The sequence below is a fragment of the Caretta caretta genome, chromosome 9, assembly GCF_965140235.1.
Source record: "Caretta caretta isolate rCarCar2 chromosome 9, rCarCar1.hap1, whole genome shotgun sequence".
NCBI classification, from domain to species: domain Eukaryota; kingdom Metazoa; phylum Chordata; order Testudines; family Cheloniidae; genus Caretta; species Caretta caretta.
The window spans coordinates 6,770,180-6,840,984 of record NC_134214.1 but is presented as its reverse complement, the minus strand read 5'-3'; the positions used below and the strand labels follow the sequence as shown (position 1 = coordinate 6,840,984).

The 70,805-nt window shown below is 53.4% G+C and overlaps 1 protein-coding gene and 1 long non-coding RNA gene across 5 annotated transcripts in view; both read right to left on the bottom strand.

Moving 5' to 3' along the window:
- Nucleotides 1–8,910, bottom strand: part of PTMA (prothymosin alpha) — an 11,978-nt gene extending 3,068 nt beyond the window's left edge. Inside the window, exons 1-3 of one of the 4 annotated variants that reach the window (XM_048864691.2) lie at nt 8,713–8,910; nt 3,261–3,332; nt 2,365–2,455 (exon numbers count right to left, since the gene is read on the bottom strand). In XM_048864691.2, coding sequence (XP_048720648.1) covers nt 2,365–2,455; nt 3,261–3,332; nt 8,713–8,757 — 208 coding nt within the window. In that variant the 5' untranslated portion in view covers nt 8,758–8,910. Of the gene's footprint in view, nt 1–2,358; nt 2,456–3,260; nt 3,333–8,712 lie in introns of all 4 variants that reach the window. The other 3 variants (XM_048864692.2, XM_048864689.2, XM_048864690.2) reach the window with 3 other exon arrangements.
- Nucleotides 8,911–30,869: 21,959 nt separating this feature from the next.
- On the bottom strand, nt 30,870–57,263 carry LOC142073264 (uncharacterized). The gene is made up of 2 exons (XR_012670064.1): nt 56,690–57,263; nt 30,870–31,846 (listed from the first exon to the last, which is right to left on the bottom strand). It is a non-coding gene; the product is annotated as an uncharacterized LOC142073264 (long non-coding RNA).
- Nucleotides 57,264–70,805: the final 13,542 nt, after the last annotated feature.

Below are 70,805 nucleotides of genomic sequence, written 5' to 3'. Positions count from 1 at the left end.
AAAAAAAAAAAAAAGAAAAGCCTTTCCTAGCGGCTGCTCTAACTACTCCAGATTACTTCTGCTTCTCTTTGCAGCTATTAGTCCATCTTTAATGAGTTAAGAGCGCCAGAACGCATTAGTTCTGAGTCAGAACACATTCTAATTATCAGAGCGGCCAACAAATTCTGCTGACAGGCCACAGCCTTCTAGGGAGAGAGTCAGACGTGACCCACTTTGAGCTCAAATAGGCCAGTGGATCAGAACAATGTTGTCTACGGCGCCCGAGTCCAACCGGGAGGGGCGTGAGACTTGGGAGAGGAAAGCCTGGTTGCAGACCAACCTAAGTCCTTTGCATAACGGGAGGCCCAGCTAAACTGACAGCGTTCAGGCCAGTAAGCTGGCTTTAAATGTCCCCACGAGCTGCACGTATAGACAGCTGGGGATTAGGGTCATCCACCTGGCACACCCACCCGCCTGCCCCCTGCCAGCAGACGCTCAGACCCAGCATTGCCCGAGCTTCTGGAGCTGCCAGATTAGCTGCAAGTGATGGCTCAACACTTCGCCCGCGAGCTCACGCACCGGGTTACTTGGATGGATCACGTGACTGCAGTCAAGCTGATTGGGGGCACACTTAGCTGCCTGAGCTTCTTTCAGCAAAGCAAATGATGGGATGGGGGGGAGGGGGCTAAGGAGGATGGAGGGGGTCTTTAAAAACAGATTTGATGACTTTGGGCTGAAGTTTAGTTCCCAATGTTTCAAACCAGCAGGAGGCAAGAGGGTCACTGGCAGCCCTTACTGGCTTTTCTCTCTCCTATGCAATGCCTAGACTGCTCAGACCAGCCCCTTAGGAACTTCCTCCACGCAGAGATTACCCGGGGTTAGGCTGGAAAGACATGACTTAACCCCTCCTCGAAGAGCGCCTCCCTCTTCCCCCTCCCCTCCCCATGCCAGGCGTTAACCATGGAGCAGGGCGCAGATGGCTCAGTGCTCTGCATCGTATCCATGCTCTTCTTTGAGGGGTGGGGGTGACGGCAGAGGGGGCTGCATCATGCTCACCACCAAGGTATCTAATCAACGCCCCACACCCGCAGCGAAGCCCAGTTCTGCAAACCACCCAGAAGTAGCAGGCAGCCCTTCACGGGTTTCATGGAAAAGGCAGATGGCCCAGGCTCCCACGAGGCTGGGGTGAAATTCAACTTCAAGGGTTAAACCTCCATCCTGCAAGGCCGAGGCTGCCCGTGTATCTCCAGTGAGCTATCCAAGAACCAGTTCCTATACTGAGAGCGCCGTGTCCCCCTTATCCTCCCGGGGCTGCTGCCAGGAGCCCAGACTTTCCTCTATTCAAACAGGGGCTTGCTTAAAGGCCTTCAATTCCTGGCCTCAAAACCCCACGCCCAGCACAACCCAAGTGTTGCCGCCCAAGATTGCAGGGGATTAACCAGGAATAGCTAATCAAAGGACTTTTTTCAGGTTGAGCTCAAGGGGCATGGCTTGCTAATAATGGTTCGCAACCTCCTCCCAGCCTTAATGGGGTATAAAAATAGATGGTGTTTTTCAGCCAAGTGGGTCTTGGACAAGGAGGCTGAAAAGGGAAGCAGGTAGGGAAGTGACTGGTGGTCCACTGACGCCTGCCTGCAGGCTGGCTTACGCTAGGAAACCAGAGGGAGGCAGGAGCTGCAAGGGGAAACATTCTGAAAAAGTTTAAATGAGCCATTTGCTCCTGTTCTAGCTGCAGATAAGACGCACTGCAGGAAAGAGCTAAAGGCTCATGCATCTGCTTAACTGGAACCAATTGCTTAGCATGAATCATTAGCCTGGGAAGGGAGTATGATTGTGCGGACTGCACGAGAGTGGCATCGACCTCCTATGCACTCTGCTCTTCGCCTGCCTTGCAAAGGGAGACCCCCTGGAGACCTGGCTCATTCCCCGGCCAGGTCAGGCCAGTCAGACTGCGCCTTCGCCCGTCGGTGTGCCGTTTCGCTGCTACCTGCACAGCTCCTGGGATTGAGGGCAGGTTTTTCAACTACACGCTATGAGCCAGAGCATCTCCTCAGGGCCTCTGCGCTACGCAGCACGGCCAGAATGGGGAGCGATCGGTCCTCAGCCTGTTAGAACCAACTCCGGGGCTGGTTTCACTGGAAACCAATCCAAACCCGGGCTGGCGGATCGGGGCCGCTAGGAGGAAGGGGCGGGACAATACAAGGCTGGCTAGACCCTCAGTGGCAGCAGGCAGAGAACTGCCCCAGAGCAGCCACAAGGGGGAGATGCTGCTCCTGGCACTCGCCGGCCACGTGCGGTAACTCAAGCCTCTTGCTAAAGGGCTCCGTTTAAGGGCCGGATTTGGCTGCTCTAAGGTGAGAAAGCAGGGTGAAAAATTACCATCACCCTCTTCCTCCTCGTCCTCTTCTTCGCCACCTTCTTCTTCCTCTTCGTCTACTTCGTTGTCAGCCTCCTGCTCTCCATTTTCCTCGTTCTCCTTGTCAAGACAAGACACTCACTTAAAAAAAAAAAATGCATGGAGGGAAATGGCTCGCCTCCCCATCCCATTCCCATTCCCACCCCCCACACACACACACACACATACAGAGCCGCAGCCTGAGATCAAGCTATCTAGGAACCCATCCAGCAAGTGCAAGTTGAGGAGACAGGCTCCTGCCTGGCTCCCTCCCTCAGCTCTTGTAGCAGGTGCCCACTGGCTGACATGCAAGCTACATGTGTTTTCACTTCAAGGCTGTTCCCCATTCCGTCTACACTTCACGCAGAAGCAAAGATGAAGGACTTAAATTTTATGGTAATGTGGCGGCTGCATCTTGAGCCTCAGACAGGAATCTAAAGTCTATTGTGACATCGTGTCAGATTAAAAGGCAGCATTGTCAGTTTCCCTCTGGCAGTTTTTAGAAAAACAAAAAAAAACCAAACAAGCAAACCCCACATTTCCTTGTGTACAAGGCTTTTCCCACCCATCTGTTTGCCACATTTTCAACCCAAACGACGGCTTCTAGAAGGAGGCGGCACTGAAGACAAGCATTCTCTGAGGGATGTAAGAGTCAGCCCAAGAGCTCCCACCACACCTCTCCTCCCCCTCCCGTACACCTGGAAATCGCCTGCGGGCTGGAGGCTGACTCTGAAACTGCACCAGCACGTTGCTTTCACAATGGGGTTACACAGCCAAGCGCTGCTGTATGGAACGTTTCCTCCTCCCAGAGAACGTCAAAGAAGGAGTCCGCAGGAACATCAGCAAGCAAAGGGCCATCTCCCAAGGCTGGTTTAGCGATACTTACAGCATTGCCGTTGGCTGGTGCATCTCTGCCATTTTCTGTCTCTTCCACAACTTCCTTCTTCTCTTTTAGATCCTTAAAGGAACAAAAATAACCAATGAGTCACCAGGATTCCAGCCTACAGTCCTCACGGTAGGAAAGTTAAAAGGGGCGGGGGGGGGGGGGGGGAGAAAGGTCTGGGAGACAATTCCCCTTCACATCCCTTGCACAAGCAACTTGTTCTGGGCAGTTGTTGCAGGGGTTGGAACCGGCGGGAAGAGAGAGAGAGAGAGAGATTTTAAGTGTGTATTACTACACTTTATTAACGCAAAAGGTGGCTACATTTAACTTAGGAACTCCCAGGATCTTCCAAACATAAAGAGCTGGTCCCCTGCATCTGCTTTTCAGCCAAAGCATTGGCTCATTTCCCACCTTATCGTGTTCAGGGGAAACGGCTGCATTCCCACTGATAGCCCTTTGGCTATCAGTGTGCTGAATTACAGAATCAGTCACCCCAGGGTCTGCAGACTCACACAGCCACTTGCTGCCTTCACAACAGGGAAGGGTAGAGAACTGAGCCCAAATTGTTATTAGCAGAGCCTGTGGTGTCTCTCCCAACCAGCTTGCTCTTACTTGTAGTCACAGAGTGGAAATCCAGGATAAATCTCAAGACTCTTAGTCAAACAGCAGGCAGACAGCGATTTTTTCCACATTACTCCAAGGAACATGGCGCCGTTAGGTTCAACACTGCTAGATCAGTTCAAATCTGAACCGCAAGCACAGGCAGGAGAGAGCAAGCGCCCATATGTTTTTGCTGTTGATCACTGTCAAGATGTCATGCCAAGTCACTCGGCAAACAGGCTGAAAGGATCCAACTTTTTGTTCCTGCACATGGCTAAAAAGAACGCTCTGGCACCCGAGTCTGCATCATCCTCCCTTTATGTGACTGCATCAGCTGCAGCTAGATCCTGCTCGCCACAAGAGAAGTTATTACCGCTGCCAAGGAAAGTTAAGAGGCCTTTCACCAGGGATGCAGGGCAGCCACGCAGTCTGCCTTGAACAAAGACCATGAGGTGTTGGAAACTTTTTGGCAGCTTCCTCCCTCTGCTGCAGCAGCAAACCTGGGTTTTTTTGTCGGCATCTCCGCAAGCCCCCCAGCCTGGAGGGAAGCGTGTCACTTTCACTCTCAGAGTTGGTGTCACTTCCTCGTGTCACCCAAGTCAGTGTCACAGCATGGCCAGCCCTGATTACTATGGCCACCTCTCTCTTTTTATTTGGATTAAAATAACCTTTGGATTATTCGGTCAACAGCACTGGCGTATTAGAACAGTAAACTACTTAAGCCTTTCAGATACCCAGACATCTGGATAAACCAAGCAAGGATTAATAAAGTCTGACTGCATTATCCCAAGGCACCAAGCCTACGACCTAGCCCTGAACAGCTTGAAAGCACTGGGGTTTACTACACCTGTTACTGAGACATCACCTAGTCAAGTAAATATTCTGTTCATGGCTCACAGAAGTGCAGATCTACTTCCTCCTTCCACTAACATTTGAATCCCATGCAAATTGCAGTTTCTGTGAACTGACCCACTCCATCAGTTTTTACACTATCTCCGACTCATTACTGGATGAGGGAGATGCTCGCATTTAACCTCACTCTTATTCGCTGCCATGCCATAACTAGTTAGAGCCAGCACACAGTTTTAAACTGACCTACAAGAAAATTCTAAGATACCCCAAGTTTAACACAGAAGAAATGAAAAATAGTCAAAATTTCCAAGTCACCAGTTACTATGTTCATAATCCTTTTTGAGAAGTTATGCGTAAAACACAAGTGGTTCTTATGGCTAAGGAGGAGCAGTAATGTTATGACTAATTTTAGTTTAATAAATCCAAGGCACCAGCCATCAGTGTTCCATTTAAGATACTTTCAGTTCGATTATAATTGACTTACCAGGCCATGCTTATTTGCATAGAGACAGCGCTCTGCTAGAAATACTACTATTTTTTCCATTCCTAAGAACGAATCCAATGCAAATAGACAAATTTGTACCAGCCTTCAGATGAGGAGTCAAGGTAGCAGTATTACTTTAGTTTTAATGCTTTGATGGAGCCTTCAGTTATAGGTGTGGCAGGGCTGTTTGTCCATAAAACAGCGGTGATGTTTAGTCATAGGGAAGCCTTAGCCTCCACCTTCTCCTACTCCCAAAAAGTGAACTCGAATATTCCATTTGACATAGTAGTAACAGATACTAGAAACCATCAAAACCAACTGCATTCATAGGCCATGTCATAGCTAGACCCCAGTACAGACAGATCAAATAAAACAATCAGGACTGATCATTTAAAAGTGGGGTAAAAAATATGCTCCACAAACTGTGAGGATTAGTCCAGTCCCAGGTACTTCTGGACTATTTATGTGATTTATTGCCCTGCTGCAGGGGACTCCCCTGCCCCCTTAGTTCTAGCCACACCATTCAGTCACTCAGTTTGCATGGACTCCAAGGTGCGATGCATTTTAAGGGGCCGCAATTTTCGGTAAAATCAGCAGTTTGCAAAAGAAAGTTGAACGCTCCCAGGATTCTCAGGGAACTGGCAGCTGCATTTATTTTATTTATTGCCAGTCTGCTGCGACCCCAAATCCCAACTGCAACCCCCCAGTGCTCCGAGTCAGTCAATGGGGCTCACTCTGGCTTCAAAGGGCCAGGTTGTGGGCTGCAGCAACCCTCCCGCCAGCAGGGGGCGCCGGCTCCTCAGCGCCACGCGCCCTGCCCTATTTCAAACCGCGCGCCACTCTCCGCGCCTTGTGATTGGCCCAGCGCCGGCGCGCCGGCCCCGCCCTTCGCGTCTTGCCGGGAACTGTAGTCTCCGCGGGGCCCTCCGGCGCAAGGCCGCCCGCGGGGAGAGAACTCCAACTCCCATGGGGCCCCGCGCGGGCGGAGCGCGCAGAGGCGGCAGCACGCGGTGATGAGCGAGCTGTTGCGAAGCTGGGCGGTGCCGAGCCGCGCAGGAGGAGCCACCGCCCGGGAGCCGAGGCGGCAGCTCTGGGACCCCTCCCCCCACCCGGCGGAATAAATCTTCAGTGTCTTGTTTATTTCAGTGTCCCGACGTGAAGCGGGCGGGACCCGCGCCCTTGGTGTGCTCCCCCGCCGGACCCCCACGGGGATGGGGGCGGGGTCCTGCTGGCCAGGGCCGCAGCAGTCACCACGGGGGCGGGAGGGAGGTGGACTCAACGCCCCACCCGGACTGGGAAAGGTGCAAAGCGCCGCCGCCCGCTCCAGAGCCGGCTCCCTGCAAGGTTTGGGGGTGCATCGCCCGAGCCTTCCTCCCCCGGGCACTAGGGGCAGCTCGCACAGCGGGGGCGACACTGGTCTACCCCCCCCCCCCGCGCCCAAGTGCACTCCTGCGGGGGAAGCGTAGGGGGCTGCTACACAAATCCGGGGGGGGGGGGGCGCAGCGGGGAAAGATCCCCCGCCCCCAAAGGGCAGGGGAAGGTTAATTAGATTCTCACCCCCCCCGATCCCTCCGAAACAGGCTGCTGGAGGGGGAGGGCGAGCGAGGGAGCAAAGCCACCCCCCCTGCATCCGCTGGGCGGGACCCCCTGGCCCGCGGCTGGGACCCGAGCGAGCCAAAGTTCAGCAAGGGGGGAGGGGAGAGGGCAGAAGAGAAGCGGGGGGCGGGAAGAGCCCCCGCAGACCGGGGGCTGGGGTCCGGGGACTCTCGAATCGCAGAAGCGGGAAAACAGAAGTGAAAACGAAATTTGCAAGCCGGATTCTGGGCTGCTGAGCCCGGTGGCGGCTCGGCGCTGAGCCCCGCAGCCCGAAACCGGCTGTAGCGCCTGTCGGGGGCGGGGGGCGCTGACCTACTCCCCAGCCCCGGTGGGGGTAGGGCGGCGGGCGGAACACCTTGAAACCCAGACCAATGCCCAGAGCAGAGCGGCGTCCTCCCCACACTTCCCTGCCGGGGGGCAGAGGAAACCCCCCCGCCCGATGGGGCTGGAGGATCATGGACGCAACTCCCCCCCCCCCCGCCCCCCGCAGTGATCGGCCCGGAGCGCGGGGAGAAGCCGCGACCCCGCAAGGAAAGCGGGGCTGGTACCGCGTGGGGTGACCCTCGCTACATTGTATCCACCGCTCGCTACGCTGTATCCAAGCCCGGCCACTTCGGACGCTGCCAGGCGGGGCCGGAGGTTCTCTCCCCCCCCCCTCAGCTGTGGCTGGAAGTTTCACCCCCACCCCCCCACGGGACTCCCACCCACTCGCACGCGTGGGCTCCCTGACAATCTCCCCTCGCTCGAGCCGTGTTCTGTCCTGAGGCTTCACCTCCCGGGATGGGATACCCGCTGCTCGCCAGCTCCCCCCGCCACGGGGGAGCCCAGCTCAGAGGGCAAACGCCAGCGGGGAAAGGGGGACAAAGCGCAAGCGATATTAAGCTTCCGATTAAAACAGTGCGGGGTCCCTCCCTTCGCCTCCCTCCTTTTGCCCCACAAGGTTAATCGGTCTTTAACTGGAGTTAAAAACCCTGCAGCCTGATGGGGATCTTAACCCGCTTAAAAAGAAAAAGAAAAAAAAGGGGGGGGGGAGAAACCGGGCTCCGTCCTCAGCTGGGGAGCCAGGCTGACACTGAAAGTGGCGGGGCTTGGGGAAGGGGGGAGATCCGGGCAGGTATCTGGGGCTGCGATCCCCGAGAGGGAAAGCCACGCTATTTCGCCGGCCCGGCGTGCTCGCTTCCTGGCATCATTAAACAAAGAACCCGCGCAGATCACCACAAACATTCGCAGTCAAATCCAAGCGTTTCCCATCAAAGTCAAGGCTCGCCCCCCCGCCGGCCATCCAACGAAATCGCTTCCGATTATTCGCCTCCGCCAAGTTGTAAAGTTATTTCCGTGCAATTAAAGTGATCGGGCTGTTTGTTTGTTTGGGTGATGGTTTGTTTTTTTTAAATGCCCAACCCAGCCGAACCCACCAACAAACGCTTCATTTCAAAAGCAAGGGGGCTGCGATCAATCCCCCTTAAAAAGTGGGTGTTTCGTGCCGGATCCGTTCCCACCACTTTCCAGGCAGGTTATTTCCCCTCTTTAGGGCAGGGGGACTAAAGTGGGATCCAAGTTTGATGGGGGGGGGGGGCTGTCAAGCTGCGAGGCGATTTGAATGGAGAGAGAGATTCCTAGACAGGCAACATCAGCCCAATGCCTCCTTGAAACACACACAGCAAAACCCCTCCAGCGTAAGACTTTACAAAACTCCCCCCCCCCCAAAAAAAAGCACTCTAGGTTTGCAACATTGACGAGACAAATCACTCTCCCTTCCCCCACCCCTCGTAGAGAAAAAAACAAACAAACCACAGCAGGTTCCCCCTCCCCGCAAGACAAAACGGTACTTGGGGGGCACACAAAGTAAAAAAAAAAAAAATACATACAGCGGAAAAAACGCGGGGGGGGGGGCGCGGAGGAGAGCTGGGTCTGGAGCCTCACCTTGGTGGAGATCTCAGAACTGGTGTCCACGGCTGTGTCTGACATGGTGCGCGGGGAGCGGGGTATAGAAAATATCTCTGCTATAAAAATAAGCAAAGTGCAGGTCCGGAGGCGCGGAGCGGAGCAGGGCAGGAACAATGCAAAGATGGCTTTGGACAGAGCCAGTGGAGAACTCACGCGGCGCCACTAGCTTTAATATAGATTAGTGGGCGGCGCGCTCACTCCCCTGCGCGATCCCCATTGGCCAGGCGGGGGGGAGATGGGCCCGGTCATTGGTCGGGGGGCGAACAATGGGCAAGGCTGCTTAAAGCGGCAGAGCCCCCCCATGGGTGCAATGAGTTTGCGCCCGGCCTCAGCATGCGGAGCGCTGCGAGAGGCAGCAAAGCGCGGCAACGGCATGGCTGCTCCTTTCCCTCCCTCCCTCCGCAGGGAAGTCGCCCCGCATGCCGCGTGCAAAACGCAGAGCCCTGGGTCGCATTGTTAGCGCTGAGCCGAGGCTGGAAGGGAACAGAGGCACTAAGCCGGAGGAGAAACCGACCCCCCCCCCCCACCTCCCACCCTCGCCCCAGTCTCTGCCTGCGTCTCTCTCCTGCAGCCGCGGTGCCGCCGCCGACTTCAGCAAGTCTCCGCTGCCATTAGAGAAGGGACCCACACTCTGTAAGGGGAGGGGGGATTTTAAAAGTTGATGCAAAAGAAATCCGCTTCTACATTAATCGCCCCCCCCCCCTTTGCAAAGAGCCGCTGCGCGTTTTACACGCGTGCAAGCGGCGGGGGAGGGGGGGGGAGTTATTCCGTCTTTCGCTGATTAAAACCCAAGAGCCGCGTTCGTCCCTATGAAAAACCTCGCACGGGGCTGGGACTTTCCAACTCACGGGAGAGGAGGTCGGGGTTTCAATCCACGATCGAATAAGCGATCCCTCCCCACTCCACACGCTCCCTTTCTCTCAGTGCTGATTGAACCTTTTACGATCCAGCCCCACCATTCACAAAACCTCCCCCCCTCCTTAAAAAAACCAGGAAATTACAGTTTAAAAAACCAGATCCGATTTCCCCCCAATTTCACACTTTTTTTGGGGGGGGGGGGAAGGGGAGGATCCAGCATCTTTCCCACCTGGGTATCAACGCTCTCATCCCGCCTTAGCCTTGTAAATCTCATTTTAAACCCAAAACTCAGTTTCCCCAAAAGCAAGAAATTTGCACAAATTAATCGGTGAAGAATAATTAAAAAAACAAACAAAAAAAACCCTAACCCACCTGCATCGAGGATTTTTCTCCCTTTTGCTAGAGCCCTACCATTCCCCCCCCCCCCGTAACTTTGCAAATGGGGTGCAAAGGGGAAAGAGAGAGAGACCCCCCCGCCTTAATATCATACAATGGAATAAATCAAAATAGGATTTTTTGCATTTTTTTTAAAAGCCACATTGCAATTTTTGTTTGAAAACCACCCCCCCCTTTTTTTTTTCTCTTTCTTTTTTTTGCGCAATTCCCCACGTTTTGCACGAAGCTGCGTCTGTGTCACACGCCCCGGCCCCGACCCGGCCCCGGCCCAGCTGGGTCGGAGTCGGACCGGCAGAAAGTCCCGTTTCAAGCTGCAATTGAGTTCAATGGAGGCAGCTGGGCATGGAAACGGGGGGGGGGGGAAGGAAAGTGCCACACTCAAGATGGCGCCCGGAGCCCTTCATGGGGCAACCATTCGGCTTTCCCTCCCAGCCAGGGGCTCTAGAAGGCCGGATCTGGCCGAGCCGCCACCGCAGCACCTTCATAAGGCAATTCCCGGTGCCCGTCGCAGGAATGGGGCAATGGGAGCGGGCGGACGAGCAGCCCCGGGCGGAGCAGCGCTTCTGCCACACTCAACATGGCCGTTGGGCCGGAGCAGTGTCTGTCCTCGGAAGGCGGGATATAGGACCCAGGCAACGCGGATTGGCTAGCAGCCCCGAGCGAACGCTGTGTTGACGCTTTGCGGCCCCTTATTGGGCGACGCTCCTGTCCGTCTTCGATAGAGTGGTTGAGAAAACCCGGATACAAGATCGCAGTAGCAGTGTGGAATGGACTCAGCGGCTACTGGGCTGTACAGAGAAGAGGGGAAAGGAACCAGGCAGCCCTGTTAATGGAGTTTTTTGCTGCTAGCCCGTTACAAAGTATGAATCGTTCAGCGCAGGGGGCCGGGCTTGCTGACTTTTCGAGGTCCCATCCGGCCCTGCATTTCTATGATTCCTGCTGTGTTTATTTTTGGATGGTTATTCATTCTGATTTGCTGCGATTAGACCCTGACATTCATCTCTGCCCAAACTTCAGCAAAGCTGTTTAAGAAGGGAAAAAATGGTATGGAATTTTTTAGCACTTTTTACGTCCGGCATTTTTTTGCTCCCCCAGTTTCTTTGTCTCTGTTAAATTTGCCAAAGAAGCTATTTTAACATGGATTTTAGGCTTTCTGATATACCCATCCCACACAACAGCCAACTTCAAAACTATGTTTTAAGTTTAAATATTTCAACAACTCACTTTGAATTTTGGGCTGGAAAAGAGCTTCTGTTTCAGGGGAACATTCCCCAAATGCAGTAGCTCTGTTGATGACCTGAGTCCTGACTGCAGGTTCACAACAAGATGCAAACATGCCCCAGATTCCCAGCATCTTCGCCTCTAGCTGGAAATGTTGTGCTCATCTCCACTTTGCCTTATTGTGCCCGTGGGACTTGAATGTTCAACATCGGGGTCAGGTGTGACAGACTGTTAAAATAGGGTGGGCAAATGATCCCCCGTGGTGTTCAGCCCACAACAACATGGTTGTCTCACCTTGAATAAGGAGGTGGCCTTAGAGAAGGCAGCACGGTCTAGTGGGCAGGGCACTGGACTAGGGGTCAGGAGACCTGGATTCTCTTTTAAGCTCCATTACTGCTGTGTGACCTAGTGCAGTGGTTCTCAATCAGGGGTCTGAGGCCCTGGGGGGGTGCAATCAGGTTTCAGGGGGGCTGCCAAACAGGGCTGGCATTAGATTTAATGGGGCCCAGGACAGAAGGCCGAAGCCCCACCGCATGGGGCTGAAGACTGGGGCCCTGAGCCCTGCCAGCCGGGCCTGAAGATGAAGCCTGAGCAACTCAGCTTTGCGGGGCCCCCTGTGGCGTGGGGCCATAGGCAATTGCCCTGCTTGTTACCCCCTAATGCCAGTTTTGACTTTTATATGCAGAAAACCAGTTGTGATGGCACAGGGGGGCCGTGGAGTTTTTATAGCCTGTTGGGGGGGTCTCAGAAAGGAAAAGATTGAGGACCCCCTGCCCTAGTGTATACGTCACCTCTCTGTGCCTCTGCTCGGTTTCCCCACTCGCACCTTGTCTGTGCGCTCCGAGGCAGGGACTCTGTCGCTGTGTGTACATACGGTGTCTCACCCAATGGCACCGTGCTCTCAGCCTCGAGGGGTGACTGTCATACAAACAGTTAATTATGAGTAGCCTGCTCAGACAACAGATCCCGGAACGTGATGCTCCCTATTGATCTGAGCAGAGGATGGTGCAAAGTGTGACCACTCGGACCGGGGGCACTGCAGAGCAGGTGTAGTTATCTCTACACGTTGGATTTAGATGGCACAGCGCATACAAGGATCTGTGGTCTCCGCAGGCTGCCCCTCTTACGTTCCAAGAGGAGTGGTCGGTTCCGATCATGGCAGTGACTGTGGTTTTGGGGTTGTAGCGGGTGGTCAGTGCAGCTGGAATTTTGAGCGCAGTAGCAAAGCCTGGAGATTGCTTCTGGGGATTCTCCAAATACTCTGAGGAAAATAACGCTCCTTTGCTGAACTTCACGTTAACATTTCATGCGTGTCTCCTTCTCCGGCAGGGGAGGCTCTTTCAGGGTGAGACGTCTATGTCTGTAGAACACTTTGATACACATATATATATATAGAGAGAGAGAGAGAGAGAGGAGAGATTAAAATCGAAACTTTGAATATTTGGGAAAGAAAAATATGAAATTGCAAATGACATTCCCACCAGGACACTTTTAAAATAACCCCGCGTGGGACTGATGACTAAAACGAAGGCCACCTTAGAACAAGCCAAGCGAGAAACCCACCTGTGTTTCACGTCGGTTAGTTACAGTCGTCCAACTCAGTGGGATGACCTGACCCATGTGTGTCAGAGAGAAACAGACGGAGCTTGACATTTTATGCCTCAGCAGTCCAAAGAGGAACAACAACAACAAAACTGTTGCCTGTAAAAGGCAGCTGCTCTTTTACTGCTTCCCCACCCCTCTATCTAGCCTGCGCCAGGAGAGACGAGTGACAGAGAGGAATGAGGATGCTAGTGAGAGGGGGTAGGAGTGTGTGCAAAGGAGGGGGAGCTTCAAAACCGAAGTTTATAGGGCTGAACTTTGCTTGGAACTGCTGAGCGACGGCTGGGCTGCTCTTCCGTGGTAGGCGATAAATTTGGCAAATTAATTAAGGAGGCAAAAGAGGCAGTAGGAGTTTCACCTCCTCTTCAGCAAAGGGTGGTGTGTGTGTGGGGGGGGGGGGAGCATTTCACTAGCTCAGCAAGTTGGCCTCTCTCTAATCCTCTGCAAAGATCCTGCTGCTAGAGCGATTTATTCCATGGCAATGAGCTGCTTCTAGTAGGAAATTCTCATTGCGCTCTTTGGAGCAGCCGGGGCGGGGCGACTGTCACTCAGCGGCTCTGGAAAACAGAGGGATGAGCCTTGAGCATCCCCGGGCTCCCGTTACCGTTTCTAGGTCAGCCCCGTGGGGTAGGACTCGAAGCCAGCAGAGGTGACATTCTGGCCATGCGGGAGGGGCGTCCTATGGGTGTCCGGGCTCTGCTCTGCTTCTCTTCGGAGTGTTGGCCCGGGTTGTAAAAGGGAGCTGGCGGGGGGTGGGTTATGGGTGGGAGGTTCAATGCAAAAATCAATCTGGAACACGCATTGAACTGATTCCATTGCCCTGAATGTGCTGAACGGAACATGTAAAACAATGGAATTATTTCCATGGTGATGGGGAGGGGGGGAAGCAAACCCAGGTGTTTAAAAATAGCCTAGCAAAGGTAACGGAGCTATGGAGTAATCCACCCACATTCTTTGTTTCAATTCTTGAATGGCTAACGGCTCTAGAACGACTAGTCTGATAATGGTGGAGAATGACTGGCTGGCAATGGGGGATGGAGCCTTTCACCTCTAGATCACCAGTTCGCATCCAGGCCAGGTTAGGAGGGGCCATCTCTCACACCCAGTAAGGATGACCTCTGAAATGAATGGATGGCTTCCAGCCTGGTGTCCACTTCCCACGGCTACATGGCGCAGCCTCAGCAGAGGGGTGAAGGAACGGTGGGCCCCTGTCAGAGTGGATTTGATTTAAATCACAAGTCAGGAAGACTCGATTTAATCATGGATTTCTACATAAAAGTGCATTCTTGTTGGTTGTTATAACCTTAATAAATATTCTTCACAACTCAAAGATAGATGAGACCCAAACTGGGTCTCTTTTACGGCCTGCTGCCATTATAGGTTTTCCCTTCTAGTGAGAGGATGGTATGGTAGATCTCAGATCAATGAAGGCTACACTCAGAAAGACCTCAAGACTTCTGGAATATGCTGCTGAAACAGTTTCACTTTTGTTTCTACTGCCTGTCCCTTCCTTCTCACTTCTATCTCCAGACTTCTTCTCCTTGTCCAGATCTATTCCGCCCCCAACAATCTTCTATCCATTGAACTTTTTGAAACTTTGCACTTTTAGAGAGACGTAAGGGATTGACTCTGTGTACACAACTTTGCAGAGGGACAATAGGGTTGAGGTCTGTTATTTCTCGCCTCTATTTATTTATTTTATTCTGTTAACAAGCATGTTATCTCTGGAGACACAAATCCACATTTTGAGAACTGCAAAACTAAGCATCTCTGATGGTATCTTCTAGATTTAGCACTGAGTAGATAGAAAGATTAACCTAAATAATCTGTACAGAAGCCCCTGCCTGGAACCTCATTAGATTAGGTCCTAATCCATGAACTATTGGAACTCATTTACAAACTTTTCTTAAACATTACATGAATATATTGTCTCATACTATAGAATTAGAATTTAAAATCCCTATTCCATGATGAGATATCTTTGAGCTATAATGTATCTTAATTAAAACGATGTTTAGATTGCTTTTTGAGGAAAAAAACCTTTTTATCAAAAAATCTGATTTAAATAAAAAAAATCTGATTTTTTTTTAAACAATTTTTAAAAAAATCATTGAATTTTATCCACCCTGGCCCATGTTTCTGGCCCTAGGCGGCATCCCCTCCAGGGCAACTCTGAGATGTGCTGGTGGCCTGCTCCCCATCCTGCAGGCAGAGAGACGCTCTCATTCCTTGAGGATCTCAGTCTGGCTCCTTCCACCAGCGCTCACAGTGTAAACAGAAACCAAGGGTGATGGGCAGGCAACTGTCAATTCCCTATAAGTACTGCAAGCCCCAAGAAGGGGCTCTGCATTCTCCAGTCACCAGCCGTGTTCCTACACGCACTCTAGGTCAGTGGTTTTCAAACATTGTTTTCTGGGGACCCAGTTGAAGAAAATTATTGATGCTTGCGACCTGACAGAGCTGGGGATGAGGGGTTTGGAGTGTGAGAGGGGCTCAGGGCTGGGGCAGAGGGGTGAGGGCTGTGGGGTGGGGCCGGGAATGAGGGGTTCAGGGTGTGGGAGGGGGCTCTGGGCTAGGGCAGGGAGTTGGGGTGCGGGAGGGGGTCAGGTCCTGGGCTGGGGGTGCAGGCTCTTGGGTGGGGCTGGGAATGAGGGGTTTGAGGTGCAGGAAGGGGCTCCAGGTTTCGGGGGGACTCAGGGCTGGGGCAGGGGATTGGGGCACAGGGTTGGGGCGCGGGCTTACCTCGGGCAGCTCCCAGGCAGCGGTGCAGCAGGGGTGCTAAGGCAGACTGCGCTGCACCCCAGAAGCGGCCAGCAGCAGGTCTGGCTTCTAGGTGAAGGCGTGCAAGCGGCTCCATGTGGCTCTTGCCCACAGGCACCGCCCCCCCCCCAGCTCCCATTGGTTGGGAACCAGCCAACGGGAGTGTGGAGCTGGTGCTCGGGGCAGGGGCAGCACGCAGAGCCCCATGGCCCCACCGCCTAGGAGATGGACCTGCTGCTGGCCACTTCTGGGGCACAGTGCGCTGTCAGATCAGCTAGTGACTAGCCTGCCTTAGCCAGGCACACCACCGACGGGACTTTTAACGGCCCGGTTGCCGGTGCTGACCAGAGCTGCCGTGACACAGTGCCTTACCTTCCGCGACCCGGTACTGGGTTGTGACCTGCAGTTTGAAAACCACTGCTCTAGGTAGAACTACTATCCGCCGGGTTACAAAGGCGTCATTATGAGTCCCTGAAACGTCTCAGCCCAGTGGAAATCCAGCTTGTCGGTATTAAAATTAATACTTGCATCAGTGTGCAGATACCAGAGATGCTCTCCTCTTCCCAGCGACGTCACAGACACGCTGCTAGCCTCCTGCTTTGCAGAAAGCCCTGTGATGCCCAAATCAGCACACGGCCCTCTTCTACTAACATTCCCCAATCTCAGCTGCCTGAGAGCTCTCAAAACAGAAGCACTGTGAGAAGAACTTTATCCAGAGAAAACTATCTGCTTGGCTCAGTCACTGGGTCAGGGGCTCCAAAGCATTTACCTCCAGTGGACAGAAGTCAGCATCTGGAAAGCCACCGCTCAGAACTGGCCTCCTGGGATGGCAGTCTTAGCAGAGATGCCATCGAGACTGAGCTGCCCTCTAGGAGGAGCTGGAAGGGGGACGTTTGAACGCTGGCCACCATCTTGACTGACACACCAGGCACTGAACCGAGGACCTCCAGAGCCACAGGCATGAATCTCTACAGCGCAAGAGCTGTAACAGAGTCACATCCCCTGTGGATCTGCATGGGGTGGGAGGGCGCAATACACAGCGGCCAGTGGATTACACTTGAAGAGCCATTATTCCCTCTGCTATGCCTGTTCTGCGGCTGGAGAGGTGGTTTTATTTCCCAGGGCTGTCATTCCAGTACCTTTCACCAGGACTAAAATGACACACACGCGCAACAAAAATATTAAAGGATGGGAGGTTACAGTCTCTCTCCTCCCAGGCTCTCACACATCAGCCGTCACAGCACCCTCGCAGATTTTACAAGTCACCCATCTTGCGGCAGTCTGGTGACATGTCCAAAAAGCATAAGATGCCCTCTGCGGACAGTGGCCCCAGGAGCCAGTAGGTCAGAGCGACCATAAACGTCTGCATTACGATTGAAGTTGTTCCATTTTATGCCCCATTATTCGAGGTTGGCATTTTGTGTGGAAAGCCTCCAGCTTTGCCCCGTTTGAGTGTCCATGTTCACAACTGTACAGATCCTGAACTGGGTTGTCGTGCCGAGGCAAGGTGGATTCCATATTCGTTGTAAATGACCCATGGCTGTGATGCCAATCTGGTGACGAATCCCCGTGTGAGAGCTGGAGGGACTGGCGAGTATCGAACCCAAATAGCACAAGCTGGAGACTGGAGATTGGAGTTGCGGGTGGCATAGGCACCAACTCCATGGGTGCGCTGGGGCTGGAGCACCCACGAGGAAAAATTAGTGGGTGCTCTGCACCCACTGGCATCCAAGCTCCCCTCCCCGCCCCCCTGCCTCACCTCACCTCCGCCTCCTCCCCTGCGCGCACCGCGTCCCCTCTCCTCTGCCAACCTCCCAGCACCTGCCGCCACAAAACAGCTGTTTTGTGACATAACAAGCTCCAGGAGGGAGGTGGGAGAAGCGGGAACGTGGCGCACTCAGGGGAGGAGGTGGGGAAGAGGCGGGGCTGGGACCGGGATTTGGGGAAGGAATCCACTAGGGCAGTGGCGGATTAAAGATTTTGCCGCCCCTAGGCCCTAAAATAATTGTTGCCCACCCCCTTCCGCCCCAGCTCACCTCTGCTCTGCCTCCGCCGGGTCCTGCTTCTCCCTGCTCCCTGCCAGTCCTTGTGCGTGAAACAGCTTCGCGAAGGAGGCGGGAAGAGGGGGGAACGCGGCATGCTCAGGAGAGGAGGCGGGGCCGGGGTGGGGATTTGGGGAAGGGGACCAATAGGGGCAGGGAGGGGGCAGAGAATGGGGGCAGAGAAGGGGTGGAGTTGGGGCGGGGCCAGGGGCGGAGGGTGCGAACCGACACCGAGGGAAGCAGCCTCTGGCTGCTATTATAAATTTGCTGCCCCTGCAAATTTGCTGGCCCAGGCCTTGTCGGCCTAGGCATTAATACGCCGCTGCAATAGGGGCAGGGAGGGGGGTGGAGTTGGGGAAGGGGTTGGACTGGGGGCGAGGCAGGGGCAGGACGGGGCGGGGCAGGGGTGGAGTCGGGGCGGGGGGGGAGGTCGAGCACCCACCGGCGCTAGCAGAAGTTGGCGCCTATGGCGGGGGGCCTGGTTCTAGGTTTTGCAGCTTTGTCTTTGACCACCAAATATGGAGGCTGACCTTGGCCGACTCCTCTTCCATTTGCTAGAATGCCTTGGGAAACCTGTCAGGGCTCTGTACTAGGACAATGTCATCAGCATAGTCACGGTCTGAGAGCGAGAGATCACTGGTCTTAATGCCCATGGACCTGACGGAATGCTGCACTGTGAAATCCACTGCCCGACCCAAGAGCGCAGGGGCCCAGCCCCAGCCCTTCCTGACACCAGATACTGATTTAAAAGGTGCCAACATCTGATTCCCAAGAGGTACACGGGCAGTGGTTCCATTACGCAGCTTGCTAATCAAGTCCAGCAGAATGGCTGGGACACCTACATCCTTTTAAGGCCTTTCATAGCGCGACTCGGTCAACGGAATCAAACGCAGCCTTGCGATTGACATGCGCCCCGTGCAGGGGCTTCTTGAACGCGCGGTGTATCTCCGAAAACGAGCGGAGGGCCAAAATGGCATCTAACGTGGACCTGTTTCAGAGTAACAGCCGTGTTAGTCTGTATTCGCAAAAAGAAAAGGAGGACTTCTGGCACCTTAGAGACTAACCCATTTATGCTCAAATAAATTGGTTAGTCTCTAAGGTGCCACAAGTACTCCTTTTCTTTTAACGTGGATCTGTTCCTCATAAAGCCCGACCGTTGTGGGCAACTCTTCCAATGCAGCAGGGGCTCCAAATGTGCCAGCAGAACATGCCCAAACACCTACCCTGGCATGGACAACTAGGTGATCAGCTCGTAGCTTCTACATTCCAATGTAAGCGATGGGGAAACTGAGGCACACAACAGGGCAGTGATGTACGGAAGGTGACACAGCAAGTAAATGGCAGTGCTGGGAATCAGGCCCAGGTCTCCTGAGCCTTAGGTCTCAAGCTGTTTCCATTTGACCTAGCTGATTGACTGATGAACGTGATGAGCAGTGTTCTTACTGGGTGATAGGGCCAGGGCTTGGAACTCTTTAATCACATCTCCGCACACCAGCACCGGCTTTCCCATTTCCCCGGAAGTTCTCGACCCCTGATCTACCCAAGGCCCCACTCCTGCCCCGCCCTTTCCTGCCCCTGCCCGCCCCTTCCCCCGAGTGTGCCCACCCTCGCTCCGCCTCCTTCCCCCAGCGCCTCCTGCATGCCACTGAACAGCTGATCCATGGTGGGCGAGAGACGCTGGCGGGGGGCGGGAGGGGGGAGCTGATTGGTGGGGCCTGCTGGTGGGTGCTGAGCACTCACTATTTTCCCCATAGGAGCTCCAGTCCTGGAGCACCCACGGAGTCGGCACCTATGTCTCCGCATGCCGTATCAATATGCCCACGAGCGGGAAAACGAGTCTGACTAATTATCTAAGACATTTAATTATTTAATTAATATTCACACTTGACAGTCTTTTAGAACTTGTGGGAACTCCAGGCCTGGGGCAGCAGTTCAAACACCGTCATTGGAAAGATATGGATCCGTTCTTCCCTGAACTGTTTTCCTGCGAAACGGTGCCTCATTTGAAAGAAGTTTTCCTTTCCTTTTCCCTTTGCACACAACCAGGGCCCCATATAATTACAATGGGATGCTCTAGGGCATGTGTTGTTTATTGTGTAACAATGACACACCCGCAATGCTCCAGCCTCCTGCTTCACAACTTGCTTCAGCGTGTCATTATTACAACATAGTGCGTGTCCCATCGTGCCTCATGGCTTTAGCTTGGAAGTGCAGAGGGTGGCAAGATTGGGCACAAGGAGTAAGAAAAGGGCCCAAATAGCCTTCGTTAATTTTAACAATGATCATTTGATATACATTCAATGTGCACAGAAACACCTAGTGTAGCTAGGAGCTCCCTCTCTACAAGGTACCTGTTTAATGCCATATCTGGTTTTTCTGTGGCTCCCATCACCATGGTGTTTGGGCACCTCACAGACTGATGAAATCATCCTCCTCACGCCCCACTGAAGCAGTTGGCTCCATTTCGCAGATGGGGAAACTGAGGCACAAAGGGGGTTAAACGACTTGTCCATGGTCACACAGGAAGTGTATTGCAGAGATAGAAATAGAAGCCACCTCTCTCGGTTCAATGCTGTCATCCCAAAGCCACCAGCATTACACCACCTTACGCCGGGTATCTCTCGGTGATGGAAGTTGCAATGAATGTAGGGAGCGTGTGAGCAGGAGCACTGCCCACTGCTGGAGTGCCACGTGTTCAAATGTGTATTTTATGTCACCCTCTACTGGCTGCAACCAATAGAAGATACATGTCCTAAAATTTATCTACACATGCCTGTTAGCTCCAGCAATAAGGGACCACACGTTTGGAGCAGAAGGTCATATGCAAGGATAGCACTCAGGACTGAATGCCATGTGGCTGTAGGCAGTTCAGTAATTGAGGGCCCCAAAGTCCTACAGAATTGCCACGAGGACCACTCGAGAACCCCAAATGCACAAATAAACACATTTTTCTGATGTGCTACCAGCATGTCTCACCTCTCCCCTGAATAACCGAACACACTTGGCATCACCCTAGCACAGGGGTTCTACCGGGTGTAGTCTGGCTTCTGTGACATACTGGAGGACTCCTGTACGATTCAGCCATCCACCAGAAGGCATATCCTATACAGTGATAAGTTAACCCAAGTGTGACGCACTGGCGCCCATGCAAATTTTGAAATGCCAGCAGTAGACCTTGAAAGCAAACTGGACCTCACCAAGTGATCCACATCCAAGTTAAAGGAGCAGTGCAGATATGAGTCCCACCCACTCTTTCATGGCTGGGGCTGTGACATGGGACTTCCTAGGGGCCTGCACAGAGCATTAAGGGGGAAGAGAATGGTCTTCAGAGCTCCATGTGGGACATTAAGAACATGGTGCGTGAAGGACATCCACCAGGAGGCAGGGCCACTAGGAGACATGATTGGTGGAGGGAGGAGGCCAACGAGAGAAAGACAGTGTTGAGGAAGAGATATTCCAGTCCAATCACTTTTTAAGGCTGCACTATAGCGCGTCTTCCCACATTAGACATGTTTTTCTTTTCAGTATTTAATCTGCCTTTTATATTGTTGCCTAAAATAGAGTAAATATTTTATTCCACTTCACCTGGATTAAACTACAGCTGGTTGACTTTTTTTTTTCTTTTTAAGAAAAAGTTTTCAGCGATGAAAAATACACTTTAAAAAAGAATGAAAAATTGTTGATTTTGTCAACAATTCTTGCTGTCTGCAAATAAAGGCGGATGTTTATTACTGTTTATTTGTATTATTGACATTTTTAATCTCCCAAAACCTGCAATTCCAGCAAATGAGTAATTTCGATAAGCATCAATAGTTCCCACAATATTTATTTTAAAAAACTGCAAAAAAACTGGCTCAGTTTGGAGCCTCTGAAATGACAAAAAAAAATTTAACATTTTTCAGAAAACTATTTTTTTCATTTTCCTCCAACCTGCTCTAGATCAAACATTTGAAAGTGTTTGAGGCTGGGGAGAAAAGCCTTTCCAGCGACGGAGGTCATGAAAATATAATTTGGAAAATTTCTCACCCTGGGTCCATGTTTAGTGATCAACACAACACAGAGCTTGTTAATAGACAGATGGAGAACATCCAGTAACAATAATAATAATGAATAATAAATAATACACACCAGACACTCACGTGGTGTTGATATCCAGCTGATAAACTGCACAAGCTGTTCAGGCCAGGGATTGTAACATCGTGTTTGGGGCCAGTGTCGAGAAAGCAATACAAAGAATGATGATTAATAGTTTAGCATGCACCTTTGACTGCCTCACCTGCACTCTGCCCATCAATTCGTCTCTGCTGGCCCTATTTCTAGCATTCCAAACCTCCCCGTAGCTTCAAGCAAACAGAGAACTCATGCCTGCTTTCCTCACCAAACATGGGATTTTGCACAGCTATAATATGCAGGTTGGACCGCTTCCCTTCACTGGAAGAGCTGGCAAATGCTCGGGGCCTCCCATGTAAGATTCATTTTGTGCAAACACAACACTTCCATTGGTGATCTTGCAACATACTCCTTGCAGATGCTGCTGCCAGTGAAACTCAACCTCACAAACGCCCGTGCAAAGCAGAGGCGAAAGGAGCCCAGCAGTGACCACAGCAAATACCAAATGCAAACTCAGATTTGTGGCACTTTGTTGGTTCTGTTTGGCCAGCTCCAGTAATTACCACAGATGTGAGAGATGAACAGAAACAAGCAGGCTGGATTCTCCTTCTACTCATACCTATTTTATGCTGGCAAGACTTCAGTGGAGATATTCTGGATTTGCAGAGACATAAGAGGGGAATCCAGCTTCTAGTCCAGTCTCTGGGGGCAGGATTGTTCTTGAGTCCGGCACAATTTTCCCCCACTGTTTGGCCCAGTGCGTTTTCAACTAATATGGCTTATATCATTTCACCGCTTCAAATCTTCTAAGAAGCTGTCCCTTCTCTCCCCACAGCCAGGGATAATGCCTGACTGTTGACAGTGGGGAGGCACAATTTAAAGGTTCTGGTGGTATGCAGCAGCGTTCAGGGCAGGGTATATAAACCCTGGCAGAAATCTGGGGGGGGGGGCACGTGACCCCACATAACACCCGCCCCCTCGCGTCACCTCTGCCCGCAGCCAATAATCAGCCTAAACTTTTCCCTTTCTTGATTTCTTCCCACCACTTGTAGTTACACTTTACACCCGAAACAATTCATCCCCTTCCTTGCTGTTAACATGCTTTGAGTACTTGCAGAGTACTATCATGTCCTCACCTTGTCATCAGCTGGTCACTTGGCCAAGCTCTGGTAGGCCCTGGTCCTGCAAATATTTACCTGCATGCTTAAAATTAAGAATGTGCATAAGCCTTTGCAGGATTGGGGCTTCAACGGAGGGCGTTTGAAATTCAGCAGAAGCTGGGCACCTAGCTCCTTTAGACTTATTTGAAAATCCTTAGTCTCATCTCATAATTCAGTCTCTCCAGCTCCTTGTTCGTTACTGTCATTCTTCTCTTAATCAGCCCCTCTGATCTGTCAATATCCCTCTGCTAAGGAGGCCCTGGTCCAGGAGTTCTCCCTCTCTTTCTGGAGATAGGTTTCAGAGGAACAGCCGTGTTAGTCTGTATTCGCAAAAAGAAAAGGAGTACTTGTGGCACCTTAGAGACTAACCAATTTATGCTCTGGAACTGCTCCCCATGAAGCCAGTCAGGACTCTGGGGCAGTCGCCTTTCTGTGAGCAGCCTGTCTTCAGGACACGCAACTCACACAGCTTCCACCTTCCTGGGTCTGACCTCGGAGCATTCAGCATCCTCTGCCCCTCCGTGCGCTTCCCCCAGCGAGTCCGCTCAGGCGGGGCTCCTGGGGAAGCCAGAGGGTCCTGCACCCCAACATCGCAGTCAGACGTGACTCTCAGCCAGCCAGTAAAACAGAAGGTTTATTAGACGACAGGAACATGGTCTAAAACAGAGCTTGCAGGTGCAGAGAACGGGACCCCTCAGCTGGGTCCATTTTGGGGGGCAGTGAGCCAGACAACCACGTCTGCACTTCACTCCATGTCCCAGCCAGCCCCAAACTGAAAAACCCCCTCCAGCCCCTCCTCCTCTGGGCTTTGTTCCTTTCCCGGGCCAGGTGGTCACCTGATTCCTTTGTTCTCCAACCCTTCAGCTCTCACCTTGCAGGGGGGAAGGGCCCAGGCCATCAGTTGCCAGGAAACAGGGTGTCGGCCATTCTCTGTGTCCAGACTCCTGCACACACATGCCCTCTAGGGCTCTGCAATGATCATACACCCTTACCCCACCCCCTAGATACTTAAGAACTGCCTAGGGGAAACTGAGGCACCCCCACACTATTCAGAGGAAACATTAAGAACAGTCCCACTTCGTCACATCTCTCCCCCCTTCGAGATCGAACTGAGCGGGGTCACTTTAGCCGGTGACCTGGGGAAGTTCGAAGCCACCAACGTTCCCATGGATGCATCTCTCCCATCATGCATCTCTCCCAGCATCTCTCCCATTCCTTGGTAGGAGTTACACCAGGCCCTTCCAGTTTCACGCCCTCCCTTAGGTCAGGGGTGGTCGATAGCACTCGCAGGCCGCATGTGGGAAGGTTTATGCAGCCCATGCCCTTTGGCCACCCCAAGAATGTCTCCCCATTGACCATCACCTTCTGCTCCCACTGGAGGTCCGGGGGGCCTGGCCCCAGGAAACTCCACACAGACATATAGGTTGGGGTCAGGAGTGGGAGCCTGTCCACATCCCCAACCATCTGGCTGACGGAGTCTATGGCCTTGGGACCCAGCAAGGGAGCTAGACACCGGGGCTTTTCCGCAGGGTCCCCTTGGTTCAAATCGCCAGCCTGCTCAAAGGCAGTGAGGTGGGCATCCACACACCCCCCTCCTTAACCAGGGGCAGCAATTTAGTCTCGAGGTTCCCTGTGGAACTGGCCCCCCGGGATCTATCCCCACTCACCCCGGGGAGGTCCCCTAGGCCTCTCCGCTCCCCCACCGCCAGTTCATGCTGCTGCTGCTTCTGCAGCTCTTTCTCGGGCTCTCGCTGTCTCCCAGGGTCCTCTTGCTCTCTCAGACTCAGCTCCAATCCCGTCCGTCTCGATCCCCCGATGGGGAACCCGATCGTGAAGACCCTCGTCTGGTCGGGGACAGGAGTCTTGGCGATGCCTGGCTCCCGCTTCAGCTGCTCCCAGATCCTGCTATAGCCCCAGTTGGGGTCAGGAATCTGTTCCTTAGAGCGGTCATCCTCCTCCAGCTGCACGATTAACTCTGCTTTGGTGAACTTTCCAACGCTCAACCCTCTCTTTTTGCACAGGGTTACAATGTCCTTCTTAAGGAGATGGTGACAGGCCATCACTCCGCTCCTCCCAAGTTGTCGTGGACTCACAGGCCCATGTGTTCTCAGCTCCCCACGGTTTCCAAGGAGAACCCCTAGTGTGCCAGCCCTTCTCGAGGTCACCACCTCTTTGCCAGGGTCGAGCTGCAGACTCCTCCGCCCCTGAGACTGCTCACTGCAGTCCCCAGGGGGACCCCATTACTGCACAGTCCTTCTCGCTGGTCACACACTCCCAGGGGTTAACCGCCCCCCGAAACCGCTCCTCTCTGAGCCTTCAGCAGGCCTGGTCCTCAGCAATCCCCCTTCGTGTTACTGCTCCCCAGTCACTTACTGCAGGAAGCACCATCCACGGGGTGCAGTACATCCCACCGCTGCCACCAGTTGTCACGGAGTCCCTGGGCGATGCTCTGGAACTGCTCCCCATGAAGCCAGTCAGGACTCTGGGGCAGTCGCCTTTCTGTGAGCAGCCTGTCTTCAGGACACGCAACTCACACAGCTTCCACCTTCCTGGGTCTGACCTCGGAGCATTCAGCATCCTCTGCCCCTCCGTGCGCTTCCCCCAGCGAGTCCGCTCAGGCGGGGCTCCTGGGGAAGCCAGAGGGTCCTGCACCCCAACATCGCAGTCAGACGTGACTCTCAGCCAGCCAGTAAAACAGAAGGTTTATTAGACGACAGGAACATGGTCTAAAACAGAGCTTGCAGGTGCAGAGAACGGGACCCCTCAGCTGGGTCCATTTTGGGGGGCAGTGAGCCAGACAACCACGTCTGCACTTTTTGTACTCCTTTTCTTTCTGGAGATAGGTAGTTAGTAGATAAAGTGCCAGTAGATGGCGCTGAAGAATATGCAGCATAGATCCTGGGGTCGTAACACCATAAAACTTGTGCAAATGGCTTCTCTGGCTGCAGTTTGCCCCAGCTTTTCTCCAGGCTGCATACAGAGTGCTAGATGCAATCCGACTGACCTCCATCACTTGCCTGTTCCATGACACGGTGCTTCAGTGCAGCTGCCTCCTCCCACTGCAGGCGCACGTTGCATTTGCTGTCCGTGGCCACCCATGGGTCCCTTGCAGCCATTGCTGCTTTCCAGGACCCTTCAGCCCACCACATTTCAGCTGATTACTGGTGAAGATGCAGACCTACCATTTACCACTTCGACTGTTATTTCTGACACTTACCATAATTCCTGACCACATAAGAATGGCCAGACAGGGTCAGACCAATGGTCCATCTAGCTCAGTATCCTGTCTTCCGACAACGGCCTGTGATAGATGCTTCAGAGGGAATGAATAGAACAGGGCAATTTATTGAGTGATCCATCCCTTACCGTCCAGTTCCAGCTTCTGGCAGTCAGAGGCTTAAGGACACCCAGACTATGGGGCTGTGTTCCTGACCATCTTGGCTAATACATGTCGATGGACCTATCCTCCAGGAACTTATCTAGTTCTTTTTTGGATCTAGTTATGCTTTTGGCCTTCACAACATCCCCAGGCAACAAGTTCCACAGGCTGACTGGGCATTGTGTGACGAAGTAGTCCCTTATGTTTGTGTTAAGCTTGCTACCTATTAATTTCATTGGATGACTCCTAGTTCTTGTGTTATATGAAGGGGGTAAATAACTCTTCTCTATTCACTTCCTCCACATCGTTCATGATTTCACAGACCTCTATCATATCCGCCATTAGTCGTCTCTTTCCTAAGGTAAAGAGTTCCAGTCTTTTTAATTTCTCCTTGTATGGAGGCTGTTCCATAGCCATAATCATCTTTCTTGCCCTTCTCTGTACTGTTTCCAATTCTAATTTATCTTGTTTGAGATGGGGTGACCAGAACTGCACGCAATATTCAAGGTGTGGATGTACCATTAGTTTATACAGTGGCACCATGATGTTTTCTAGCTTATCATTCCTTTCCGAATGGTTCCTAACATTCTGTTAGCATTTTTGCCTGCTGCTGTGCATTGAGCAGATATTTTCAGAGAACTATCCACAGTGACTCCCAGATCTCTTTCTTGAGTGGTAACAGCTAATTTAGACCCCTTCATTTTGTATGTACAGTTGGGATTATGTTTTCCCATGTGCATTACTTTGCATTTATCAACACTGAATTTCATCTGCCATGTTGTTGCCCAGTCACCCAGTTTTGTAAGATCCCTTTGTAATTCTCTGCAGTCAGTTTAGGACTTAACTATTTTGAGTAATTTTGTATTGTCTGGAAATTTTGCCACCTCACTGTTTACCCCTTTCTTATGAATATGTTGAACAGCACTGGTCCCAGTACAGATCCCTGGGGAACCCTACTATTTACCTATCTCCATTGTGAAAACTATGTAGTCTTACCCTTTGTTTCCTATCTTTTAACTTTAATCCATGAGAGGACCTTCCCTTTTATCCCATGACTGCCTACTTTTCTTAAGAGCCTTTGATGAGGGACCTTGTCAAAGGCTTTCTGAAAATCTAAATACACTATATCCACTGGATCCCCCTTGTCCACATTTGTTGACCCCCTCAAAGAATTCTAATAGAGTAGTGAGGCCTGATTTACCTTTACAAAAGCCATGTTGACTCTTCCCCAATATATCATGTTCATCTCTGTGTCTGATAATTCTGTTCTTTACTGTAGTTCTAATCAGTTTGCCTGGTACTGAAGTTTTGCTTATTGGCCTGTAATTGCCAGGATCACCTCTGGAGCCGTTTTTAAAAAAATCAGCGTTACATTATCTACCCTCCAGTCACCTGGTACTGAAGTTCATTTAAGCAGTAGGTTGCATACTGCAGTTAGTAGTTTTGCAATTTCATAGTTGAGTTCCTTCAGAACTCTTGGGTGAATCCCATCTGGGCTTGGGGACTTATTACTGTTTATCAGTTTGTTCCAAAATCTCCTCTACTGACATCTCAGTCTGGGGCAGTTTCTCAGATGTATCACCTAAAAAGAATGGCTCGGGTGTGGGAATCTCCCTCACATCCTCTGCAGTGATAACTGATGCAAAGAATTCATTTAGTTTCTCCGTAAAGGCCTTGTCTTCCTTGACTTGATTTAGTACCTCAATTGTCCAGTAACCCCACTGTTTGTTTGGCCGGCTTCCTCCTTCTGATGTACATAAAAAACTTTTTGCTGTTAGTTTTTGTATCTTTTGCTAGTTCCTCTTCAGATTCTTTTTTGGGCAGCCTAATTATACTTTTACGCTTGATTTGCCAGAGTTTATGCTCCTTTCTATTTTCCTCAGTAGGATTTGACTTTCAATTTGTAAAGGATGTCTCTTTGACTCTAACTGCCTCTCTTATTTCGTTGTTTAGCCATGGTGGCATATTTTTGGTCCTCTTGCTGCTTATTTTTATTTGGGGTATACATTTAAATTGAGCCTCTCTTATGATGTTTTAAAAAGAATTTTCATGCAGCTTGCAGGCATTTCACTCTTGTGATTGTTTCTTTTAATTTCCGTTTAACTTGCCTCCTCATTTTTGTGTAGTTTCCTTTTTTGAAGTTAAATGCTACAGTGGTGGGTTTCTTTGGTATTTTCCCCCTACAACGATGTTAAATTTAGTTACATTATGGTTGCTATTACCAAGCAGTTCATTCTTGGACCAGATCCTGTGCGTCACCTAGGACTAAATCAAGAATTGCCTCTCCCCTTGTGGGTTCCAGGACTAGCTGCTCCAAGAAGCAGTCATTAATGGTGTCTAGAAATTTTATCTCTGCGTCCCATCCTGAGGTGACATGTACCCAGTCAATAAAGATGTAGTGTTTCGGTTTCATAGCCTCTCTAATCAGCCTGAGTATTTCACAGTCACTGTCACCGTCTTGGCCAGGTGGTCAGTAGCATATTCCTACCACTATACTCCTATTATTCAAGCCTGGAATTTCTATCCATAGAGACCCTATGGTGCAGTTTGGTACACAGAATAGAGAACCATCACAAACAACATTTAAGCGGTTATATCGGTAAATAGCAAGGTTGTAAGAGTGCTGAATGTACTAGCTGTGCTTTTCCAAGCTAGTTCACTTTGTCATTTTTTCATTTAAGAAGGTAATAAACAAGCTGTCCTGACTTAACACCAGTCCCTGTGACACCAAGCCCTTCCCTCCACAACTCAGTGCTTTGCTGTTTCTTACTACCTTGAATTTACATCCTTTGAGCCAGTGTTCCGTCCATGCCCCAATATTTACACCTAAGCTGGTCTGAATTAATTGTCAGAGTAAGGTTGTATGAAACACTGTATCAGATTCTTTACGAGGCTCCAAATATACTACCCTCTCATATTTTAAAAATTGTATACAAAAAAAGGAAACCAAAAAATAACCATCTCGCCAGATTTATAAAACCCTGGCCATTCATTGCATGTTTCTATTATTCTCTAGATGTCTGGCAATTTTTCTCTCGTGGTATTTCCTCCATTATTTATCAGGGTCAGAATTCAGATTTATAAGACAGTAATTACCAGGATCACTTTGCTTGGCTTGCTTGAAAGCTGGTACCACATTTGCTTCCCTTTGATCTCTTCCCGCCATGCAATCAAGCATGATTTTTCAGAAATGACTGTCACTTTCATGCGTTAACTCCCCTAGTCCCTGCCCCGACAAAGCACTTCAGCATGTCATGTGCTCGACTTTAATGTGAGTAGCCATACCACGGAAGTCAATGGGACTGTTCTCATGGCTGACGTTAAGCACGTGTTGACATGCCTTACTGGATCGGGGCCCCAGCCCTGCAGGGTGCAAAGTGCCCAGGCTAGTGGATTTGTAGCTCTTCGGTTTTCCAATAAGTTCTTTCTCAAAAGCTCTATTAATTAGGGTTGTAAGAGATGCTGTTGAATGGATCATCATAGCCTAGATCAGCTTCAGGAGATTAATCCCGGTATGTTAAAGAGTTCAATAAACATCTACTCCCTAATAATACGTGCCTGAAACAAGCATTCCCAGAAGAAATATTCCCTGTCTCCATTTCACACTCTACTGTGATGCTGGTACATCTTAGCTGGGGCTGCCAGTTTCCCCAGGCATCTGGATGGCACAGTCCAGGGCTCAGGGAAAGCAGCGCAATGTCTGAATGCATGACAGAGATGGGACTTGCACAGCTGCTGGGAGGCAAGTTTATTGGCTGCTGGGCTGCTCCCTGTTGTTGGAGGCCGAGGGGGGGGGCTGGTTCCAGCTCTTTCCCCCCCATCCCATACAGGAGCTAGTGCAGCAATTGCTAGTCTGAGTGCATGACTGGTCCTTCATTCCTCAGCCCTGCTTCTGGGGCACCTGCAGGAGGCCAAAGCCGAGAGGTACCTCCCACTCTGGTAGTATCTAGGGGGGCTCCCTCATAAGGTCACAATCTCTGCACTGTGTGCTGCTATAGTGCATTCCACTCTCATTATCTAAGTAACCCCTGTGACATCCCCAGGAAGCAGGTTAGGGGTGCATAGGGAATCACTGAAATTGCAGCTACCTCTGGGGTGGAGCACAGTGGCTGTTTACCAGAACCCAGCACCCACACACAGCAGGGAAGAATTCCAGAAGCAGCCAAAAGGGCAGGGGGCATGTAGGCATGTGCATGCAATGAGCAGAGATGGAACGGTAACATCAGAGAGCACGAGGGAGTGACGGGGACCCTGAATACAGAGCTTAACACCTCGTCACTGACACAATTTGCAGTGAAATTGAGCTCAGTCAAACCACCCTGAACTCTCAGGGTCATGAATCCTCCAGGATGAAACTGACTCTCGTGCAAAGGTCTGACTCAAGGCTTATGCTCCATTACACCCCAGTGTAGACTTACAGGCATGGCCCTGGTGTGACATAACCGGTGCACGGGCCTTTGCACAGGGGACAGTTTCACCACCCTGCAGCAAGTCTCACTGAGGCTGCAGACGGTGCCCTAAAGCACCGCTGCCACCTCTGCTCGCTTCTCGGCCAGCCGCCATCTCGACAGGGCCCTCTTGGGTTAATGCACCGGGGGGTGGGAATGGAGAGCAAGTTCAGGCTTTATTGGAAATAAAAATGGTTTGATTCTCACCCACCCAAGAACAGGAAAAGAAACATGGTGGGAACCCTCCGGCTAACGCACAATAATAATGAAATACAAAGAACTGTACAACCAAGCCTGATCCAAAGCCCAAGAGTCACTGGAAAGACTTGTATTGACTGTGGTAGGCTTTGGATCTGGGTCTAAAATTCCAGGGACTGGTGTAATACAGATACAAAAATAACAACAAGTAATTCATTAATAATCCTTAATCCCACCTTGCAAAGGGAAGGATCCAACTGAAAGCTGAGTGGGTAGGGAGTTTATCCGGAATCCAGCTCTGGTGAACAGTGGTGCAGTCACTTCGAATCCCTCCGTGAAACGAGACACTCAAGTAATCATTCGCTTCTTATGGCTATGATCTGCGGTGGAGCCAGGTTCATTTTTGCAGCCCTCCAGTGCTGAGGAGCCCTAGGCAGGTAACCCCATCAGTTAACTGCCAGCCCAGTTTTTAGTATCTCTGTAAGAAACCGTGGTACTGATCATTTCCCCAGACAATCAGCTGTGCACACTGGCATCCCCGCTCTGCTCTCTAACCTAGCAGACAAAAGCCGACTAAGATCCAGTGGCTGGCAGCAAGTAAGATGCACATTTTTAACAGCAAGGGGAACTAACCATTGGGACAAGTTACCATGGGGCGTGGGAGCTTCTCCGGTGCTTGGAGGGAAACTAAGCATTGGGAAAACCTAGTGAGGGACATGGTCACAATCCCTCCATTTCTTCCATTGCTTGGTGACTTTAGATCCAGATTGGACACCTCTTTCTAAAAGACACACTCGTGCTCAACCACAAGGAGTTGGGTTGGAGGCAGGGATCACTGGCTGAGGTCCCCTGGCCTGTGTTAAGCAGGAAGCCAGAACAGATTGTCGTAACAGTCCCTTCTGGCTGTAAGATCAGTGAGCAGAACCCCTCTTCTCCCTGTAAAAAAGCATCAACCGATCAGTTCTTAAAAGGCTTCACCGCACTAGAACAAACCACTTATTCACCTAGTCCTGCATCCTGCCTCTGGAAGTAGCTAGCACCCGATGATACAGACGAAGGTGGTGGTGGGGAACCCATAATGCACCAAGCCCATTGCCCCATACTATATGTGGTAGGGTAGGGTTAGGGGAGAAAGCAGGATTCCTTCCTCAGCCCCACAGGTGATCAGTATAAACGCCTGAAGTGGTGAGGGGTTGTTTTTTTATACCCATGTGCTAAGCTGTTTGTAGCTTGCTCTGTACTGTTTGGCAGCTGCCACATTTCACATTTCAGAGGTGGCTGCATCTCACTGATGAAGTGACCTCTGTATAGAGTGTAATGAACTGGCTACTATGTATGTGCACCATGGCCCTCTATCGGAGAGAATCAGAACTGCTCAACTGTGTGTCATGGGTCCCATACTGCTAACTATTAATGGAGATTCTCCTTTAGCTCAAGTGGATGGGACCTGTGGTTTTGGAGAGGAATATCCGAATTCTAATCCAGCTGCCTCTATAAACTTCTCACTGGCCCCATCGTGCAGCATAGTAATAACTAGGATCTTTCAAGAGGACAAGCACTAGAGAAATGCAAGACACTATATAAACAAGAGAGACCATCCTTTTAACACATGTGGCTGAAAATGTTATTAGAAGTCAGACCATCCACCCCCATTTCAAAATCGCTCCAGAAAATCTGTTTTTGAGACCTCTTGCATCAGTGAGTTCCAAAGGTTGACTTTACAGTGAGGCAGCTCCTGTGTGAATCGCTCTAGCTACAGTGACATTGGTTTTGGTTGTCTGTGCCCCTAGAACTATAGAAGCGCAGTGCAGCTAGCAACTCTCCCATGACCCCTGTTCACCTGCACGTATCACTTCTCTTCTTTCCAGATCTTTTTTTCTCTTTTCTCCCACTCAAGCCCACTCCACAAAGGCCTGGAGGCTGCAATCACTGACTGAGGCCTTGCCTAGGCTGGGATTTAAATTGTGCTCTTAGCCCACATTGGCCCACACAAGCTAACTAACACATGTGAACACACTGCCTCGTCTACACTAGCATTAAAATGTGTCAGCTATCACATGCTAGCGACACACCTTTAATTCCTAGTCCAGACCAGCCTCCTCTGTAGGCTGTGAACTTTCCTCTCTCCCTCCTCCCAATGCGCCTTCCCTGTTCACTGCTTCTCAGAGCCAGCTCTTCCAAGGGGCTCAGCACTCACTATCGGGGGCCAGATTTTCCAGAGATCTCAACATTTTGGGTGCTGCGCCCATCCGAAAAGCTGGCTAGAGGGGTCACGGTGCGAGCTTCTGGGGGCTGAGCACTTCGAAAAGTCAGAACTTATTAAGGGGCCTCCCCTGGGTGCTGGTATCGTTTGAAAATCTGGCCCCTCATTGCGGGAGCTGGGACCTGGGGAATCCAGCCCTGATTGCGGGTGCTGAGCCCCGGGGAACCTGGTGCCAAGTGCGGGTGCTGAGCCCTGGAGAACCCAGCCCCGATTGTGGGTGCTGAGCCCAGGGGAATCTAGCCCTGATTGCGGGAGCTGAGCCCTGGAGAACCCAGCCCTGATTGCGCGTGCTGAGCCCTGGGGAATCCAGCCCCGACTGTGGGAGCTGAGCCCAGGGGAATCCAGCCCTGATTGCGGGAGCTGAGCCCTGGGGAATCCAGCCCCGATTGTGGGAGCTGAGCCCAGGGGAATCCAGCCCTGATTGCGGGAGCTGAGCCCTGGGGAATCCAGCCCCGATTGTGGGTGCTGAGCCCTGGGGAATCCAGCCCCGATTGTGGGTACTTAGCATTGGATACTCTGGCCTCACAGGTTTAATAACTCCTGGGAATGAACATTGCCTCTTTCTCCGGGGTTTGATTTCCTGGCCAAAATTCACCCTTGGAGTAGCAGATGGGTATTGCTACACGCACAGTGGATCTGGCCCAATATTCGCTCAGCCTTTCAGCAGATGCCCTTGGCTGCGGCTACAGCTTCGAGCCCTTTGTGCGACTTCCACCCTCCTCTGACTTTTGCAGATAAATCACTGAGCAGGCAGCAGCAGCCTCTGGGTTTCGGCTCCCAGGACACTTTCAAACACAGTCTAAATAGCCAGGAGTGATCAAGTGCACTGTGGACCGGCCATTTATCGGCTCACCAACTGGGGAGCCCTCATCTCCTGCTGGTGACGAATAACCCAGCCACCCTGGACAGACATATGAGATCTATTTCATGTGTTCAGTAGATCCACACCATACTCTCTATTTATACCACATACGGGATAATCGGATCACCCCTGGCCCTCCAGCCAACCACAAGCCCTGGCCAGCACTGCAAACCAGGTGCTAAACTCTGCTCCAGAGTCAATCCAGAGTCAATCCAGAGTCACTCCGTTGCCTCCAAAGTAGTCGCTGCAGATTGAAGCCGGGCGAACTGAGATCTGAATGTGGCCACAGGACTTTATATACTGCATTTGTGGATGTTGCTAAGCTCCGCCCATAGGGATGACATCACTGTTTCCATAGTAGCTAATGTACTTGAGATGGAGGGGGGAAAAACACACACACACACTAAAAACAGACCGATGAGTAATGTGGTGGTTCTGGGCTCAGAGCTGTAAAATTCTGTAACACCCCGAAGTGCACATCCTTCTCCCACGGTGTACAAACAGTGTGTAGCAAGGGGGTGTGTGCATGGATCAGATGCATCCTGGAGTGTATGTATGTGTGGCTGTGTATGAGGAGGATCGTGGTGTACTGTGGTGTGTGGGTGGATCATATGTATCATGGGGTGTGTGTGTGTGTGTATATGAGGAGCATGGTGCATTGTGGCGTGTGTGTGTATGGTGGGGGTGTATAAATCATGGGCTATGTGTGGATTGTGGTGGGGTGTGTTTGTGTGTGTGTTGGTGGGATCCCTGCTGGGTGGAGATGTTCGGTTTCAGGTGGCCCCAGACAGCTGGGTTAGCAGCCCCGCGGCAGGACAGCACTTGACAGTTGTACACATTGGATCCTCTAAAGCGACTGGCAGTAAAAGGCAGTAAAACGGCCCAGCGTGGTGCATGTAAGGGAGGCTGCTTTGGCCTGTACTGCTTGGACCTTTCCTTGCCCAACCCAGCAAGGCTCAGAGAAGAAGCCACAATGAGGCAGGAGGAAGAGGACGAGGATTGGCTATAATATTTCGTGAATTAATTACACGTTGCAAACACTGAGTGACTGATCCCCACAACACACTGGGCTCAGGATCATTAACTCTACTCCATGGGGATGGGGGGGAGGGGAACTGAGGCACACAGCGGGGGAGCAACTTGTGCAAGGTCTCCCAGTGCGTTGGCGTCAGAACTCTGGTGTTCCTGGCTCCCTGTGTTCAAAGCATGGGGCTGTACCTCCCACCCCCACTGCTGTCTGTCATCCCAGACCCATCACTGTGGGATGCAGTGTCTGTAGTTGCTGTGCACTGCTAGCAATAGTGAGCTCCACCCTCATGCTCCAAGGTGCTGGCTGCTCACTGCAGGGGTCAGGAAGGGATTTTTCTTCACTTGCAGCATCACACGCTGCTGGGCCAGATACAGTCCGTGGGGCTGCAGCTTCACTGACTAATGATCTGCTCCTGTACATCAGGCCCTGTGTGAAGGAGATGGACATCAAGGGGTGGACCTGTGAGCCTCACTGCCATGTAGCTCCGTCCTCCTGGCCTGTCTGCTTCTGCCTCTCTCGGGCCTTGCTATAACTCAGTATTTCCCTGACTCTGTGTTGCAACTTACACAACAACTGCTGAGCGGAGGATTTTCCCCGTCAGCTGCTATCTTCCCCGGCACACATGGGAACAGATTCTATGGGAGATTAATGATGCGCGGCACAATCTGGGGTCAAACCTGTGCTCCATTGCCTCTTCCCACCCCACACCTCCTCCCTGGCCCCATCTGCTCCCCTGCATCTCCTCCCCAGCAGCCCGGCTCCATCCTCTCTGATGCACTGAACAGCATCCCCATCCTGCAGAGATGCTGGGGGCTGCGGACAGTCTCAGGTGGGGGAAGGCCTGGAAAGAGCAGAGGCAGCTGAAACACGCTCCGAAGCCTGGATCTTCTTCCAGGTGCTACCCAGATTGTGGCCGCAGCAGAGCAACTGAGGACAGACCTCATCCACAGGGCCCAGGGACCGCGTGCAGGGGAGGGGTGACAGGTCCGTGTGTGGAGCTACCCGATTCATCCACCGCCCAACAACCCTGGGCCGATCAGGGTGGGGGTGGGAGCAAGAGCGGGGCCCGGGTGTGTCACCGTCACAGACACAAGCACGTCACGAGGCAGGGAGGGGGGGACCCTCATCCGTCAGCTCCACACGGACAGGCCTCTGCCACTGGGGCTCAGAGGAGCGGCCGTGGGTCCCGCGCCATCCCAACGGGCTCGCCACTAGAGGGCAGCCTCCCGCACACAAAGCCAGGCCCTTGCCCGAGAACAGGGTGGCCTGGAGCGTTCTGCTGAGCCTGCCAGGCAGCCTCTCGAGGGGCCGGTGCCGGGCGAGCAGAGCACCCCCTGTGTGACTGCGAGCACCCGGCAGGGCCTGCGTCTGGCTCGTGCTGGTTTCATTGACGTTCAGCCCGGCTGGTCGCCTGGGCTCCTCTGAGATCTCTGCTGCCCAGGGAGCAGTAACCTCATCACGGGCACCTGGCCAGGCAGGTTTTTCCCCCGTCGTGTCTGCGCCGGGCCAGCCGGCCCCTGGAGGAAAGTGCTCCGGCTTCGCAGGACAGGCTCTCTCGTTCCCTTTCAGGGGCTCTTTGTTTTCCCGGGGCTGGGCTCTTTCTGAGCGCCCCTCCCGGGGGCTTCACGCTGCATTACTGCCCCAGCCCGCTGCATTGTCTGCGCCACACAGAGAGGAGTGGGACGGGCGCTGCCGCTGGGGTGAAAGTGACAAAGTCTAGACGCTGCGAGAACCCTCCCCAACCGCGCAGCTGGGAACCCCCAGGCCCTTTTTGCTCTTGCCTGAATTTAGTGTTCATGAAAGCGAACGGTTACAAGTGCTGGCTAGAGCAGGGCACCATGCAGGGAGAGGCAGGCCAGCTTCCCACACTCTTCCCTGCCCGTGGTCCTCAATCCAGACCCTCAGCCCCCTGCTAGTCCAGTCCTGGACTCCCCACGCATACAGCTCTCTCCATGCCTCTCAATCCTGACCCCCAGCCCCGCTGCTCTCAAGAATATCCTGCCATGTGCACCGGAAGGTCCGGTGGATGCAGGAAGTGCCTCCTTGCTCATCCCTCGCCCCCTGAACTAGGGTGACCAGACAGCAATGTGAAAAAATCGGGACGGGGGTGGGGGTAATAGGAGCCTATGTAAGAAAAAGACCCCAAAATCAGGACTGTCCCGATAAAATCGGGACATCTGGTCACCCCACCCAGAACAGACCCAGCCAGGCTCTGCAGCTATTGAGGAGTATGGAGATTTGCCATCCCGGCATCAGCTCCAGTTGTCTCCTTGCCCTGGCCACCGGTCTGCTCCCCTCTCCCCTTCCTGGCTCACTTCAGAGCACCCCAGATGGCTGCCGGCGCCTCTCGCCGGCTGAAATCAAAGGCACCCAGGGCTAGAGTCGCAAGCGGGACTTAGGCGCCTAACATTTAGGCACCAGTGACATTCACAGAATCGGTGCTCAGCTGCTGCTCAGCCCGGCAGGTGCCCCCGTTTCCCTCAGTCAAGCCCCCCAGGCAGTTACATTGCTTGACATCACCAAGCTCATGCCTGAGCCCCAGCAGATTCGCAAAGGCGGTGTTCCCCTGCCTGTCTTGCCTGCGGGGCCCAATCCAGTAGGTGTGCTCTGAGCATGCCTAACACACACAGAGCCAGCCAGGGGAGGTTGTGTCCCCTTCCCCCTTGTCCCCACTATCCCCGTGTCTTGGGCGCTCCCGTGGGAGTCCAGTCCCTGCTCCAAACCAGGCCAAATGGGTCTCCCGCCCGCCATGGGAGGACTGCAGACACTGGGTTACTGGACGTAAGGGTGGCCCCTCCTTGCTTCCCTATCCTCTCAGCACCAGCCGCCCTTTCCTGCTCGACACCCTGGAGACAGAGATCTCCTCTGCTCGCCTCTCCCAGCCCAGCCCCGTCCACCACTAGCAGCCCGGTGTTGACCCCTCCAGCCCATTGGGACCACCGTAAGGCCGTAAGTGACCTGCTTCTAGGCTAAGGCCACAGGCTTCCTCCTCCACCTTTCCTAAGTGGGCTCCTGGTCGTTGCCGGCCCTCCAGGAGCAGGTGACTCCAGCACTCTCCTCTCTCTCTGTTCCCACCAGCCCCGGGCTCACGCCTTCCGCATGCCTCTTCCCCGCATGCAGCTGCCAGGCTCTGTCCTCCCCTCTTTGTCGTCTGCCTCTGGGATGTCCCACTGGTCCCGTGATCACAACAGCTCTGCCTCCCCCCAGGCCCTCTCTCTTACGCCCTCGGCTTGGGCTCTCAGCCTGTCTGGACCCCGGTAGCTCGTGGCCGCAGCACTGAATCCTTCAATGACTCCTGACCCTGTTCCAATCCCTTCTCTCATGGCCACTCGCCCTGCCCCTGCTCCCCGAGCCAGAGATCTTGGGGTCACCTCCTCGGAGCAGGAGCAGAATTCCCCCATGGCCTCGATCTCGTCTGAGCTGAGATCCTTATTCACAGCCCTTAATCACTCCCTGCCATTACCCACCCTCGTTCAGGAGGCCTGGATTGCGGCACCCTGGCTCATCTCTGGTTCCAGGAGCTGGAGCGTAGGCCCCTGTCCTCCACTGCCATCGTCCTCTCCAACGCCTCGTACACTTGGGAACTACCCGGAAGGCTTTCCCCCGCAGCCTACTCACTAGTGCCATAGGGAATGCCCGTCTAGATCTGATCCAGGGCCCATGTAGCCCAGCATCTTGTCTCTGACGCTAGCCAGCATCACCTGCTTCAGAGGAAGGGGCCCCACAGGAGGCAGTTATGGGGTAACTTGCCCCCAGGGGGCATTTCTTCCTCCCCCTAATAGTCAGAGGGTGGCTTACACCCTGAAAAGCTCTCTGACCTTGGTCTCTGTTCCCCGCCCAGGACTCTGCACAGAGGGGGTCATTAAAGCCATGGCAAATATTTGCACTGACCCTGAGACCTACTCAAAGAGCCCTCGGGGTCAGGCTCCCGAAGTTATGGCTGAGGTGCTTGGCAGCTGGGAAGCCAGCAAACCTCCCTCCTCACAGCCCCCAGCTGACCCTCCAAAGGAGGCTTGGGGCTTGCTGGTGGGGGAGGAGAAGGCAGCTGGGGGACATGTCGCTCCCCCGTTTGTTCAATTCAAACCACCAGGTGAATCTGTGGGGGTTGGGAGGTGCTCACATCCTGTGGTGATGGGCGTGGTATGGAAACTTGGCTGGATGGGTGACAGGAAAAAGAGAGAGAGAGACACTTCCCCTCCTTCAGTGCCACCACAAAACCTTCCTCTCCTCCCTAGCGCACAGCAGACTGGGTGTATGCAGCACCTTGCAAGACTGCAGGGATGCCATGAACGAGCACATGGCATAGCGGGCACAATCCCTAGCCACTGAACCCCCCAGGAGCCTCCCAGCTGCTGGCACTGGCTGTTTGTGGGCTGCTCCCTGCATGGTCCCTGGAGCGGAGACTTTACCATAACAAGACCCACGCGTCTCACCCCCGGGGCGAGGATGGGACAGACGTTAGTCACATCGCCCAGTGACCGGCTGGAAGGAGCTGAGTGATGGGGGTGGTATAAGAACTCACGGCGAATAGCCAGCGATGCCACGAGCGACAAACTCAGCCAGTCAGCTTTGTGGCGATGTGGTGCTCTCTCTGATGCACCAACGCCAGGACTGTCGCCCCACCCAGCACTCCCCAGGGGATGTCTACACTGCGGCTGGGAGCGAGCCTCCTGGACCAGGCAGGCAGGCTTGAGGTCGCGGTGCTCAAGCTAAAACGCCAAAAAGAGCAGTGTGGATGTGGAGTTTGGGCTCTGAAGCCTACCGGGTCGGGCGGGCTCCTACTAGCACGAGTCTGTCTCCCCGGGCTGCCAGGCTGGCTCCCAACTGCAGTGCGGACACACCCTACGTGGTCACCGTGAGGTATAAACACGTGTCTGGAAACACCCTGCGAGCCACTAAAACAACGCGACCGAAGGGGGGAGGGATAGCTCAGTGGTTTGAGCATTGGCCTGCTAAACCCAGGGTTGTGAGTTCAATTCTTGAGGGGGCCATTTAGGGATCTGGGGCAAAAATTGGGGATTGGTCCTGCTTTGAGCAGGGGGTTGGACTAGATGACCTCCTGAGGTCCCTTCCAACCCTGAGATTCTATGATTCACTTGTTCTCTTTCCACTTTGACCCTGGCTCAGCCCAAGCGGTCACAGAACAGGTGAAATCAGTGGTGAAGAAGCTAGGTACCATTTAAACTGCCTCCCAAGACAGGATCGTAACCCCGCATATGCTCTTCTAGTGCTTTGCCTGGCCTGATTTGACGGGCCTTCCGCCACACAGTGCTTAGTGTTGCTGGAACACTCTGGGGGCAGGGATGTTATTCACCCTCTGGCCATTGAAGATGTTAACACTGAAGTCTGGAGGGAGATGGGTGTATTAAAGCTGCAGTGATAGATGGAGAAAGAAACCAAATCCAAATGGCACTGGTGTTGTCTAGGTCTGTATTTGGCCCTCTCTGTGCTGGGTAAGGGGAGATCGGGACAGAGGCTGTCATTAAGCTTGGTTTCATTCAGCTGTTTGCTTGCTCGGCCATTGGGCTTGCAATCGGTTCTCTGGCGGAGGGGACAGCAGTGACCTCCTTGTCATTACACTGGTTCCCTTCTGCCTTCCGCCTCTTCTGCTGGGTCTTCCAGGGCTTGTCTGGTTGTGCAGTACTTGCCAGGCCCAGCTCCTTGTGCTGCTCCACGTTAAATAAATCACTGGCGGCTACCCAGAGAGCCGCAGTAATTGCAGGATAATTCCCAGGGAGCCCCAGGTAATTCACTTGAAGCAAAGCAGAGTGGAGGAAAACAACATTAATAGCCATTACCCAGGCTTCGATAGGACCATCTGATCGCCCTGCAGATGCACTGTGCTTTGGGGTATGGGCAGCGTGTCCATTAGGGCCCCCTGACAGAAGGGGGTGCTCTCGAGCCACAGCTGTAGCTCAGTTTTCAGTCTCCTGCCCACCAGCTGGATGCAGGTCACGCCGGTCCTGAGCAGGCCTCCTGCAGAAGGTGCACAGTTCCATCTAGCAGCCAGGCAGGAGCAGAGTGGAGCTCCTCGGCACTCCTCCCAGGCTCTGAACGAGTCCATACGACATCGGGGCTACAGGGGTTGGGCGATGCCAAAGCACACGTTACCTGGAGAGGCCGCATGGTCCAGGGGGCAGGTGACCTGAGTCGGAGACCTGGGTTCTGGTCCCAGCTCTGCGACTGCCCTGCTGGCTGACCTTAGACACATCACTGTGCCTCTGTTTCCCGAGCACAGCGGGGCAGGCTCCTGATTGCCGCGTCTGGGCGCTACCTGAGAAGGCAGAATAAGGGAATGGGCTCCCAAAGCACAATACAATGAGCAGCTTCTCCGTCAGCCTGGAACTGGAGTTTCTGGCTCCTTTGGGGCTCAAAGGCCTGCTCCTGCCTCGCTGAAGTCCATGTGTGAGCTTTGCTCACAACTCCAGCGGGAGCAGGATCCGGCTAAAACACATCCCTCTAGCACGACGTCATCAGTGTCTGCGCACTGTGATCCTTTCTGTTGGCGCGGCGAAGACAACCAGGGCTGAGGCGTCACGGAGCCTGACGCCTGGCTCTGGCCTAAGCCTAACCCCGGGGGTTGAACATCATCACTGGCCTGGTGCACACAATTCGGGGACTCAGCCCCGGTTCCCAAAGAGCTCAGGGCCTGACTTTCAAGTGCTCAGCACCTGCCGGAGTGGCAGAACAGTTCAGCCCCCAGCAGCTCCCGTTGCGACATTTCGGCATGGATTTCCCAGAGCGCTCGGCCCCCAATGTGCTGAACCGGCTGGAAAATCCAGCTGCTTATTTTGGTGACCCAAAAAACGCAGCCCCTAAGTGGCTGGCAGCCTTTCTAGCAGAGGCCTCGGTCTGAACGTCCCCCCTTGGTAAAGGCCTGGAACAACATGCGACCACAGGCGTTTCATTCCGAGCAGTCTTTCAGTTTGTTTGGGCGGTTAGGGTCTCAATGAATATAGATGCACACACATGTGCGTGCACACGCTTGTACACACACGCCAGCGTGCGTTGCAGGATTTCAGACGCTTCTTTTGTCCCGTTTTAGAGCAAAAAACAGCTTCATTCAGAATGATAAAATATTGTAGGCAATTAAATCCACAAGGCAAACTTTAACGGACTTTAAACAATGGCTCCTGTGTTTCCCAGCTGCAGCAGCAGCTACGAGCTGTAGCTCACGAAAGCTTATGCTCAAATAAATTTGTTAGTCTCTAAGGTGCCACAAGTCCTCCTGTTCTTTTTGCCAATACAGACTAACACGGCTGCTACTCTGAAACCTGTCTAAGGGGGGATTGTCCCCCCTTTTTCATTTGGGTGTGTGTAAACTTAGTGCTGCTTACATGTGCCATGCTTTGTGCTCACAGACACACCCTCACCTGCCCATGTGTACACGTGCACACTCAAATACCTACCTACAGACATACACACCCAGAGACACAGACACATGCGGACTCAGAGACACACACAGACATTTGCACACTCACGTTTACACACACAGACATGTGCACACTCAGATACACACACACACAGACGTGCACACTCACATATGTGCATGCTCACCTACACACAGACACGTGCACACTCAGACACACACACGCACACGCACACGCACGCACAATCATCCACGCAGCTCCACATGCACCCTGCAGAGCCCTGCCTGGAAGGCACCACTTTCGGGGGTGAGAAGGCAACTGCATATAGTTTGCTCCTTGGTCTCTGTGCTGGGGCTGCCCACAAGAGGCTCCGTTTGCCCCAACTTCTACTTAAGTTTGATAAGGCTCTCGGGATGCACTTTAAGGGCCAGTGTCAGGATTTAGCACTGCTCTGTGACACTAGGGGTCCTTCCACTGTGAAGGAACAGAAAGTAGTCCCCCATGCCCACTTTTCCTGTTGCAAGAGGCGGGAGTGGGTCAAGGGATATCTCTTCTGATTCATTGGCTGATGCCTTCCCTTAAGAAATAACAAGCTGGCATTTCGGCACAGGCTGCAGAGATTCTTAAAAGAGCTGTAATGAAACCAGACGACCTCTCAATGAGCTTATCAAAGCACTCTCTGCAAACACACTACAAGCAAAGCAGGTCTGATTCTGATCTCGCGGAGGCTCCTTCCACCCTGGCACAACCGCAGTGACTTAAGGTAAGTTAATGAGTTAAATCCAAAGCAGCCTGCAAAGAGTTACAAAGGCATCTCACAAAACTAGGTGACTGGGCAACAAAATGACAGATGAAATTCAGTGTTGATAAATGCAAAGTAATGCACATTGGAAAACATAATCCCAGCTGTTCATACAAAATGAAGGGGTCTAAATTAGCTGTTAGCACTCAAGAAAGAGATCTTGGAGTCACTATGGATAGTTCTCTGAAAAACATCCTCTCAGTGTGCAGCGGCCGTCAAAAAAGCGAACAGAATGTTGGGAATCATTAAGAAAGGGATAGATGATAAGACAGACGATATCATATTGACTGTGTATCGGTGGTATACTCATGTCTTGAATACTGCGTGCAGATGTGGTCGCCCCATCTCCAAAAAGATATATTGGAATTGGAAAAGATATGGAAAAGGGCAACAAAAATGATTAGGGGTTTGGAATAGCTTCCATATGAGGAGAGATTAATAAAACTGGGACTTTTCAGCTTGGAAAAGAGCCGACTAAGGGGGGATATGATAGAGGTCTATAAAATCACGACTGGTGTGGAGAAAGTGAGTAAGGAAGTGTTATTTACTCCTCCTCATAACACAAGAACCAGGGGTCACCCAATGAAATTAACAGGCAGCAGGTTTAAAACAAACAAAAGGAAGTATTTCTTCACACAACGCCCAGTCAACCTGTGGAACTCTTTGCCAGAGGACGTTGTGAAGGCCAAGACTATAACAAGGTTCAAAAGAGAACTAGATAAATTCACAGAGGATAGGTCCATCAATGGCTATTAACCAGGATGGGCAGGGATGGTGTCCCTAGCCTCTGTTTGCCAGAAGCTCGGAATGGGAGACACAGGATGGATCACTTGATGATGACCTGTTCCGTTCATTCCCTGGCATCTGTTCATTCCCCACTGGCCACTGTCAGAAGACAGGATACTGGTCTAGATGGACCTTTGGTCTGACCCAGTATGGCCGCTCTTATGACTTCCGTGGGTGACTTCCGCTCTTCATCTACATTAGCATGAGCAAGCTCAGGATCAGGCCTAGGAAATTTATATCCACAGATATTTATTAATTAAAAATTTAAAGGTGCACTCAGCTGACATGCCAGCCCTCTCTCGCTCTTGGGGGCCCGATCCTGACTCGCACAAGTAGTCCTTATGTACATGAGTAGCCCCACTGACTTCATGGGGCCGCTCTAGTGAGGCAGAGTTTGAAGAATCAGGTCCACGGGCCAAGACCTTAAGACATGACAAGGGATTTTGGGTGCCAAAACTGAGACAAGCTGAAGGGGCCTGATCCTCAGAGGCGGGTGTTTGGCACTAGCTGATAAAACCAGACTTCTGGAAGGAATGTCAGATCTGTCATCACGTCTGGAAACCGTGGCCTTGTGTTTGGCTGCTCACTGTGGTCTGTGTATGTTACGCTAATTGTGTTATTTAGAAAGCAGCAGCAGCCACCATGGACCGGGCACTTCCGAACACTGAGGGAGACACAGTCTCCACCCCAAAGAGCTGGCCGTACAGCACTGGATAGACTGGGGGAACGGGATGCACCATCCAGGCAGAGTGCTGGTTGATGCATAGCTTGGTAGTTACTCCTTTGCTTTCCGGGTTTTCAGTTAAACACACTAAGTTCCCCTCCCCCACATCCTCCTTCCACCCCTCCCCAAAGCAATTCCCAGCTCTAGCTCCTTACATCCATCCCCACGCACAATCCCTTTTGTCAGGGGGAGATCAGCACAGCCCCGGTTGGGCCTGTCATTTCACCTGCTTCAGAAACCCCGCTACCGCCTGACGCTGCACGAAGCCCAGCAGAATGTCTCTCCAGGAAAACGCTCCAGCTCACCTGGGAGTTACGGGCTCAGCAGGTGGAATTCAGCAGGAGGCCAGACTGGATGATTCTAATGGATATTCTGGCCTTAAATTCTATTCACGCGTCCCAGATACCCCCACCCATCCCAGGGGTGAATTCTGCCCTTGGATGCGAACATGCTGCCCGCATCTGGCTGGTGTCCTGCTTCTTCCCTGCAAGCTCCAGCAAAGCCCCTGAAGTGTGGTGTTCACATGGAAAGGATTCCCTGCTGGGAGCAAAGAGCAGAGCTGCCGGGGCTCAGTGGGAGCTGACCTGCCGCCCCCTTTGACGCAGTCCTTGCTAGTTGTCTCCCTCCTTAAGCACTCTGTCCTTTTCCCCATTCGTTCCCCCCATTGCAGTCAGCAGCTGTGCAGTGTAACAGCCCTGCCGACCCTGTCCTGGGGCTGGTGGGGCCATGCACCGGGTTGATGGGACAGTGTTTGGAGGCAGAGGGTGTTTGGAGGCAGAAGAGCCTTCGGCTCTCCTGCTGACATTACTGTGGGGACGTGTCTGCCGGCTGGTGCTCAGCACCCAGTTACTGCAGCTGAGACACCAGCAGACCCACTTATGGGCTGGAGGAAGCAGCTTGGCTGGGTCAGCCAGAGAGCGGCTTCCCTCCGGTAGGGATCCCTGAAGAGCTGGGCATCTCCTCTTGCTAGCCAAGCTGCTCAGAGTCACCACGGAGTGGTCTTGGCTGGGGTTACCTCCCCCTGGCCGAGCAGGTAGGAAGGAATCACTGCCCCTTAGCCAAGCTGCTTGGGGTCCTGCCGGCTCAGTCTCCTCTGGGTCCCCTCCCGCTGGCCCTGACCACCTTGCCAGATCCTTAGGGAAGCAGGCCACAAACATTCATCCTCCTATAAGAAATCCCCCATTCAGTCTGCTCCAAGGCCCTCAGCTCTGGGTCTGGGGCATGTGCAACATTCCCTGCACCTGGAGCTGCAAACTTTTCCCATGGCAATTCAGGGTCCCCCCACCCCACCGATTCCCCCGGGGCTACCCCAGACCTGGGCTGAGCCCTTGAGTAGTGTCGCTTGGGGTGTCCTTAACAGACACTGGGGAGGGAAGGGGGCAGGGAAGAAGCCTCCAGATCAAACCACACCCCCTGAGGGCGCCCGCAGGTCATCCCCCCGCCCTCCCCCCCGGCAGGAAAGGGAAGGGGCTGTGCAATGGGTGGCTGGGTTTCCCCGCGCTCAGGTCAAGCCCAGCTCTTTAGATGCTGCCAGAGCAGCGTGTAACAGCAGCAGGACCAAGCCGCATTCAGGCCGGGGCTGGGGGGGGGGGCGGTGCAGACGCTCGCAGGCGTGGAACGTGCGGTTACAGCTGTGCACTCTTTTCAGACGGAAAGGGGATGGGGACAGCAGGCAGCTAGCGAGGGACCACGGCTTGGGCCTGCCTTCCAGCCCCGGCCTGTCAAGGGGCCTTCCTGAGCCGTGGCAACCTGGCAGCCAGCCTCAGCGGTTGAGGGGGGTGGGTGACTCCCTGGCAGTTTGGGAAGGGGGGACAGGCGATGCCCGGAGTGCCCCTCGCTCGGGGCTCCTTGCTTGGGCTCAGGCACAGCGGGGATTGGGGAAAGCGGAGCAGCTTCCTGTGTTCACACCGGGCCGGCTGCACAGGAAGAGAGCAATGCCATTGTGATGCAGAGAGCAGCCGGCCCAGATTTTACTGCAGCTCCGTGGGGAGTCCTGCAGGGCCCCCTTGGCTGGCCTGTAGCCTGCAGACAGGAGGCGGCAGCCTGAGGCGCTGGGATCCGCCACACAATGGCTCCAGCAGTCAAGAGGCGTTTTATTTGCCCTTTTATGCTCTTCTTTATTTTCTTGGCCAACCAGCCCTGTGTGGGACCGACGCCCCTCCAGTGCTCGATGCCCGTGTGCTGTGCTGCAGCCCTGCCCGGGCAGCTCTCAGTTCCCTCCAAGTACCACTGGTGGCTGGCACCCGTGACCCTCGGCTCAGTGGGTAAAACTGCACCCGGAGCAGACCCACTCGCTGGAGCTGCAGATTCCACCCCAGTGGGATTTTAATAACACAAGGGATTTCTATAGTGCCTTTCGTTCCCAGGCTCCTTCACGAACAATACACAGGGAAGGAAAGGAGTACTTGTGGCACCTTAGAGAATACATAGGGAGTGTGTCATCCCCGGCTGAAAAGCAGCCACCTCTGGGGTGAGGCGCAGCAGCGATTTAACCACACTCAATAACACTGTGACATATTATGGTAGCAAGTAAAGGCCTCAATCCTGATTGTGCTTGGTGCGGCACGAACATAGAAGAAGACACAGTCCTTGTCCCCGAGAACAGGGTAGGATAGAAAGCCCCCATTGCAGCTACAGAATGGGACTTGGCCAGGATAAATGTCCTGATCCCACTGAAGTGCGGGGCAAAACTCCCACTGCCTTCGGCAGGGCCAGGGTTTCACCCCTTGCACAAAGGGTCACGGCACCTTTCATGACCGGAAGTGGTTAAGCTCTCACCTGTGTATCTCATCGGAAAGGCAGCACCGCCCCACCCCCTTCCAGGATGCTGGGGCATCGGGGTGAGTAATGACAGAGAGACGAGCGCCCTCTGCTGACTCAGCAGCAGCCTCTGCAGTCCTCAGAGGCCCTTCAACCAAGCAGTGACCCCCCTCTTCTTTTGTAGCTTTCGAGGAGACCTAGCAGGAGGACACAGGTTACTGTCTCCCTCTGCTCTGTGTCACTTAGTCCCATGGTGATCCTGACTCCCCCCCCCATTACCAGCACTGGGGTATGTGAAACAAGTCCAGTCAGGGTGTGGCAATGCATGGGGGGGGTGCTTACAGACAATACACAGGCAGTATTGAGGCCTGTTTGACACCACTCGCCACCTCCATGGGCGGTGGGTGTCATAGGCCAGGCCATGGCTCCTCCCACGCTCCGCCCCATGGACGGGACTCCCCCTCTCCCCGAAGTCAGCAGGGGCTCAGCTCAGGACAGTGGGTCAGGATGGTTCAGCTGCGGCTCCTCCAGCTGTGGGGGGGGGGAAGGCGCACTCACGGCTCCGGTGGTCAAGGAGGGGGAAAGGGTGAGCAGGGGGAAGGGACGGGGCTGGGGGCTAGTCTCCCCAAAGGGGGCGTTCACCCACCACCCATGACCACCTCTACTCCTAACCACACAGGGACAGAAGGCCTGGCCTGGTGCATGGCCCCGCAGTGACATTAACACCATCCGCCCTCACTGACAGGGCTGATCTGAGAGTGCTCGCTGCTGGTGTGAAGCCTCTTCTTCAAAGTGACTCTCCCTGGGCTGGGACGCTGGTGTTATCTGGCCCCATTCATAGGGCGCCGGGCCACACTGGCTCAGTGCCCTGAGATCCCCCGGCCACGGACGCGGCTTTCTTGTCTTTCTGCTCCCGATACGCTATAGCGCAAAGAAGGGAGAGGAGCCCAGGGGCAATAAGTAGCCCTGTCTCACCAACCCCCCCAATTCACCTTTTACATTTTGGGACACCTGAGGTGAGACCCTCAAGCGGTGTTTCAATAGGGCACATCTATACTGTAAAAACCCCCACGTGGCAGCGACTCTCAGAGCCTGGCTCCACTGACTGGGGCTCGCAGGGCTTGCGCTATGGGGCTAAACATAGCAATGCAGACACGCCAGCTCCAGTTTCCCTGAGCATCCTAAAGCCAATTCTTAAGGTCACAACAAATCCACAACGCCCCAGGATTTCCCAGGTTTGCTGCACTCCACTGCCTCCTAGAACTTCAGGGTGTCAGTGGGGTTAGAGCTTGGAGCTGCAAGAAGACAGGCTTATATTGCCTGAGCTAAAGGAGAATCACCCTAAACTGCTTGCAGTATAGGGCCTATGAAACACTCACAGCAGCCAGCTCTTTGCAGTGTTCTTACTAAGTGCATCTATTCCACACACTCTGTTATCAACATGGCCCTTTTTAGACTGCAGCTGTTATAACTGGCATCCTTGGAAGAGGCTGTTATCTTCGCGAGTCTGTTTCTTGGTCTCTTAAGCAGAGTTTGCTCAGACTTTGGGCCGAGGGGAGGTAGGGGGGAAGGGTTGCGGGTAATTCCTGGACATGGGCTCTGAGCATCTCTTGGTGACAAATGGCTTAGTCCTGACTATCAGGAAATTATTTTAACCCTTAACATAGACCATGGCTCTGAACCCCACCCTGATTGGCATGACATAGCCAGTCGAGATGTCCAAGCTATGACAACCCAAGGGTCCCAGGGAGGGGGAGGCTGCAGTGAAGTGGCATGAAAACTTAATTCAAAGGACTGGCCCCAGGACAGCACAGGCCCTGCATGCCATGCGTCACCCTGCGCGGAGCCCTGGCATGCAAGCACACTCCCGCTGAAGGGTGGGCTCTCTGCCCTGCCAGACAGGCGCTCTCGGCTGCCAGGACCCCTGCACCAGCGTGGAGGAGGGCGCCCCCTGCAGCGTGAGCGCCAGACGCACATGCACCCCCACACCCTGGGATCCTCAGTCTCCTATCCACCTGCGAGACAGGTCCCACCCTTTTGTTCACCCAAGATAAGACAAGAGCAGGCATGGGGTGGGCGGGGCGGCCGCTGGCAATCACCCCATTGCATTTGTAGGCAGGCGCTTAGGATGCTGGTGGGGCGGGGAAGCAGCCTGCTGTGGGGCAGGCCGCCCCCTGTTGTACAAAGAAGAACTTGGCATCCTGCATCCCGGCTTGGGAACATTGGTAGTTAAAACACCATAGCCAGGTTTCCCTTTTTGTGCTTCCTTCTCTCAGTCTCCTCCCTGGAGTTGGCTTAACCCACCCACCCCCCTACTAGGGCTATGGGTCAGCCTGTCAGACCACCTCCAGCCGCGCAGGGCCAGGCGCAGATGCTGGAGTCCATCTCTCCGTGCGTAACCCACGGCGCTTCCTGAAAGAACCTTTTAGCTGATGCTTTTAGCAAATGGAGCCTTTTGGCAGGTTGAGAGAGGCGTGTTTGGGCAAGCGATTTCTGGCAATCAGGAGGCTGTTATGAGAACGATCTTCCATTTACTGTCTCTAGCACCTTTCGTTTCCGTGGGTCCCGGAGTACTTGGAGCACTGCTACACACAGCGCCATCCAGGCCGAACGCCAGGTGTGAGCACAAACCCATCTCATTAAACCGGTGCCAGAGGCTACGTGGGCCCACTTCATGCTCTTTAAAGCAGGTTTGTTTCGGTGCGGCTTCAGTCGGTTATGGGTTGGCTTAAACTGAACCAAATTAAGATGCTCTTAACCCGAATGAAGAGGGTCCACACTGCTCTTTGCGCCAGTTAAACTGATCCAGATTAAAACCAGTTGAAACTAAACCTAAGCAACTTCTTTGTGTAAACAAGGCCACAAGTACAAAGAAATCACTTCCCCCACCATGGCAAGACATCCACATTGGGGAGAGGGGGGGTTATGGACAGGAAGGGAAGCACAATTCTCTGTGCAATTGAAACTGCAAGGGGGGCTGAGGTGGTTGGACTCAGACAAGGTGGTATTTGGCCGGGCGCCAGAGATAACACCGTCACTTACAACAAGCACCCGGGGCTCTTTAAGAACCACAAACCATCGGAGCGTCACACGGGGCCACTGACCAATGGCAGCTCCAGCAGCACCGGGCCCCTAGCGTCGGTACTGACTCTGCCAGGACAGCGCCCCCGCTGGTGTCATCCGCACCAATCCCTGTAACTACATGCAGGGACGCTGGGGCGAGCACTGAGCAGGGGGAAGAGGAGCCTCTGACGACTCATGGGCTCTGTGCAGCACCCCCGGCACCGCAGGCTGTGCCCGAGCTCAGAGCTCCTCTCACAGCCATGCCCTGCCAGGGGCTGCTTCTGCCTGTGCTCAGAGCAGAGAGTGGGGTTTCTTTCTTCGGCTCTAAGACGCGGCCGGGCTTTGCCAATCCCAGCATCCGCGCTGCCCGCCTCAGATGCTCTCCCCAATGTCCATTTTGTGCCGGTTGCAGTCAGGCAAGGAAAGTGCTCCTTTGATGTAGCTCTCTGCCTCTGCCAGCAGTGAGTCTCCCAGCACGGGCACCCACCCAGCCTGGCACGGAGTCCTTGCCAGCTCTGATCCAGGCACTCACAAACAGGGCCGGGCCCTTAGTCTTCTCCCTGCCCGCGCTTGGTAGGGGTCGATTCTCAGTCAAACCAGAGCCATGCTGAGGGTGCCCAGACAATGCAGCTGCCCTAGTACCCAGGTGGTTCCCCCCGCCCACCTGCCCTCCCCACTCATCCCCTGGCATTTGAGGAGATGCTGGGTTCGGCTGCTGTTTGAACACAGTGCCCTGGTCTCTCACAGACTGCAGCTCGTATGAGCCATCACCTGGCTCCTAGGAAGTCTCCAATCCCAGCGCAGAGCTCATCTGCCATCTGCCCACAAGCCTCAAATGCTGCCTCCTTAGGCTCAGCTAATAAAGCAGGAGCTAATCCCCAAGCACCCGGCGCTGGGCAGCACATTACCATATTGCACCGAGTACGAGACGCAAGCCTGAGCACATTGGGGCCCAAATCCACGTGGAATTAAGCTGTTCTCTGCTCGGAAATATGGCAGTGACGTTCCCAGAGGGGAAATCAGGCAGTTACTTGCAGCTTCTTGGGGTCAGATGCCTCCCCTTTTATGGTGGGGTGTGTGTGTGCTAAGGAGGATGTAACTCCAGGGATCCTCCCAGAGCCTGGATGACAATTGCATCCCTTTGCAAGACACTGATGGGTGCAATGTACAAGAGGATCCAGGGGCGATCAGATAGCAGGGTGAGGGGAACAAGAGAAAGATGGGTTTCAGAGTAGCAGCCGTGTTAGTCTGTATTCGCAAAAAGAAAAGGAGTACTTGTGGCACCTTAGAGACTAACAAATTTATTTGAGCATAAGCTTTCGTGAGCTACAGCTCACTTCATCGGATGGATTCAGTGGAAAATACAGTGGGGAGATTTATGTACATAGAGAACATGAAACAATGGGTGTTACAAACACACTGTAAGGAGAGTGATCGGGTAGGATGAGCTATTACCAGCAGGAGAGCGGGGAGGGGAGGAGGGGGGAACCTTTTGTAGTGATAATCAAGGTGGGCCATTTCCAGCAGTTGACAAGAACATCTGAGGAACAGTGTGTGTGTGTGTTGGGGGGGGGGGCAATAAACATGGGGAAATAGTTTTACTTTGTGTAATGACCCATCCACTCCCAGTCTCTATTCAAGCCTAAGTTACTTGTATCCAGTTTGCAAATTAATTCCAATTCAGCAGACTCTCGTTGGAGTCTGTTTTTAAGTTTTTTTGTTGAAGAATTGCAACTTTTAGGTCTGTAATTGAGTGACCAAAGAGACTGAAGTGTTCTCCAACTGGTTTTTGAATAAAGAAAAGGAGTACTTGTGGCACCTTAGAGACTAACCAATTTATTTGAGCATGAGCTTTTGTGAGCTACAGCTCACTTCATTGGATGCATACTGTGGATGCATCCGATGAAGTGAGCTCTAGCTCACGAAAGCTCATGCTCAAATAAATTGGTTAGTCTCTAAGGTGCCACAAGTATTCCTTTTCTTTTTGCGAATACAGACTAACACGGCTGTTACTCTGAAACCTGGTTTTTGAATGTTATAATTCTTGACGTCTGATTTGTGTCCTTTTATTCTTTTACGTAGAGACTGTCCAGTTTGACCAATGTACGTGGCAGAGGGGCATTGCTGGCACATGATGGCATATATCACATTGGTGGATGTGCAGGTCAACGAGCCTCTGATAGTGTGGCTGATGTGATTAGGCCCTATGATGGTGTCCCCTGAATAGACATGTGGACACAGTTGGCAACGGGCTTTGTTGCAAGGATAGGTTCCTGGGTTCGTGGTTCTGTTGTGTGGTGTGTGGTTGCTGGTGAGTATTTGCTTCAGGTTGGGGGGCTGTCTGTAAGCAAGGACTGGCCTGTCTCCCAAGATCTGTGGAGTGATGGGTCGTCCTTCAGGATAGGTTGTAGATCCTTGATGATGCGTTGGAGAGGTTTTAGTTGGGGGCTGAAGGTGACGGCTAGCGGCGTTCTGCTCTCGTCCCCTAACGCCCCTACTCTACTTGTGCTACATTGATGACATCTTCATCATCTGGACCCATGGAAAAGCAGCCCTTGAGGAATTCCACCATGATTTCAACAATTTCCATCCCACCATCAACCTCAGGCTGGACCAGTCCACACAAGAGATCCACTTCCTGGACACTACGGTGCTAATAAGCGATGGTCACGTAAACACTACCCTATACCGGAAACCCCCAACCCCCCACCCCCCGCTCTTCTGCTGGTAATAGCTCACCTTAAGCGATCACTCTCCTTACAGTGTGTATGGTAACACCCATTGTTTCATGTTCTCTATGTATATAAATCTCCCCCCTGTATTTTCCACTGAATGCATCCGATGAAGTGAGCTGTAGCTCACGAAAGCTTATGCTCAAATAAATTTGTTAGTCTCTAAGAGAAGGACGGTAGCTGTAGTGCACGGGTGGCCTTAACCCTGTTCCCAGGGCGCCATGGTGACGAGGGTGGTATAAAGACCTAGGTAGGTGTCCATTCCCCTCTAGCCAGGCGGTCCGCGTCCCACTGGCAGCAGGACATGCTTCCACCCAGGTCCAGCTATTGCCAGTCACAGGCAGAGGGCTCCACTCTGTCACTAGAGTTTGGTTTTAGTGATAAATCTTGGGCTCCCCCAGCCAGGCCCATCTCCAGCTGTGTTCCTCTCCCTCCACCCCCAGCCGCCCTTCTCTCCTCATCTGACTGGTGCCGGGGCCTTGGTTTTCCTGGTATTGCTGGGCCCACCCTCCCCTGCCCTTCCCCTACCCCTGGTGAGAATTTTCCTTCATTTTATACGGTTTGAGGCTAAGGGAAGTGAGGGGCTAGGAGCAGGCAGGCAGAGCGTGAGCAGGTGCTGGCTAAGGTCCCCACCCACAGCTCTGCCAGTGCCCGACAGTCCTGACCCACAGCCCCCGGGGGGCCCTGCTACCCCAGCCCTGGGCCTCCCTGAGCAGAGATGTCCATCTGGCTGTTTGCGCAGTGGTTCTGCAGTGTAGACATATCTGCACTGGGACCAGGTTAGGAGTCGCCCAATTAATTTCCACTGGCGAGCTAGGCCAGGACAGCCAGATGTGCCGGTGAAGAGGGTGTGGGGAGGCGCTGTGGGTAGGGGTCAGTGGAGCACTAGGCGGGGATCCGACGAGAGGAGTGTAGGGGAGGGCAGGAGATGCTGGAAAAGGCCAGCAGAGCAGTGGGGGGTAGGGCCCTTGGTAGCACGAAGCACTGCTCCAGGTATCGGGGTACGCATCTGAACCACGAGCCAGCTGCTCCAGCTCTGGCCCTCTGTCTGCCCCCCAGTAAAGTGGAGAAAAATGTGACATGGATTCCTGTGTCTTCCTGGAACGGACTCTAGCAAGGGCAGCTCTGCCCTGCATCTTCCTCCGCATGCCCAGTGAACGGCAGGGGGGAGCTGGGACAATGGCCACCGGGCAGAGCCAGCAGTGCTTGAATGGAAACCAAACCTGCCCCACTCCAGCAAGGCCCTGGACACTTGTGTTGCCCGAGGACTCCTGGCCTGTTTAGGAGGAGCCAGTCCCCTGGGCTGGTGCCCGCTCGGCATCACCGTCAGCGCCCCTCTCTGCCTCCCAGCCAGTCTGATCCCGCTGGGTGAGGATCCCTCCTACGTCCTCCCCAAACCTGCCTGTTCCTCTCCGCCCCTCACCCAGGTCCTGACCATCCCCCGCCATCCTCCCCATGCCTGTGCCCTGGCTCGCTCCCCTCTGTCCATACCACTGCCGTGCCTCTGACCACCTCCAGCCGTTCCCCTCTCACCCAGACTCCCTGGCCTGGCCTCTCAGGCCCTGAACCGCCTGGCTCCCTCGCACCTCTCTGCGCCCGCTGCTCCCCTTCACTCCGTCCCCATCAGCTCCCTCCAAGCCACTTGACTGGCCAACCCCCTCCAGGTCCTTCTCCCTTGCTTTTCTCCTCATCATGACTCAGCCACTCTGGAGCGACCCCCTGTGGCCAAATGGGAAAAGGGTGGACGGGCCGTGCAGTAAGCCGGCAGAGAGATCAGCTGACCCACAGCTGGGTCTTCCTCTAACCCAAGTGTTGCCCAAACCTGGTGACACTGAGTCAACCCCTGACTCTCCACCCCAGGGGACAATGAGCCACCCTGAAGGCGCCCCCAAAGGCACCGAGGATAAGGAATTCCCGTTAGCAGAAGAGAACAAACATCCGTCCATGGCTGGTGTGCAACGGAGGTGCCTCTGCTTTGGGCCTCTGCAGCAGAATGCGTCCAGCCATGCTTCCTCCCGCGGCGAGGTCTCCTCCGCAGAACTCCCACCCCACCATGTTTGCAAATGTTCCCCGTTCAGTTCTGGCCTAACCCTTCCGGAGCTGCAGTTCCAGCATTCGCTTGCCTTTGATGTGCAGGATCAAAGGGGATTCTTTTGTGTGTGTGAGAGAGAAACAGGCAGAGCGCGGAATAGGGGGATCAGGAGATCAAGGCCGGTTTGAGAAGGTGTCTATGGCGTCTCGAATCAGCCACCCCAAATCCCGAGTCACTCTGGACAGCTGTAGGGCAGATGGCGGTGGGCTGGGGAAAGGTCTCAGTGCGGGGCAATACCCTGCCTCGATGGGTTTCTTGGTGCATGCACTTGGTAGCGTCCCACCATTTCAAGCACAGTGCCATGCATGCGGTCACCCGAAGACTATGTTTCCAGGCAAAGGGGAAGGGGGTTTAGTGAAGGAGACGGGGTACATCTGCCCCGCGGCAGTGAACAATCCTGCTGCTCTGACTGGAAGAGACAGAACAGGGCCACACAGGCGCCAACTCCCTGGGTGCCAAGAGAAAAAAAAAAGAGATCAGCAGCCTTCCTGATCAGCACCTCCCTGCCCTCCCACCTGCCGCTGATCAGCTGTTCCACGGCGGGCAGGAGGCACTGGGGGCTCAGGGGAGGAGTAGGGGCGGGGTGCACTCAGGGAAGGGGGGGGAACAGGGCGGCAAAAGGTGGGATGGGGGTGGGAAGAGGACAGGGCAGGGTTGGGGCCGTGGGGGAAGGGGCGGAGTGGGGGCCTGGGGCAGAGCTGGCGTCGAGCACCACCTCCTGACCCCGGCTCGTTAGAAAGTTGGTTTCTCTGCATGGTGAGCTTTCAAGAGAGGCTTGAAAAGCTTGAAGCGACGGATAAGGGGGAGAGAGCAGAGGGACACAGAATAACAAACAGCTTGGGAGAAGTGCCTGGGGCACGGATAGTTCCCCTCCTTCGTTTTCATAGATACCCAGGTTTCAAGGCCAGACGGGACCATTCTGAGCATCCAGTCTGACCTCCTGCTTAGCACAGGCTGCAGGAGCTTGCCCAGTGACTCCTCTATCCAGCCCATAGCTTGTGATTGATCTAGAAGAGCTCTTTTAAAAGAGCCGGCAGCCATGGTACAAGAACGAGGGGCTATTCGGCGAGACTGAATGGCAACACGTTTAAAATGGATACACGGAAATAAGCTCTTGTGCAAGGCACGATTAACCTGTGGAACTCACTGCCACTTGAGAACACTGAGGTCAAGAGCTCCGAAAGATCAGCCCGTTGTATGACTAGCAAGGGCATCTACTGTAAAAACAAAAGTTAAGTGGGATTTAAGCCCTCATGCTTCAGGGCCACAGAAAGGACTGGAAAGAAAAAACTTACCTCAGGGGCTGCCTATTCTATAGCTGCTCATCTTGCACCTGGCCATTGGCAGAGACAGGATGCTGGACTAGATGGCCTGGCACTTCCTCTCTTCCCACGTGCAGATCCCAGCATCCAACGCTCCCTCTCGATCTGAGCGCTGTGCATCCCACGGCACAGACTGCAGGTCCCAGCCTGCCCAGCTCATCGCTATCAGAGAGCCGTGGCCCTCAGAAGAGACTGCAGGTCCCAACACGCCATGTTCCCTCTCGGTCTCAGCCACGCACAAGTGTTTGAGAGTCACAGTCCCCAGTGGCGAGAGAGGACTCCCTCTCCATTACTATCTGCGCGGTTTGTCCGTCACACTGACTGTCACAGCAATGCACATGCGACAGCTTCTGATGACTCCTCAGGGTACTTCTTGACCAGCTACTTCCAGCAAGGACCTCCCCACACCACAGGAGCTAAGGGGCCGTGATGAGCGGGCAGTTGGGATGTCACAATCTGCGGCACAACACGCTCTGCTTGGCTTTAGGGGAGACGTATTTTTCGGTTCAATCACAGGATTCAGACCCTAGAGTTTCCTCCCGCTCAGAGTCCAGATCCTTGGCTTCTTTCTTTTGAACTGGCTGCTGCTGGCTCGCCCCTAGAGGGAGGGTGCGTTCCCTAACCCAGTAACCTCTGGAGTTCACTCGTACTTTCTAAAACGAGCGCATCACTCTCCTCTGGCCACGATCACCACTTTAGCTGCATTACTCAGAGACGAGCCAATGATTGCTAATGAATAATTTATGTGAGGGGTCTGAGCAACCTTCCAATCCACAAGCTTGTGTCCTTGTATTTGTTATTCGAGCGCTGCTGGATCATTCTTGGCCTGCGGATTATTGGCAGGCAGTCTGTCCTGAGGAACTGAGATCACAAATCCAGTAGGAGTTATGACCGGCTGCATTTGGCTACATGCTATTGCTTCTGTTCATTGATCAGATAAGGGTTAACTCTTCAGATCAGGTTTCTGGCAGGAATTTTGTGGATCAGAGCTCTTTCCATGAACACGCTCTAGCATTCACCTGCGAACGGGCTGATCTCAGCAGTCTGGACAGCAAACTCAGACCTTAAAACATCTGCCCGAGCAGAACTGAGTGAAGGGCGTCAGGACTGAGCCCACTGAATGTGTAGCTACACCAGACCCATCCATCCGGAGTTAGAGAAAAGGCCACTCTGATTTGCAGGGGGTATTGGAGGGTGAATCTTGATCCGGCAAGGGCAGTTACTACGGCTGTGTTTAGCTTTTTAAGAAGTGGCATTTGGGGCATGGCAGTCTCTGGCATCCAGTTGCAGCCGTGCCTCAGTTTCCCTCCTGGGTATGGTGCAAACACACACCAAATAACTATCCTTCTGGACACACTCTCCCTTCCACACACAGTACCTCTCAACTCTTGGATAGGAAACTGTCCACAACTTCTCCTTGGACTTCCCCAGCTTCTTACTGGTTTAACAGATAGCTCTTCTTTCCTTGTATCAGAGATTCTCAAGTTGCACCCTTAGCTTGCAGGGGCTCCAGGCAACTGGGAACCCTCTTGGGTCAAAGCTTTCCAAGCTGCAGACTCCCTAGGCTGCTTTCCCCAGATTTCTCTCCCCACTGAGAAAGTGGACTGCCTTTTATTCCACTTCCTCCTTTCCCAGAATACCTTGCTTCCAGCCCACAATTCTAATGGCTACACTCCAAGTCCCAGAATTCCATTGATGGGGGCAGAGAGGAACAGACAGTTCAGAACTGGGACTTGAACTTCTGTTAAAGGCTCAGCTCACACCTGGACAGGGTACTTGTATGGGTCGCCTCTGAAATACAAGGCTGAATCTGGGAGAGGGGTGAGCCAGAACAGGGAGCATCCGTTCAAATTACCTCGAGCGAAGGGGATTTGGGGATAATGGGACCCAGGTAGGAACCACTTCCATTGTGCAAATCACTCCCAGTTGGTCCCGTCTCCAGAATCCTGGCAGCATTCACTTCACCAGACATAGAGAGCCCTGCCCGAGTCCCCGGCCTTGTCAAGGCTTAGGCTGCGAATTTCAAAGGGGCCATCACAGGAGCAGAGCTGTCTGAAAAGGGGGGATCCCTCCCTGTAAAAATATTCACAGTTTTGAGAAGAAAAGTCTCATCCCAGCGTGGGGAGGAAATATTAAAATCCGGATTGAAAAGAAAAATTTCATTTTGGAAGAGCTGAGATGGAATATTTCCGCTTCCTGTGGCACTTGGGGAAGGTTTCTTCGTTAACTGACAGCCCCTCTGTTGTCTCTGCAATGACCATCCCAGCTGGATAGTCAGTAGGGAGTTGAGCAGAAAATCTCCGAGCTCTTCGGCCCAGGCTGACTGGTAGCTCCAGTGGGATGCTGACAATTTTCTACTATTCCACGCGATGCAGGCCAGTCCTCTTGTGTAACAGGGTTCTCTAAAGCAGTGTTACCCTCTCAGTTACAGCCTAGGTTGGCTTCAATGAAGTTGCCCTGATATAACTGAGGGGGGAATTGGGCCCATGTAGTAGCATATCATGAGGTCTTCTGCATATGTATCCAGGTTCTCACACTGCTTCCCAGCCCCATAGTGTTGGAGCACATCCTGGAAGTGGTCAGACCATGTGTGCTCTGGCTCAGTCGCATCTCCCCTGGAAGCTCATTCCACAACTGAGGGTCCTTGACCCAGTAGGATCTATCTCAGACTCTCATGCAGCTGTCTTGAGGGTACATGCACAGCGTTGCTGAGTCCTGACCCCATTGGTGGCCTTGGAGAGCAGGACCAAGGCCTGGAACTGGCAATGGAAACAGCCTTGGAGCCAGTGTAGGCCTGTCCCCCCGCAGGGCCGGTCTGTATAACTAGCATTGGCCTATTTCTTATTAGAGAAGCTAGTGACCCTGATGCCATGACAAAGCGCATCGGTGAGTGAATCCACTCCTCACTGAGAGTTTCCAGTTTTCAGGTTGGCTGCTTAAGGAGGCTGCTTGGCACCCAATGCACCAGGTCAGTTGGGATTTGAACCCAGAATCCAGATCTTTGAGTTACGCTATGAGATCACCATACGGTCTGAATATCACACCATATGATGCAAAAAGAAAAGGAGTACTTGTGGCACCTTAGAGACTAACCAATTTATTTGAGCATGAGCCACCATATGATCTCTCTGGTCCCAGCGGGGCTGGGTGTACGGAACAAGGGGCAGAATCTGCCTCTTAGCACAGACAGTATGGAACTGCTCTTATTTCCTATCAAAACAACATGCGGTGCACCCGGCCCAATGGACCCTCACCTGGTCCTTTTTTAAGGCCAGCCCTCTGGCTTTTTCAGGACAGTGGGGGAACAGCTCACTGCTGGGTGGAGCGACCGTGACTTCAGAGCTAGCTGCCAATCAGTCTCCAGATGGGCTTTAATCCCTTTACAGGCTGCAGCCTTATTGGGTGAAATGCTGGAGCCCTTGCTAGGGAATGTTGTCGCATGTGACTGTTGCCCTGGGATGATGGCATTGTTCTGAGATGGGGCTTTTCCTCTCTGGGTAGTGGCAGGAATTTTCTGACTATTAAATAGAGTGATCCAGACTCTGCTGGCTGCTCTATAGGGGTGAAACTAGAGTAAGGGACTTGCTCTGCATTTTGACCACAGCCTCTGAGTACAGTTTAACCCATAGGACCTTCCCTGCCCTGCTTCTCCCAGCTGACAGTGGCTTCTTTCCATGTCTTCCCAAACCATCTCTCCTCTCACCCCTCCCTCTCCCTCTCCTTTCTCAGTGGAAAGAGGTTTCTAAGGTCTCAGAGCACAGAGGCTGTGAAACCAGGGCATTTATCCAGCTCACCTAATTGCTGGTTATTGTCCCTGTCCCCTGGTGCCTAATTAAATAGAGCAGGAGGAAAGCCCAGGAGAAGCTGTTGCCAGGTTCACACGCAAACGCCTGTGCGTGCACACCCACATATGCACACCTGTGCATGGGTTACAGACACACAGGCTGCTGCAAGGACATTGGTGGTCAAACAGTGCCAGGCAAAGACAACCCAGACAAGCAACCGGCAACAGAAGGACTGGACCCTGTGCATACACGCACACACGCACGCATATATACCCCCCCATGCATGTACAACCACACACACAAACACCAATATGCCTGTGCATATACACGTATATGCATACACACATACATACACACACTGCAGGTGAACTGTGGGCCCCTAGATCTGCAGCAGCTCCTTAGGGAGTGGCTTCCATTCCTGTGCAAAGAGCCGACAAGGAACGGAGAAGATATGTGTGTGTGTGTGCAGGGCAGTATGCCTAGGTTCACCATCAATCCCCAGCTTCCTGTCCGCACACAAAGGTCCCCCCACACAGAGTTTTAAACCAGCCAGGTTTGCTGAAATTTCACGCCAAGTCAGGGACGGATCCAAGCTTAAAAACTGTGTTGGGCCTAAAACACGGTCTCTAAACTAAACGTTATCGGCCGGCCGAGCGGTGTGAGCCTAAATCCCACTAGAATCGAGCAATGAGAAGCTTTAGTTGACTTGGGTCCTGGCCAGCGGTCCCACAGATAGACACTCACCAGTTCTGTCTGGCCCAGCTGCTTTGGGAGTGTTCTGAAGGGCTGATGTTGACTCCATTTTTCTTTAACATCTGACGCAAATGATCTTAGTACAAAACCAAGACCACACATTTCGCCCATGTGACTTGACTGCAGTGCGCCGGAGAGGAGAATTATGCCCTATTAGAGCAATAATTATACAGCTACATGCCTGCGAACGAATGCCCAAGTTGTGCACGCCAGTCAAGCTGTAAAATAACTCCCCTCCGGCAGGATTTGAGAGAGAGCTTCTCACCTGCTAGACTGGGCCCTCCGTTTTCCCAGGATCTAATATCTCCAGTAATAGTGGGAGGAATAAAAAAGGGGAACCCTCTCATGCAGTGCTCGGTCCTGAAATAAAGGAAGCCATCCCATGTCCTGGCCTCAGGGGCATTTGTGGTTGTGTGCATGGCAAGGCCTGGTGCACGTATACGAAGCAGTTTGGGCTCCTTGGGCAAATGGTACTGCAGATCGGCAAAGTGAGGTTATTATCATCAATGAGGAAGCCATCCACAACTCAGTCCCCACAGTGATAGACGCCTCCAATTTAGTTCCTGTTCTCCTGGCTGAATCAGGACAGGAAGCCAGTCTGCCAGTTTCTCCACGTTATTCTTCTCCAGACAGCGTGTGAGTGTGCTTGTGAAAGAGTGTGTGTGTGTCTGTGTGCGTGAGTGTGCGTGTGTGGTGCCTTTTCTGAAATCTCCCACCGTCACACTAGCCCTGATGCAGTGAACAGTAGCAGCAGTGGGAGCCCTAATGTAGACAGAGCTCAGGTGGTTTTAACCCGTTTCAGACCTGCTCTGAGCAGGATTCAAATTGTCCTGTCTACACTAGTGCTTCTGCCCTTTCTATCACCAGTAGAGCTTGATCCAGTTCCCAAACGAGTCAATGGAGGAACTCCCAGTGATTTCAGAGGGCTTTGGATCAGGTCCCTAGATGGTAAGGTCCCCAAAACAGGGTTGTACTGACCCAGCCTTTGCGTGTGTACTGCACTGCCCCCTGGTGGATCAGGGTGAACTTGCTGGGGCTATCTCAGTTCTCTGTGTCAGCTGAGTTAACAGAGCCCTCCAGACAGGCAGCTATGTGTTGGCACTCCAAATTCCAGCCCTACAAAGGCTGGCTCTGTGAAAAATGACACGCAACTGTGGCATCTGGGTGTGAGCACATGGCTCATTCTTACATGTTTCAAAACAGAATCTCAGAACCCTGCTTCATAAACCGAGCTGTAAAATAAGAGCTGATCGGAGCCGTGGAAGGATGTTCCGGGCTGACCCAGCATAACTTTCCCTGACCAGTGTTTATGATCATTTCCTCCATGCTGCGATGGGAACTGCAGCAGATTTGACACACTGAAGGGCAGGGTGTCTGGTTTCACGAGCACTCCTCTCAGTGCCTCCAGCTACCACACAGCAAGATGAAAAGCACCCAATCTGCGCGACTTGGCTGAGTGATGACTAAGGGGGATGCAATGACTTTCCACCAGCATCGGGATGATATACATACTGTCATAAATCCATGGCCAGATAGGATGTCACTTTACTGCTTGCAGGGGCCAGTCAGAACTTTGCAGGACAGAACTTTTGTCCCCTTGCTCTAAAAGCTCAGGTCCTAACTCTTGAGGTAAAAGAGACTCACTCTTACTGATACGGGGCCTATGACACACAGCCTGGCAATTCTGATTTCATCCACTAGAGGGAAGTAGGGCACAGACACATTAGCCAGGATATTTCAACACTAAGGACAGAGAGCAGTTGTTTAGAGAGGACCAATAGGGAGCAAATAGGAATAAAAAGATGCAAGTGAGAACTGGAAAATGTAAGCTGACTGTCAAGGGGGGCTGTTCAAACTGTGACTTCTCTTAGCAGTTAGGAGAGTTTCTGAAGAGGATGGTGGAAACCTCACTGCTTGCACTACTTAAAACCAGATCAGACACATGTCAATACAATGGAGAGAACAAGCCTACCCTGACTCAGTGATCTGCTAACAGGTCTTCTCCATCTTCAATTTCTGTGATTCTACAGGCTACTCAGAAATTCCCAACAGCTATCCCTCTGCCTCCCTGTATTGAGGGGGCTATTTCTTGTCTACCTTTCTCCAGTGGTGAGCAGGTTGGCTTCCCAATAGAGAAGAAATCCATAACGTGGGGTCTAAGTGTAACTTGTTCCTCATTTACACTATATACCCCAGGCCTGGACCAGAGATGGTCAAACAGCATGCAGGATAGCCTGTTTTTCAGGACTCTCAGCTCAACGCCAATGCTCAGTTCCCAGAGAGCTGCTCTGCCTCAAGATCTGACTCCAGTCAAAGATCAAGACAGGGAGCAAACTCTTCTACTGCTCCCCCACCTCTCTCTACACAGAATCTTGGACAGCAAAACTAAAACTAACCCACAGCATGTCTTCCCAAGAGTGAACATTTGCTCGCACACTGAGAAAAAGCCAAGGGAAGACTCTGTATAACAGAAAACAATGCGCAGCACCTGCAGCTGGGCCAGATTTTCAAAGTGCTTCGCTCCCAGCAGCTCCCATTGAGAAGAATCCCAATAGGCACTGGTGGTTATTGGGCCCTTTTAGATAACGGGCCATTTCTTTAAGTGCCTAACAGAACTGGGGAAATCCTGCAGCCAAGCGTCTGTGAACATGTATCCGAACAAAACCTCTGATGGTATTTTCAACTTTATTAATTGTTCCCCTTTAGCTCAAGCTGTAGCATTAATGCTTTCGGACCTCATTTGGGGTTGAAGCCCCATACACAGGCTGCAGCCTGCTGCCAGCGCTGTAATCTCTGTGCCCTGCCCTCTCTGCTCCCCGGGTGTGGATAAAGGATCCCTGTTCGACCCTGCTGTCCGTTCACCTCCTTCCTTCCTGGTCCCTTTCATTTGCATCTGCCTGTGTCTGCTTTCCAGCTGCGTCGGGGTGCTGGGATCACGGGGCGGCATTCTCAGCACTAACAGCCCATGCCGGTGATTGGCATCCAGTGGACTGGGGAAGACGGAGGCTTTGTCCTGGGTGCCCGCTGAATGTGCCGACTCCAAGGGTGGCAGGGGTTGCTTAGCAACTCCCAGGGAGTGCTAGGGCAGGGGCCCCGCTGTGCCAGTCCCAGGCCCATCCAAGGAGATGGCAGCGTGAGACCGCCTGAGAAGAATACTCAAGCAACAATTTCATGCCACCCTAGGGAACCCCAAAGGGGTTGCGGTGCCTGGTCCCAATCTCCACAGAGAACTTGGGGCCAAGTACAGATCCCAGGAGTATAGCTTGGGTCATCAGCTCAGGGACCTGGCCTAGGTGAGGGCTGGATCCTCACTGGGTGTGGGGGGGGGGGCAATGCACAGGCTGGAGAGACCCAGCCTGACTGCCAGAGCGCGTGGGGAGTTGGCAGGGGTGACACTTGGAAGGAAAGACATCTTCTCCAGGGGTCAGCTGAGCAAACTTGGCCAGGAGCCCACAACACCATTGGGGCGAGGTTGCTTTTCGAAGCAGACCTGGCCCTTTAACTTTACCATGCCTCAGTTTCCCCATCTGTGAAATGGGGATGATCGCAACCACCAGACCCGCTCCCACAGATCTTGTGAGGCACCATGGAAGTTGGCACCACTGGAGTCAGACAGGGCTTTAGACGTGCTAAGGGCGATTCCACTGAAGGACACCCAGTACCAACAGCTATCGTGGCTCCTAGGCCCAAATCCTAAAAGGCATTTAGGCACCTAACTCCCCTTGACTTCAGTGGATGTTAGCTTTGAAGATCCAGGCCCTAGTGTCCACCCAATACGGTGCAGAGCATTCTGTGCTCCTCGCGCTAGCTAGGGGGAATTGTTCACGTGGGTGTGAGATTATGGGCCATACGGTCACACAGTGCCACGTAAGGGGGAGAGAAGCTGGTCGCTGAGCTGGACTGAATGCATGGTGCCCTGTACGTGCGACAGCTGTCAAACCATCTGAGAACATCCCCACTGGGTCTGAGATTCAACTCAGCATGAGAGATAAGAACTAGGCCCCTTGGCTAGAGACCTGGGGGTCTGAACAAAGTGAGGCCAAGACCTGCCGGCTGAAGGGGCCGGCTCTGACCCGGTCCCTGGCCTTGGCTCAGGCCTTCAGACCTGGCCCTGGGTAACAAAGGGGACCTGATCAGCCAAGGCCTTTTCAGAAGTTCAAAGTGGAAGAGACGCCTGGGATTGGTTGGGAGGCAGGAGCCAGCACGTCTGCCAACATCTGGCCTGGTCTCCACCTCCCCTGCCAGCAACAGAGACCCCTCACATTGCCTCAGGACCCTCCCCTTCCTGCCTGCTGCAGGGGCAGCGGTGGGGGGATGGAGGCATGGAGGGAAGGCCTCGCTCTCTAAGAAGAACAGGAGGACTTGTGGCACCTTAGAGACTAACAAATTTATTTGAGCATAAGCTTTCGTGAGCTACAGCTCACTTCATTGGATGCATGCAGTGGAAAATACAGGGGGGAGATTTTATATACACAGAGAATATGAAACAGTGGATGTTACCATACACACTGTAACGAGAGAGATCAGGTAAGAAGTGCTTCCTTCATGAAGGTTTGGGACACACACACACACACACACAAGCACTGACTCACAAATGGACACACAAACACTGACTCACAAATGCACACACAAGTGCTGACCAAAAATGTACACCCACACTCAAAGGCACACACACAAAAGCAACGACTGACAAATGCACACAGGTTCTCCTAACCACCCTCCCTCCTCCGCACAAGAGCACTGACTCACCAATGCACCTACACACACACACTCACTCCTAAACACACACCCCTCGTGTGCACAACCACATTCACATCCATCCGCACGCAGCCACAGACGCATGGGTATAATTAGCCGGTTCCTGTTCAAACAGACTCACTGCGCCAGCGACCTGTAGCCTGTAATTTCGCCCTGCCCTGTGCGAGGCACTAAAGGAGCCAGGCCACAGCAACCCCAGCCAGGCAAACACACACCAGGCACGCAGGAACGTGGTTCACAGAGAACAGCCCATGCCTGGCCCTGAGTCCAAGGCAGGCCATGAATACCTGTTAAAGGGACATGGGCTGCAGATTTGGGTGGGGCACCGAGGGGAGGGATTTCTTCTACCTCTGCCCCCCAACCCGGATCTTTTTCAGTTCTTTGTTTATTTTTAAGTTGGGGGTTTCACAAGCGCTGAGTATCCCTGGCATTAACCCTTTGCTTCCCCAGGGGAACTGGCTTTTCAGACCCTGCCATCCAAGCGAGAGGACAGCCGGTGCCCGGCAGGCAGTGAAGGAGTTTCTGTGACGGTCCCTCCTGCCCAGGTAATAGGAATAACGTTTTGAACAAGCCCCCTGCAGCAGCCCAGCCCCGGTGCTTGGCCGTGCCATGGGGCTCTGAAGCTGAGGAGTGTCCCATCTCATTAGAAGACTCAAACCAACCATTTTTCCTGCAGGGTCTACATTGAGGGCGATGTTTCCCTTCCCTCACACGAATGCCTGTCAAAGGGACTCAGCCCTGTTATATGAAGAACACCTGCTAAAGGCAGACAGGAGTGCTTAGAGCAGGGGCATGCCTGGGCCAGGCCAAAAATCACAGCTCTGTTGGGGTTTTCTCCCAACTCCGGCAGGGAGTGTGACTCCCGGGTTCTATTCCTGACTCTGCCACTGACTCTGTGTACCCTTGGGAAGGCCGCTTGCCTGCCATGTGCCTCAGTTTCCCATGCTGGGCGAGCATGGGGCTCCTCTCTCTGCTGAGTTGTGGGCAAAGAGTAAAGCCAGCCAGTGAGCGACAGGGGATGGATCACTTGATGATTCCCTGTCCTGTTCATTCCCTCTAGGGCACCTGGCACTGGCCACTGTCGGCAGACAGGAAACTGGGCTAGATGGACCTTTGGTCTGACCCAGTCTGGCCGTTCTTATATTCTTATGTTCAGCTCACAGGGGCTCCCTCTGCTCACTGTCCAGCCAGTGCCCATCACCGTAGTACCTAGGCGCTGCATACTAGCAGCCGGCTGCACTGCTGGCATAACTCCACTCACCCACCTGGAGTCACACCATGGCTGGGTTTGGTCCCTGATCTTTCCCAGGTTCCTGGTGCCCATGATTTTACTCGGTTGCCTAAGCAGCGTGGGCTGAGGCCCAGGGTATGGGGGATCAGGGCTGGGCTGGACGAGCCAATGACCCGAGGCAAAGCTGATGGATATTCCATCATCAGACCTTCATCCTAAGTGCCCTGTGCCACGGCTGCCCTGCCTGTTGTTGCCTATTTATTTGGGGGTTTAAAGCCCTGTTTAAGATCAATGGTGTGTTCTCAGCCACTGGCATAGGAGCACCAGGGCTACCTCGCTCAGCGTCTGCCAGACCCGCTCTCTGGGTCCCAAATAAAGAATTGGCAGAGACAGGGCGAGGGAGGCCAGGGCAGGGAGGGTCCCGCAGCCTCAGCCAAAGGGATGGATTAATCAGTACAAAAGCACCCCCTGCTGGCCAGCTGGAAGATAGCACCCCCCCCCCCCCCCCCCCCCCCCCGCGCACACCCTACTGGAAATAGTTAGTCTCTAAGGTGCCACAAGTCCTCCTTTTCTTTTCACAGGAGAGAGGTGTGGATAAGAACTAGGGTGAAGGGGTGGCCAAGGGGAGGACTGGGACAGAAGCAGGGGACAGGAAAGCCCGGGGCAGAACAAGGGAGCCACAGGCTGACTGGCTAAATGTCTCTCTAGTCCGTGAGTAAGGAAGTATTTGTCCTCACGTCAGCGCCCTGTCTGGCCCGGCATTAGCTAGCTTTTTCCACAGGAGGTTTGTGGTTTCCAAGCTGGAGAGGCCTTTCCTGTCTGATCCTGCGTGTGTGTACGCAGCAGTGCATGGCTCTGTGCGTGTCTCTCTCCACAGGTGCCTGCAGGTGTGTGGGGCTCCAGGTGCACACGCACGTGTGTGTGTGTGTGTGGTGTGCATTTTCACCCACCCCTTTCTTTCACGCCTTTCCCTTTTTTTCCAATCTGAGCGGCTCCACAGAGCCAGCAAGAAGGATCAGCCCTGCCCTGGCCCAGCCAATCAGAACACAGCAGGGCCGGGGGAATTGGAACATGTGCCTTTAAAACCAGAGCCTTTTGTCTAGCAAAGCCCTGCCGGGTAATGAACATGAGCCTGTACAGCACTGGGAGATGCCTCTGCCGGTAGCTGGCTCCTGTGCCGGGGCTGATGGGCAGCCCGGGGACAGGTCTGGACCCAGCTCACTGGAGAGGACAGATCACCGGCCCTGGGAGGACAATGCACAAAGGGGGGCTGCTGGCAAGCTGCCCGGGAATTAACGCGATTGCAAAGCGCTCGAAGGACAGACATCTCTGCCTCTGCTCTTGTGGCTTTAGAAAGGACACTAGCTCTCTGCAGGTATTTCTCATATCCCCCCTCTTCCCCCCCCTCCCCAAATAAATAGTGGGAAGTTTGGCTCGCCAATCTCTTTCTTTAGTGGCTAGCTGTCTTTTTCTTCATCCATTGCCCAGGCAGATGCTTGTTATTGTAGGGTCTTTTTTGGAGGGAGAGGGCTGGGGACGTTGTTTCGTTACCATAGGCTTGGTCAAGAGGGCTGGGCAGCCAGTGGGGCATTGCAGGGGCTTTTGTGAGAGCTGGGCAGCTGGCTTGTTACTGTAGGGTTGCTCGGCTGTGCTCGGATTGTCTGTGCCCTGCGTTGTTGTTGTTATTTATGCAGCCATGGGTGCATGGCACTTGGCAGGCAATCAACAAATGACAGGGCCATGCACTGGCGCGCTTAATTTTTAAATGACCGTTTCCATTCTGATTGTGGGCGCCCGGGGGCGCTGGGGCTGGGCAGGGTAATTCCAGAAGCGTTGGCGGCTCTACGAACAGCTGTTATTGTAGGGGCTCTCTGTGGGGGGTGGGGGACGCACCCAGGGATTTTGTTGTTGGAGGATCACACCACAAGGCTGCTGACATTGACTTTCTGCACTGAAGCACTTGTCTGAAAATCACTGGCTCGCCGCCGTCTGCTACAGCCCCTCTGCAAGCCAGTATGCATGCCCAGTGGCCGGCAGTGCCAGGGATGTGTGGCCATGCCCTGGGTCCTTGTTTGCTGTTGTTTTGTATTGTCTGTTAAGATCTCAGCACCCTAACGAAGACACTGCGTAGCTCCTCCGGCTCCATGTCTGTTGAACATCGTGTGGGAGGGGAGCCGGACCTGCCATCAGCCACGGGGTATGCAATGACCTGGCCAAGCAGCTGCCCTGACAGCAGCTCTGTCTCCCCAGCCCCTCCTCCAGCCAACCCACAGAATGGTCCAACAGGACTGGTAATGCTGCCGGCCCCTGTAATGTTGCAATGTCTGATCTGCTGCCTGCTGCAGGCTACGGCCTCCCTTTCCAGGGAGCGAATGTCCCCATCGCACAGGGGTGGAAGTGGAGCTGTCTTTCCCAGCCTTCAACGCACCCATGGAGGCATGTGGGCAGCAGCCCACCAATACAAGTCACAGTCAGCCGTGCCCTGGGAATGACACCAGAGAAGAAGCCACAGAGTCCCTCCCCTGCCCTCCGCAGAGCAGATAGACTGTGAGCTAGCATCAAACGCATCCTGCCCCCGGGCTTTAGCTTCCCTGGGGACTCAGACCTCCCTCTAAGCTGAGCTTGGCTGGCCCTTGGGGTTCCCTTCAGAACCTCCCCTGTTCTAGCTCTCTAGTTCCTTCTCCAGCCCCCAGAGCTTGCTTTTCCAGAGGCAGATGTGCTGCGACCGATGGTATCCCTCCCCTAGCCACACATGTGTCCTCCCTCCATTGCACTGTCGTGTCCTCCAGCCGTGTACCAGGAAGAGCGATGGCTCATCAGAGGGGAAGGGGAGCTGGCTCAGGGCTCTGGAGGGGGGGGAAGCGGAGCCTTTGGCAGCTAGACTGCCCCTTCTCCCAGCCCAGGCTGGCAGTGACGAGAAGCGCTTGCCAGCCTTTGCATGTTGGGTGGCCTGCGTGAACGGAGTTGTGGGGGGCTCTGTCTAGGTCAGGGGAGTGGTGTCCTCATCCTTACGGGGGCTGACTGACCTCGTGGCGGCCTCCATAGAGAGGCCGGTGGATGAACCGGCCACATCTTCCTAGAGGCAGGATCCCGCTCGCCAGAGCCGGGCACTGGGGTGGGCTGCGGGACCCCACTGCCCACACTGGCTCTGTGGATTAATCCAGCTCCTTGCACCAGGGCTGGCTTCCCAGCCACTCAAACCACAGCGCCACCCTCTGGTGGGTGGAGGTCCCTAGAGGAGTGGCAGAGGGGTCTGCTGCAGCTAGGGTGCTGGATCGAATACAGGCCCCGGCTGGTCAGTAGCACATGCAGGCCGAGTGTCCCACCAGGTGATTTGCGCCCTGCTCTGCCTCCCAGGTGACTGCTGGCAGCGCTGTCCTTTGCTCTTACTGAGAGGACTGGCTGCTGGGCACAGCGAGGGCCCGACAGGGCCGGGCTCATGGGAGCAGGAAGCAAAGGTCTGGGCAATGGTCGGAGGGCAAGGTGACTTTCAGGAGAGGGTAATGACCAGGAGAGCAGTGGCCTGACCACAGGACTGGGAATCCCAGAACGCCCGAGTTCC